This window comes from Oncorhynchus tshawytscha, linkage group LG27 (genome assembly GCF_018296145.1).
Source record: "Oncorhynchus tshawytscha isolate Ot180627B linkage group LG27, Otsh_v2.0, whole genome shotgun sequence".
Classification (NCBI taxonomy): domain Eukaryota; kingdom Metazoa; phylum Chordata; class Actinopteri; order Salmoniformes; family Salmonidae; genus Oncorhynchus; species Oncorhynchus tshawytscha.
Genome location: NC_056455.1, coordinates 4,709,817 through 4,777,283, shown reverse-complemented (window position 1 = coordinate 4,777,283; position 67,467 = coordinate 4,709,817). Strand labels below are relative to the sequence as shown.

General features: G+C 42.7%; 3 protein-coding genes across 5 annotated transcripts; all 3 read right to left on the bottom strand.

Moving 5' to 3' along the window:
• Positions 1 to 9,238: 9,238 nt before the first annotated feature.
• On the bottom strand, positions 9,239 to 15,809 carry LOC112225907 (26S proteasome non-ATPase regulatory subunit 3). The gene is made up of 12 exons (XM_024390037.2): positions 15,705 to 15,809; positions 15,433 to 15,597; positions 14,582 to 14,772; positions 14,239 to 14,376; positions 13,889 to 14,025; positions 13,533 to 13,723; positions 12,853 to 12,956; positions 12,174 to 12,288; positions 11,973 to 12,092; positions 11,727 to 11,830; positions 10,081 to 10,287; positions 9,239 to 9,495 (listed from the first exon to the last, which is right to left on the bottom strand). The coding sequence occupies exons 2-12, from the start codon at positions 15,590 to 15,592 to the stop codon at positions 9,418 to 9,420; spliced, it is 1,545 nt and encodes a 514-aa protein (XP_024245805.1). The 5' UTR covers positions 15,593 to 15,597; positions 15,705 to 15,809; the 3' UTR covers positions 9,239 to 9,417.
• A 14,370-nt stretch (positions 15,810 to 30,179) lies between these two features.
• Positions 30,180 to 36,004, bottom strand: LOC112225819 (leucine-rich repeat-containing protein 3B-like). The gene is made up of 2 exons (XM_024389913.2): positions 35,648 to 36,004; positions 30,180 to 32,047 (listed from the first exon to the last, which is right to left on the bottom strand). Exon 2 carries the CDS (start codon positions 31,998 to 32,000, stop codon positions 31,146 to 31,148), a length of 855 nt encoding a protein of 284 aa, XP_024245681.2. The 5' UTR covers positions 32,001 to 32,047; positions 35,648 to 36,004; the 3' UTR covers positions 30,180 to 31,145.
• Positions 36,005 to 47,641: 11,637 nt separating this feature from the next.
• Positions 47,642 to 66,772, bottom strand: LOC112225906. Of its 3 annotated transcripts, XM_024390035.2 has the most exons (11): positions 66,525 to 66,772; positions 60,722 to 60,751; positions 58,737 to 59,057; positions 58,282 to 58,596; positions 54,587 to 54,883; positions 54,091 to 54,411; positions 53,739 to 53,876; positions 53,317 to 53,535; positions 48,799 to 49,119; positions 48,491 to 48,625; positions 47,642 to 48,236 (listed from the first exon to the last, which is right to left on the bottom strand). In XM_024390035.2, the coding sequence occupies exons 1-10, from the start codon at positions 66,553 to 66,555 to the stop codon at positions 48,546 to 48,548; spliced, it is 2,073 nt and encodes a 690-aa protein (XP_024245803.1). In that variant the 5' UTR covers positions 66,556 to 66,772; the 3' UTR covers positions 47,642 to 48,236; positions 48,491 to 48,545. The 3 variants fall into 3 exon arrangements, with proteins under 3 accessions (XP_024245803.1, XP_042163308.1, XP_024245804.1); XM_042307374.1 differs by lacking the exon at positions 58,282 to 58,596; XM_024390036.2 differs by lacking the exons at positions 58,282 to 58,596; positions 58,737 to 59,057.
• Between the last annotated feature and the right edge of the window lie 695 nt (positions 66,773 to 67,467).

Genomic DNA, 67,467 nt, shown 5'->3' with positions numbered 1-67,467 from the left:
TACAATGTATGTCTATGGGTTGACTGCAGATCAAGCAGAGAGAAGTTGGGGTTAGTGCCCTTTTGGAATCTGTGTTGTTAGTGGTCATGACAGGTTGTAAAACCAAACCACACCAAGTTTAAATGCACAAAGAGATGCATTTGTTTTGCAATTTAACTAAACTACCGTATATTTTCCTTAATGTGCCTGCAGTTACACGGTATGATTGCATTTACTAAATTTACTAATATTGATCTTTGTTAGATACATGCTTGTGCATTGTTCAACGCAAATATGTCCTGTCGTGTGCTAGGGTTTGTTTTATGCAAAAACAACACAATGTTTACATGATCTAACGGTCAACGTGATTTCAACTCAAATCGAGCATTTAAAGACCATGCAAAGCTGCGTAATTTTACCCATAAAAGTTTGCGATTAAATTACATACAGTAAAGACCATACACACCACGTAAGAATAGGGCATCGTCGCCGTCCAACAGACTTACCGTGATTTTGACACTAGACTCGTGAACCATGGGGATGTTGCCTAATATTTTTTCGACCAAACTCCTTGCGTCCATTGACCTCTCTGGAAGGTGTGCGGACCGGACCAGAAAAGCTAAACAGCAGAGCAGACCTACAACTTGGAGAAAGAAAAAACAGCTGCAGAACGACTCTATGACGATACAGATTCTGAACAAGTTGAACTGAGATACAGCCAGTGCCTCCGCAGAACATTATGCAAGAAAGGGGCGCGTGTCAAATGTAGTGCGTTGAGGTACGCAGTAGCCATGCACAATAAAATGCCTGGAGACAACCACTCAAAATATGTCCAAGCTATTATGACTTTCCTCAGACAATTTTGTTTTTAACAAAATATTGTTTCCAAGTTTTTAAAAAAGAAAGTTGCATCGAGAAGAAAAAATACACAAATTAATAGTGTCCTAGTCAAATGTATCATATAAAATATCACTTACTTTTGAGAGTGTTCATTCCGTGTCAGTATGGTTAGTCTATTTTGCTAAATATGTAGGATTCTTTCTTATATCCCATTTGAGGGAGACTTGAAGTATTTATATGATTCAAGTATGTTTCGTGGGAATTTCCACTGAAGGGTGATTGTACTGGAGGGTCATTGTAAACGTGCAATAGTGAGTGACTAATAATTTGGGCTCTATTCAATCTGATTTGCGGAAGTCCAGCTTTACAGCGTGGTTGAAATGTAAAGGCAATGTTCCCGTTTTAGCAGAGACTGAATTCATGGTAAACGCTACACATGTAGTAGGCTCAAACGGAAATTAGGCTACCTTTACATTTCTATCGCGGAATCTGTAACGCTTCAGTTTTACATATTGAATAAAGCCCTTAAGAGATAGAAATGCTACATCCTGATGACCTTGTGATAGCTTGGCATGCATTCAAAAATCAGAACATGAGCAAATATATAATGCATGTGATTAAAACTGCGCTTATGATTTTTTTAAAAGACAACCAGCCTAATTAGGCTTTCAATACAGAAACTATATATAGGCTAAGCCTAATTGTTGTATTCTGCTGTTTTATATCTATTATAAAGCTATTATTTGTATTTTATTAGGCCAACATTGTATTTCTTAGAGCTTATTGTAAAGCACTTTGAGCTGCACATTATGAATCAAATAAACGAAACAAAGCTATTAATTGCATAATATTGATTGGATCCATTCTGCACTCTCCATCCACTCTGTCCTACCCTGTGATCCCTCACCTTTCCACCTGGCTGTCACTGTCTGGACTCTGTCACTCCTGCCATACTGGACTCCCTAATGTTTAACTGTATGTGTTCTAACCCCATGTATTAAACAACATTTTATCTGTAAAGTGTGTTGAGACTTATGAAATGCACTTTAAATAGGCCTAGCTGGTGACTTGACTTGATTAACAGGTCTATACGTCTTATTGTTTTACTCTTTAATTTACATTTGTGGATGGGAAATTAGTTCCAGCCTATAATTCAGAAAAATGTCATATTATTATTTATTTATTTTATTTTTTATTCAATAGCCTGAAGTGAACGGTCACGCTGCGGACAATAGGCTGTGATTGAAAATAGCTATATGCGCTCTACAAAACAGTCGCACATCCAAAAACAATGCAGGGGACGTTCGCACGTGCAGCTGTGTTGACATCATGGCAAGACCAAGACGGAAACAACCTTATGGTATTTTCAGTGACGTTCATGTAGGGCTACATTACCCAGAAAAAAAATTAATGTACATCATTTCACAACTCTAGTTGTAGCAATTCGACATGTTATGTATGCTACCCTCTGAGCAGGCATATACTAAAGAAATAAGGTTGGGTTACCTAATGCTTAGTTCCTATTTTATTTCCTCAGAACAATTGAAGACTAATATCCCCGTTTGTAAAATCCTTATTTGCGCAAGTAAATTAGTCTTACTTCAGGATTTGGCCATTGCGCAATGACATCAAGCCCACACACATCTTAATTGCAAGGTATGCTCACTTGTTCTCTTGACTACAAATCCCTTTCTTGGGTAATAACTGAGCTCATTCCCAGGGTCTTAATTAAGCAGTAAGGCCCGAGGAAGTGTGCTATATGACCAATATCCGTGTTAACAGCCCTTAGCGGTGGTATATTGGCCATATATCACAAACCCCGGAGGTGCCTTATTGCTAATATAAACTGGTTACCAACATAATTACAGCAATCAAAAATACATGTTTCGCCATACCCGTGGTATATGGTCTGATATACCACGACTGTCAGCCAATCAGAATTTAGGAATCGAACCACCCAATTTATAATGTACCATTTATCATGCCGTTTGTGAATAGCTCATATCGTTTCCAGAATTGGCATGACAGCACTATAAGCTAGTTTTGATTGCATAAATGTAGGATTTTTGTAGGATTCTAATTATAATGTAGGATTTTTCCCCCTCCATGTGTTGTGCCTACCAGTAATGCTAGACTCTTGAATATATAATGTATCATTATGGCTGACCCCCGTGTTCAAGAGCACATGGTGCGGCGCGGTGAAACACCGCTTCCCATTAACTTTCATGGGGAATGCCAACTAGGTTGCGGTACATTGCCGCGTGCCGCTTACGCCGCCCTTTGTGACTCGCTTGTGGGCGTGCTGGCAGCGTATACCAGCAGCTTTTCGATTGTGCGTCAAGAATTCTGCATAGCATGTTTGTATGAATATTCAAACATTTTAAAAAGTTTGTATGAACGTCTGGCTATTAAATGGGTAAATATTTCAATAGTAATATCCTCTAAAACACTCTGGTGACAAACAAACTTTTCTGCCCTGTTTCCAATTGTCCACAAGGCTGGGAGAACATATTCAAGTAAATACATTTCGAAAATGTAAAATAAACCTAACTAGCTACAGTGCAGGCTAACTCAAATGAGCTGCTAAATGAGCTAGCTAGTTGGCTAGCTAGCTATCTAGCCAACTTCACATAGTGAATAGATAGGTAGCTGGTGATATTTAATTTAAGTTAGCTAGCTATCTTTATGTATTTATCACTGTAAAAAAACAAACTCCAACTGCATTTGTAGGTAGCTAGCTAACAGCCATGGAGGAGGGTGAAAGGATAGTAGCCCCAACTGTCAAAGTGAGAGAGTAGGCTATTCCGGGTAGGGCAGGTACTTCTGTGTAGTTCCTGTCCCTAGAAGTATGGACGGAGATAATAGTAACATACTATTCAGTGCAGTGTAATTCGAGTATAATGAAGACTGTTGTGAGGTTTTCTCTTCGGATAAAGAGCTATGAAAGTCTGTCGACGTATGTAGAGGTCCCAATGAAGAGCAGCTGTTCTCAGTCCTGGTCCTGGGAACTCAAAGGGGTGACCGTTTTTGCCTTAGCACTGCACAGCTGATTCAAATGATCAACTCATCATCAAGCTTCAAGTGATATTTATGTATTAATTTTTGACACTATCCTTGATATGATCCTGTGTCACATGCTACACATACATGCAGTTGAAGTAGGACGTCTACAAACACTTAGGTGAGTCATTAAAACTCGTTTTTCAACCACTCCACAATTTTCTTGTTAACAAACTATAGTTTTAGCAAGTCGGTTAGGACATCTACTTTGTGCATGACACAAGTAATTTTTCCAAAAATTGTTTACAGACATATTATTTCACTTATAATTCACTGTGTCACAATTCCAGTGGGTCAGAAGTTTACATACACTTAGTTATGTAAACTGAAACGGAACTTTAAAAAAGTGTGTGCGAGCAAGCTCTTATTCCAGCTCTGTCAGGAGGAATGGGCCAAAATTCACCCACCTTATTGTGGAAGGCTACCCGAAACGTTTGACCCAAGTTAAACAATTTCAAGGCAATGCTACCAAATACTAATTGAGTGTATGTAAACTTCTGACCCACTGGGAATGTGATGAAAGAAATAAAAACTGAAATAAATCATTCTCTCTACTATTATTCTGACATTTCACATTTTTATAATAAAGTGGTGATCCTGACCTAAGACAGGGAATTTTTACTAGGATTAAATGTCAGGAATTGTGGAAAAACAGAGTTTTTAAATGTATTTGGCTAAGGTGTATGTAAACTTCCGACTTCAACTGTGTGTGCCCATGCATCTATCAATCCAATGTTATCATACTTTATTATAAGGGATATCATACTTTAGTAATCCACAATGACCTGGTGATGTAAAAGTCTAATAATGACATTATCTTCCATATTCCTAGTTACCTTGTAACTGGAGATTCCTTCAAAACAGTTAGTGTAGGACACTGCAAGGTTGGGTGACCAAGGCAATCTGGGACTGCCTCCAGGAGGAATTCAGGCGTGTCAAGGCTACCTGTGTTCTGCATAACTTCCTGAGGATGGACACAAGGACAAGGAGGGGATCTGCAGCTCGCCGCTGTGTGCCAGAGGAGAAGTCTGCTGCTCTGCATGATGTTTCAAGGATGGGGTCCAACAACACAGCAAGAGAAGCAATCCGTGTGCGGGAGATATTCACCTCCTACTTCTTCGAAGAGGGTGCTGTTCCATGGCAACACCATAGACTACATTATGCACAACCAAAGGCTTTTTTAAGTCATCCACATTGCAATAAGAGTATTATTCCATTTACTTAGCTATGTCAACTGCAGTTATTCAATTCCTAGTTTCTCCATTTGATTTCTACTTCTCAGGTGAGGGTGCTGTTTAGGTAAGGGTGTGATGTCTGTACAAAAACAAAACAGACTATTTAAAGTCACCCATATTGAAAGAATGTGGAACAATTAGACACCCTATATCCCACACCTAAACACTCATGTATCAATCTGATTGATAGATTGTGTTGTGCAGTAATCAGGCTCAGGATTATAACTGTGGCTCCTTCCACCGTCAAAGAATAGGCAAGAGGGCCAACCATTCACTTCATTATTTCTATAACTACGCTATATTGTTTGTCCTTGTGTGTCCATTCACGTTTTTCAGTATTAAGTACTCTGCAGCCACTTAGTGTGGACACCAGGTGAGGCCACACAGATTCCCGTTGAACACCTTTAACTACCCTATTTTCTCAATAACAGTCTCTCTCCTTCAATCTTTTCAGTCTCCTGGGGGAGAATAGGTTTTGTCGTGCCCCCTTGGTCTGCTTGGAACATGTTAGTTTGTTGATGTGGACGTCAAGGAATTTGAAGCTCTCAACCTGCTCCACTACAGCCCTGTCGATGAGAATGGGGGTGTGCTCGGTCCTCCTTTTCCTGTAGTCCACAATCATCTCCTTTGTCTTGAACATGTTGAGGGAGAGGTTGTTGTCCTTCCACCACATGGCCAGGTCTCTTACCTCCCCCCTATAGGCTGTCTCATCGTTGTCTGTGGTCAGGCCTACCACTTCTGTGATCAGCACACTTAATGATGGTGGTGGAGTCGTGCCTGGCTCTGCAGTGAACAGGGAGTACAGGAGGGGACTGAGCACGCACCCCTGAGGTGCCCCCTTGTTAAGGATCAGCGTGGTGGATGTGTTGTTACCTACCCTTACCACCTGGGGGCAGCCTGTCAGGAAGTCCAGGATCCAGTTGCAGAGGGAGATGTTTAGTCTCAGGGTCCTTAGCTTGGTGATGAGCTTTGAGGGCACTATGGTGTTGAACACTGAGCTGTAGTCAATGAATAGCATTCTCACATGGGGTTTCTTTTGTCCAGGTGGGAAAGGGCAGTGTGGAGTGCAATAGAGATTGCGTCATCTGTGGATCTGTTCGTGCGGTATGCAAATTGGAGTAGGTCTAGGGTTTCTGGGATAATGGTGTCGATGTGAGCCATGACCAGCCTTTCATGGCTACTGACGTGAGTGCTACGGTTCATTAGTCATATAGGCAGGTTACCTTAGTGTTCTTGGGCACAGGGACTATTGTGGTCTGCTTGAAGCATGTTGGCATTACATACTCAGACAGGGAGAGGTTGAAAATGTCAGTGAAGACACTTGCCAGTTGGTCAGCGCATGCTCGAAGTACATGTCCTGGTAATCCGTCTGGCCCAGCGGCCTTGTGAAAGTTAACATGTTTAAAAGTCTCTCACATCGGCTACGGAGAGCGTGATCACAGTCTTCCGGAATAGCTGATGCTGTTTAAGTGTTACTTGCCTGGAAGCGAGCATAGAAGTTATTTCGCTTGTCTGGTAGGCTCGTGTCACTGGGCAGCTCTCGGCTGCGATTCCCTTTGTAAGTCTGTAATAGTTTGCAAGAACTTCTTTCAATAAAGTGTTTCATAGCCTCTGCTGGTTGAAATTAAGTCTCATTTGATGAAATACACCTATCCTGTGTTTATCAGATCAATGCAGATGAAGGAAATTAGTTTTCATTCTATCTGTATATATTAATTAAATCAGCCTTTAATTAGTTAAATCCTGTTTGTCTATTAGTTACAATGTGTAACCATTGATGTCTCAGGACCAAGATTGGTAAACATTGAAGTGTATAATTGTAATACAAACTCTGCAAAAAAAATAAATGTCCCTTTTTCAGGACCCTGTCTTTCAGAGATAATTTGTAAAAATCCCCCCCCAAAATAACTTCACAGATCTTCATTGTAAAGGGTTTAAACACTGTTTCCCATGCTTGTTCAATGAACCATAAACAATTCATGAACATGCACCTGTGGAATGGTCGTTAAGACATGAACAGCTTACAGACGGTAGGCAATTAAGGTCAGCAGGCCCACAAGCGAAGGCAATTTACCGCTTGCTAGTGAACACGAGCCACGATCCCTAACAATGACTGGTTTATACAGTGCTGTCATAAAGTGACAGCACTTCCCCTTTCCCACATTTCATTACTCCTTACATTTAATTGAATCCATTAGAGTTTCTCATCAATCTACACAAAATACCCCATAATGACAAAGTGAACAGGTAAAACATTTTTTTGGACATTATTTATTTTTTACAAATAAAAGGAAATACCTTTTTACATAAGTATTCAGGCCCTTTTTTATGAGACTCAAAATTGAGCTCAGCTGCATTCTGTTTCCAATGATCATCCTTGACATTTCTACAACTCGATTGGAGTCCACATGTGGTAAATTCAATTGATTGGACACGATTTGGAAAGGTCCCACATGACAATGCACGTGAGAGCAAAAACCAAGTCATGAGGTGGAAGGAATTGTCCGTAGAGCTCTGAGACAGGATTGCATCAAGGCACAGGTCTGGGTACAACAACAACAAAAAGTCTGCAGCATTGAAGGTTCCCAAGAACACAGTGGTCTCCATTCTTTAATGGAAGAAGTTTGGAACCACCAAAACTCTTGCTGGCCGCCCGGCCAAACTGAGCAATTGGGGGAGAAGGGCCTTGGTCAGGGAGGTGACCAAGAACCCGATGGTCACTCTGACAGAGCTTCAGAATTCCTCTGTGGAGATGGGAGAACCTTCCAGAAGGATAATCTCTGCAGCACTCCACCAATCAGGCCTTCATTGTAGAGTGGCCAGACGGACGCCACTCCTCAGTAAAAGGCACATGACAGCCCGCTTAGTTTGCCAGAAGTCACCTAAAGGACTCTGACCATGAGAAACAAGATTCTCTGGTCGGATGAAACCAATATTAAACTCTGGCCTGAATGCCAAGCAATATTTCTGGAGGAAACCTGGGACAATCCCTAAAGTGAAGCATGTTGGTGGCAGCATCATGTTGTGGGGATGTTTTTCAGAGGCAGGGATGGAAGACTAGTCAGGATCGAGGGAAAGATGAACAGATCAAAGTACAGAGAGATCCTTGAAAACCTGCTCCAGAGCGCTCAGGACCTCAGACTGGGGCAATGGTTCACCTTCCAACAGGACAAAAACCCTAAGCACACGGGAGAAGTCTCAATGTCCTTGAGTGGCCCAACCAGAGCCCGGACTTGACCACGATCAAACATCTCTGGAGAGACCTGAAAATAGCTGTGCAGCTAACACTCCTCATCCAACCTGACAGATTGAGAGGATCTCCAGAGAATGTGAGAAACTCCCCAAATATAGCTGTGCCAAGAAGACTAGGTTGTAAGCACTGCCAAAGGCACTTCTACAAAGTACTGAGTAAAGGGTCTGAATACTTATGTAAATGTGGTATTTCAGTTATTTATACATTTGGCCAAATTTTCTAAACACCTGTTTTTGCTTGTCATTATATTAGGGAATTGTGTGTAGATTGAGGGGAAAAAATATGCTAAAGTATCAATATGTGAGAAAAGTCATGGGGTCTGAATACTTTCCGAATGCACTATTATACCAGTCACTTCTTTTAAAATACATGAAGCTAATGGAACAAAAGAGATAATTGGGATGCACCCTATGAGGCAGGAGGAAGAGGGAGCTAAATGAAGAAATCAGAGGAAGGAATAGGAGCCGTGAATAATGAGGCAGAGACAAATCTAACTAGTTGAGCTCAACGGCACACAGTTCTAAAGAGGGACAACAAATTCATTGATTTCCTCAAGGTATTTTGAAATATGAGTTTCCATATCTGCATTTTAGAAAGGGCTGCTGTCAAGATATTGAATTGCGCAGCAAAAATAACAACCAAGGAGCCAACAAATTCCTGACAGAAAAACTTACAAGCTGCTCTGTGCCAAAAGGCTCTTAGTTTGCTAGACATTCACTGTACAAATAAGTGTTCCCCAAATTAGATTAAATTGACAAAGACTGAGGCCAGCACGCAAAACCAACCTCAATACATAATACACAAAATGCCTCTCCCAGCAAGTTGACAGTGACACGCAAAGTCTAAAAGCAGGGACAACGAGGACCAGTGGTAGGGTTGAATAGAGGTGTTCTTATTGTATGTTACAATGCTAACATACATATGTTATAAATGGTCTTGTGTCTGTAGAGAAATAAACAAAACAACTATTACAAGAGGGAGGAGGAAGAAGAGGGGGGAGAGAAAGGGGAAAAACAATAAGGCATCCTTGTACTCGTTCCTCTCAGAGGATCATGGGAAACCGTCATCGTCATCTTCCGCCATCTCCTTGGCGAACTCCAGGTCCTGCTGCTCCCGCTCTCTGCGCTCCTGAAATGCAAACACACACACTAAAGCTGCAGTATGTAACTTTTTGGGAGACCTGACCAAATTCCCACAGAAATGTGTTATAGATCTGTCATTCTCATTGAAAGCAAGTCTAAGCAGTATATCTGTTCTATGTGCCCTATTTCTATGCCTCCCATTCTTAAGTTTTGTTTTTGCATCTTTTAAATTTGGTTTTGTACACCAGCTTCAAACAGCTGAAAATATATTTTTGGTTATGGAAAAGATATTTCAGTGGTTTGATGGTACAATGAATCTCGCAAACTTTTAGACTTAGCAACCAGAAAATGGTGGAGTGATTTATGCATAGTGCATCTTTAAAATGATTAAGTTTGCAAATAGCTAACATTTTAGAATGACAGTTAGAATTTCAGACTAAATGCTAGTCCCAAATATAACATTACAAAGCTAGTTAACACTGCCCCCTTGTGGTCATAACAGTAAAATATAGCATACCAGTAGTTCAGCAGCACAGATAAAGAACAATTTCATATTATCTCCTACAAAAGAACCCTCACGACAGTCAATTTTATGGGCTAAGTCAAGGAGTAGTAAAAAGTTGGTACACACCTCTGCTGATTCTAGGTCCTTGTTGTAAGCCTTGGGTGGAAACCTCATGGCCTTGACAGACATGTTGTGTATGTCCAGGCAGAAGGAGATCCTCTGGTGGAAGGCCAGCTGGGGCTCCCTGGTACCGTAGATGTCCATGGTCTCTTTAGACTGAACATAGCCCTTCTCATGGTTGATGCTGGCTTCGATCACTCCATCACGGATAGCCTGGAAGAGAGGGATGAGGTTGGGAGAAAGAAAATCAGTAAGAGACCGAGGTAGTTTTCCCTTGCCACTAGTGGCTTAGGACAGTTGACTGCATTCCATATTTATCACACACAAGTGATGTGCTTCTCTATTAATGCTCTTTAGGAAATCCTTGTATGAGCTGATGTAGAGCAGGCGGTGGGGATAAATCATGAGCTTAAGGTACAATATAAGTACAATATATACATACACATACTGAACAAAAATGAAAAGGTCCCATGTTTCATAAGCACAAAAATCTTATTTCACACAAATTTGTTTACATCCCTGTTATTGAGCATTTCTCCAGCCACACGGCAGGTGTGGCATAATCAAGAAGCTGATTAAACAGCATGATCATTGCACAGGTGCACAAAGCCACATGTGTCAAGTTAAGGGAGTGTACAATTGGCATGCTGACTACAGGAATTTCCACCAGAGCTGTAATGTTAATTTCTCTACCATAAGCCACCTCCGACATTTTAGACAATTTGGCAGTACGTCCAACCGGCCGCACAACTGCAGACCACATGCAACCATGCCAGCCCAAGGACCTCCACATTCGGCTTCTTCACCTACTCAATCGTCCGAGACCAGCCACCCGGGCAGCTGATGAAACTGTGGGTTTGCACAACCAAAGAATCTCTACAAACAGTCTCAGGGAAGCTCATCTGCATGCACGTCATCCTCACCAGGGTCTTGACCTGCCTGACTGCAGATAAGCATCCTAACAGACGTCAGTGGATAATTGCTCACCTTCCATGGCCACTGGCACGCTGGAGAAGTGTGGTCTTGATGGATGAATCCAGGTTTCAACTAACGGGTAGATGGCGTGTATGGAGTCATGTGGGCGAGCGCTTTGCTGATGTCAACGTTGTGAACAGAGTGCCCCATGGGGCGGAGGGGTGTGGGCAGGCATAAGATATGGACAACGAACACAATTGGATTTTATCGATGGCAATTTGAATGCAGAGAGATACCGTGACGAGATCCTGAGGCCCATTGTTATGCCATTCATGCGCCACCATCACCTCATGTTTCATCATGACAATGCCATGTCGCAAGAATCTGTACACAATTCCTGGAAGCTGAAAATGTCCCAGTTCTTCCTCGGGCTTCATACTCAGACATGTCACCCATTGAGCATGTTTGGGATGCTGTAGATTGACATGTATGACAGTGTGTTCCTGTTCCAGTCAAGATCCAGCCACTTCACACAGCCATTGAAGAGGAGTGGGAAAACATTCCACAATCAGCCTGATCAACCCTATGTGAAGGAGATCTGACACGCTGCACGAGGCAAATGGTCACACCAGATACCGACTGGTTTTCTGATCCACGCCCCCGTAGACCATATTGACCCCAATCTGGGCTCGGATCGCGGTCCACCAACTGAGTATGGCTGTATTATATCATGTTACCTTGGCCACTATGAACTCAGCATCCTCTGGACTGTCCAGCTGGAGCTTCTGAGCGATGTCTGCCAGGGATATACGCGAGTATGACAGGCTGATCATACGCACACCTACAGGGAGAGATGGTGTTAAATATCAACAAGTCATTCTCGTGTTAAAAATGAAGAGCCATGACCAAAAACTGTTCAAAAGAAGAGGAAGCCATCTGAGAATGTGGAAGAAGAGCCCGAAGTGAAAGCCCTGGTCACTGACCTGTCTTGATGACATTGTGTCGCAGGCGGATGATCAAGGTATAGGTGCCGTCTGCCTGGAACTTCTCTCCAAACTGATCCAGGGCCTGGTTGAACTTGGCCAGGTTACCCGTCCTGACAGCTGTGTGGGAACAGAGACCAGGGTTCACATCTTACTCGCGCTTAAGACTCATTCTCATGACCCAGCTTGCCGGCAATTTACCCTGGGTGAGCAGGAAGTAGGGCGCTAGTGATCTCTTCAGAGGAGCCTGGCGGAACTGCAGCCTGTCTGGTATCTCCCCAAGCAACAACTCCACCACAATCAGCAACTTGTGAACCTGATAGGGATAGAGAGAAGATGTGAACAACCTGAATTTTGTGGCATACAGTGGGCTGCATCCCCTGAATTATTGAAATAGCATTAGCATGTGGGTCTTGGCAGATGAGATGTAGTCATTGTGTGCGTCTCAGTTGTTGTTCGTGTATGATGAGGAGAAAAAAAAAAAAAAAACACATTTAAAACTAAATATTATTAAAAGAAATATGAAATGCATCATCCCTTGTAAGAAATGTGCTGTACAAATAAAGTTAGATTGATTGACAATATATTGTCAGGCAACACACTATGGGAAATTTGAGTGACAACTTTAAAACCTTAACAATAGTTTCTCCTTTTTAATAAGGTAGCCTAGTGGTTAAGAGCATTGGGCCAGTAACCAAAAGTTCTCTGGTTCAAATCCCTGTGACGACTAGGTGGAAAATCTCTCGATGTGCCCTTGAGCAAGGTTCTTAACCCTAATTGCTCCTGTAAGTCGCTCTGGATAAGAGTGCTAAAAGTCTAACGTAAAAGTGTGCGCAAAATGTAATAATTGCACACAAAACTGCATGCTGGGTGTACTAACTGTCTGTTTGAAGCCCACAGCTGTGTGTTGGGGGGCCTTCCTCAGGGCGTTGGTCAGGGTCCTCCTGGCCTCTGTGTACTCCAGCTGGATGGCCTTGATACGACCTGGAGGGTTGAAGGAGAGAATGATCAGAGTGGAAAAGCAGCAAACTAAGCCACAACTACAAATTCACTCATATTCTGAGGCAGTTTCTTATGGTCACTTGAAAACCTGTAGAGGCCCGATAAACATAATTCAATTGAATGTGATTAAACTAAACTTCTGATGTCTTACTAGTAAAATGTATACAGTTTTATCACGGGTGACGCCTTATGCCAACAGAAATTGGTATGCTTAGGGCTCCTTCCCAGTCCCTCTCCTTCCCAGTCCCTCTCCTTCCCAGTCCCTCTCCTTCCCAGTCCCTCTCCTTCCCAGTCCCTCTCCTTCCCAGTCCCTCTCCTTCCCAGTCCCTCTCCTTCCCAGTCCCTCTCCTTCCCAGTCCCTCTCCTTCCCAGTCCCTCTCCTTCCCAGTCCCTCTCCTTCCCAGTCCCTCTCCTTCCCAGTCCCTCTCCTTCCCAGTCCCTCTCCTTCCCAGTCCCTCTCCTTCCCAGTCCCTCTCCTTCCCAGTCCCTCTCCTTCCCAGTCCCTCTCCTTCCCAGTCCCTCTCCTTCCCAGTCCCTCTCCTTCCCAGTCCCTCTCACCTGTGTAGTAGAGGTAGCGGGCCCACTCGTTGTTGTTGGCCAGCTCAGGGAAGACTGACTTGGACACCAGCTTCTCAGCCTGGTCGTACAGGTTGTACTGCAGGTAGTTCCTCAGCAGCAGGTTGAGCAGCGTGGCCTGGCCGTCGGCGTCGTGCCGCAAGGTGGCCGTCCTCAGGCGCGTGTGCAGGAAACTGAGAGAGAAGGGTTTTTAGTTTAAAATCGATCGAAGGCATTACATTTTAACCTGCATGGGTTCAAACTGGCCAACTGCCTTCTGAGACAACCTCCATCTTTCCCCACTATGTGTTTAAGTCAGAAAAAACAAAAACAGTCAGTGAAAGTGTTGGTGGGCTTACCTACGCACAGTGTCCAGCTGGTTGAGGAACTCGTAGACGCGGGAGTGGTAGTAGTAACACTTAGCGGCCACCAGGTCCAGAGCACGCCGGTTCTGAGGTCCGATCTTCTGCAAGAGCTCATCTGACACTTTCTGGGCCTACAGAGAGAAAAGTGAGAAGCTAACCACCAAGACAGGCAGTCGGGAATTAATCCAGACATTTATTTCTAAGGACTACTGTGTGGTGAGCATTGTATATACCAAAGAGAATTTAGAGCTCAATCCAACATAAATATGTACTGTGCATGCATGAGAGCGAGAGACAGAGGCATGCGATAGACAGAGAGAGAGTGTGAACTCCCGTCAGCCCACCTCTGTGTAGCGTTTGTTGTTGGTGAGATAAACCAGCAGGAGCAGCTGCAGGTAGGCCTCCGCCTCAGGGATCAGGGGGGTGGCAGCTGCCTTCCCTGTACGGGGCCTGAACTGGACATCTCCCTCAGTGTCCATGGGCTGGATGGATGCAAGAGATGGAGGGGAGAGGGTGTGGGTAGAGGAGGGAAAAGGAAAGAAAGAAGCAGACAGAAAGGGACCAAAGGAGTCAAGTGGGTAAAAGGAGACAGAGATAAAGGCAATGAGTAATAGTTCATAGGCAAGGTTTCTCAGCAATAGAAGTAGTAATAGTAGTACCAGTCTTTTCTATCTGCACTCATCATACCTCCTCTAGGAAGCTGAGTAGGAACTCTTTGCCAGCGGCGTTGGAGGTGTAGAAGCCAGACACAGCCTTGTGCAGCACGTTGGGGTTGAGGCGGCGGCTGGTGGAGGGCAGGGCACGCAGGGCCCTCAGTACAAAGCGAGGCTCCTTGCCCGACACAGCCTTCTCTATCTGCTTCACATGCTCCTTGATGTCTGCAACGGGAGTTGGAGGAGTAAAGGTCATAAGGAGAGACTTATGGAAGAGTGATAAAAAACAAACAATCTGACAGCTAATGTCAGTTCTTTCCCTCAATTCAAAACTGAAAAGATTTGTAAATACAATGACCTGTCAAGCTAGGTAGCTACAATTGGATACACAAAACTATAAAAGTACTGCTTTGACAGGTTACGGCAGTAAAGTGATTTCCAACTGACACAAATTTAAGTTAACATTGCTAGCAAACTGATTAACTAGCTAGCTGGCTAGCTATGACTAGGGGATTTCGTTGTTAGGCACCCAGATAGCTAGCTAGCTAACGTTAGCTACCTAGCTTGTTACTAATATAGCGAGTGAATTAAAAGTCAGACCAACGTTAAACGCAGTTAGCCTGTTACAATATGTTTTGACTAACTAGGTCAGCTAACTACATTCTCTAACGATAGTTACACTTCAAAGTGTTGCCAATTAAAACAGGCAAATTAGCTAGCTAGCTACATAGACTAACAGCAGCTTGCTAACTAACATTCGGTACAGTGACGTTAGCTAGGTAGCAAAAACCCGAAGCAGTTGCAACATTCCGTATCTGACATTGAGTTTGAATGTATCCTTTCCAGTGTTTGTGTTAAACCGCAGCTAACCACCTAGCTAGCTACCTTCAAGTGTGAGGGTATCAAGTTCCTTGGGTTTCTTTTCTGCAGTGGTGGAGTCCTCCTCCGGCATCTCCACATCCTGCGGCTCGGGGCCCGCATCCTTCTGTTTCTCAGCCTTGGAGTCCTTGGGTTTCTCGCGTCTCTTGGCTGTTGTCTCTTTCATACTGTCTGAAATGAAATGTGCAAGTTAAAAATAAACTTAACTATCAATAAGCCAGGTCCAAATAAACCACCCAGAATTCGCAGTTAGTTATTTGACTCCATTCAACACTCACATTCGTCTCGTCGGCAGAATGACTGGCAACTATTGCGAGACGCAAAGGATTATGGAGACATACCATACTAGTTGACGCTGATAATATCGAGCAGTCAAAAGTAATAGATAGCTGAATAAAGTGATCATTTTCACTGTAACGCTACTTTTGGTACGAATTGTTGTTTGATGTAGATATAAAACAGGGTGATCTGGCAATAACAATACTTTTCTTAATCCAATTTAAAGAAATATTGAATTTGTTTCAGGCTCCACTCATCTACCTTAATAATCCAAACCATTTATGGCGAGTTTTGATCAAATAAAATATGTATTGTAGGCCTATTGTGCTTTGACAGAGTTGTAGCCTGTGTTGTCATTTATATGACGTCCATTTCTCGCATTGACACATATATACTGAACAAAAACATAAACGCAACATGCAACAATTTCAAATATTTTACAAAGTTACGGTTCATAGAAGGAAGTCAGTCAATTGAAATAAATTCATTAGGCTCTAATCTATGGATTTCAAGATTGGGCAAGGGCACAGCCATGGGTGGCCTGTGAAGGCATAGGCCGACCCACTTGGGAGCCAGGTCCAGCCAATCAGAATGATTATTTTTCCCCACAGAAGGGTTTTATTACAGACAGAAATACTCCTCAGCACCAGAGAGAAATAAGCATTTTGTGTGTATGGAATATTTCCGGTATCTTTTATTTCAGCTCATGAAAAATGGGACCAACACTTTACATGTTGCATTTATATTTTAGCTCAGTATACATCCTTAGTGGGATAATTTACTTTGTGAGCCAATCCACTTAGGCGCACGCTTAGGCGCACACATACAGTAATTAAACTGATTGCAATTTCAACATTATTTCTTTGATCATCTGAACACTATGATGATCCCACTGAAAATTCCATGCATGCCACACAAATTTACTGTAAAGATACCAAAACCAAAGGCAAGAGATGTGTCATGAAGTTATATATTATCACAACTCCCTTGAGAGTCTTGAAAGAGAAAAGGGAAAGGATAGATCAGGGAATGTTTGCACAAGAAGGTAAACATGAATGAGCCATTACCATGGACATGACGAAAGTGCTGGCATGTCAACAGAGTGATGAGAGACACATTAAAGGCTGGGAGGATGGTGGGGGAGGTAGTGGAGGGTGGATGCAGCGATCCCGTCCCATGCTGTGCCATCTCCGGCCACCATGGGTCTCTCTCTCTCTCTCTCCAATAAGAAGGGGACATGCGATCTCACACAGACGGTTAACAAACCAAAGCCTGTTCCACCCACACGAGCCCAGAGTGGCATTCGGGACAACATGAATGTTTTGGGTGGTGTATGTGAAGTATGTGTGTGTGTACCTAAACGGACTTGCAGAAGGAGAGACCCACTTCCTGTTCAATAATATGAGCATATGTCACTTATGGACTCTGCATTCTTCAATTGTTGGCATTGTTTTCCCTCGCATGTCTTTCGGACGGTCTTTCATAATTTGTCCATTTGATAATAATTGTGAACCCTTGTAACGAATAACCATATATGTGCATTTGGAAAAATCAGATAGTATTAAATATTTGTATTGGGAATGTGTATACAACATCAAGTGCCATTAATGAAAGATAATGTCATCACACATTTCAGTTTCAATTATACTTGCTAATTTGATTGAATACTTTTTTCCATATTGTAGTAATGATTCATGAAGTCTCCTTTTTTTCAAAACACACATTGTTTTTGTCTGTATAATTAATGAGCCATCTTCTCCTCCTCCTCTTCTCCTCTGTCTGAACATTTGTTTTTAAAGCAACATGTAAAGTGTTGGTCCCATGAGCTTAATATATATTATATATATAATATATTATATTATATTATATTATGTGGATATATTGAAGCAGTCAAGACTTCAGTCAGGAAGTTAAAGCTTGATCACAAATGGGTCTTCCAAATGGACAATGACCGCAAGCATACTTCCAAAGTTGTGGCAAAATGGCTTAAGGACAACAAAGTCAAGGTATTGGAGTGGCCATCACAAAGCCCTGACCTCAATCTCATAGAAAAATTGTGGGCAGAACTGAAAAAAGCGTGTTCGAGCAAGGAGACCTTACAAACCTGACTCAGTTACACCAGCTCTGTCAGGAGGAATGGGCCAAAATTCACCCCATTTATTGTGGGAAGCTTGTGGAAGGCTACCCGAAACATTTGACCCAAGTTTAACAATTTAAAGGCAATGCTACCAAATACTAATTGAATGTATGTAAACTTCTGACCCACTGGGAATGTGATGAAAGGGATAAAAGCTGAAATAAATCACTCTCTACTATTATTCTGACATTTCACATTCTTAAAATAAATTGGTGATCCTAACTGACCTAAGACAGGGACTTTTTACTAGGATTAAATGTCAGGAAATTGAAAAATTGAGTTTAAATGTTTTTGGCTAAGGTGTATGTAAACTTCCGACTTCAACTGTATGTTGCAGGGTGGCAGTAGATGGGCCATCGCAGGAGGAGGTGGCCAACAAAAAAAGAAGACTGAGGTGTGACATCTGCTATTCAAGTCAATGACAACAACAACTGAGGCAGGGTCAGAGAATTAGAGACAAGGACAGAGAAAGGAGGATACCTAGTCATTTGTACAACTGAAATGTGGCTTTTGCATTTAACCCAACCCCTCTGAATCAGAGAGGTGCGGGGGGCTGCCTTAATCAACATCCGCGGCACTCGGAGAACAGTGGGTTAACTGCCTTGCTCAGAACAACAGATTTGTACCTTGTCAGCTCGGGGATTCTATCCAGCAACCTTTCAGTTACTGGCCCAACGCTCTAACCATTAGGCTACCTGCCACCCCAGACAGGGATAGAGAAACAGAGACAGGGACAGACAAAGATAGGACTGTTGATGGAGTTTCAAGCTATAAATTGTCTGCTTTTGTACGCTTTGTGTCAATACAGCTTACTAAATGTTCCTACTTTGTCACATGCATTCATTTTATACATCCATCAATGCACTGTACACAATGTTATTTTACATCAGTTGGGCTAAAGATGGTAATGCTTATTGCTAATAGCACACCTGCCTGATAATATGTACCATGTATCGGCTATGGTAAAAGAGTAAGTGCTCTCTGTTTTAGATGGTGTCAACATCATTTTATTTTCACTCATTTTGGAGTAGAAGGTCCTTTGAAAAGTCACCAAAAATGACTCTCAATATCCTTCTACAAATGTTTTTTTCTCCATAATTCTTCAATATTCACCACCTAAACCCTAATCTTTGAGAACTAGCAATCACCTAAATAAAGGCTGGGCAGAGAGTGCAGCCCAATCTGAGCCATCCATCATCCGGACGTTCCAAAATAAGAATAGGTAGGTCAAATGTCTGCAGTACGTATCGACTACTCTTACTGCTTGACAGTAGTACAACATAAAGCACAGTAAAGACTGTAGGTTCCAATACATACTGTAAGGGGAAACAATGTAACAAAATGTTTCATGTGTGTATTTATGAAATAAGGAGCTATACTTCTTTGTACATGTTTATCGTGTATACTGTAGTGTTTACTGTACTGCATGCTATTTTGTTTTTGTAGAACTGAAAGACGACCCCCACGTGGTGGTAGAACGCATCTATTTACAGACATACAGGAGGCTGCCATTGTGCCAATGGTAGTTGAAAATAATGCCATGAGACTGAAATCCAACAACAGATTATTGAAAACTCTGCCGTCTTCCATAATATCAGAGTGAGCTTATCAACCATTGTCCGCATCCTTAAGGAACACCATCTTCGGACGAAACAGAGCCCCATTTGAAAGGAATAAACGGTACGAAGTGAAGGATAAACGGTACGAATATTGGCAAGTAATGTACTAGTATTACACTCTTGAAACATTAGACTCAGTGATGTTGCCAATGAACTTTACCATACAGCAAGTATTGTATTTTACTGTCATTTCAGAGAATAATGGAATTGTTCCCCCAGGAACTCATATTCATAGATGAGGCTGGATTGAATTTAGCGAAGGTGAGGAGAAGAGGAAGGAACATCATTGGTCAATGCGCCATTTAAAAATATATATATATATATTTCACCTTTATTTTAACTAGGTAGGCCAGCTGAGAACAAGTTCTCATTTAGAACTGCGACCTGGCCAAGATAAAGCAAAGCAGTGCGACACAAACAACAACACAGAGTTACACATGGAATAACCAAACATACAGTCAATAACACAATAGAAAAATTCTATATACAGTGTGTGCAAATGTTGTAGGACAAGGGAGATAAGGCAATAAATAGGCCATAGTGGTGAAATAAATTACAACATAATAATTAAACACTGGAGTGATAGATGTGCAGAAGATAAGTGTGCAAGTAAAGATACTGGGGTGCAAAGGAGCAAAATAAATAACAGTATGGCGATCAGGTAGTTGGATGGGATATTTACAGTTGTGCTATGTACAGGTGCAGTGATCTGTGAGCTGCTCTGACAGCTGGTGCTTAAAGTTAGTGAGGGAGATATGAGTCTCCAGCTTCAGTGATTTTTGCAGTTCGTTCCAGTCATTGGCAGTAGAGAACTGGAAGGAAAGGTGGCCAAAGGAGGAATTGGCTTTGTGGGTGACCAGTGAAATATACCTGCTGGAGCGCGTGCTATGGGTGGGTGCTGCTATGGTGACCAGTGAGCTGAGATAAGGCGGTGCTTTACCTAGCAATGACTTGTAGATGACCTAGAGCCAGTGGGTTTGGCGACGTACGTAGCGAGGCCCAGCCAATGAGAGCATGCAGGTCAAAGTGGTGGGTAGTATATGGGGCTTTGACAAAACGGATGGCACTGTGATAGACTGCATCCAATTTGCTGAGTAGAGAGTTGGAGGCTATTTTGAAATCGCCGAAGTCGAGGATCAGTAGGATAGAGGGTATGTTTGGCAGCATGAGTGAAGGATGCTTTGTTGCGAAATAGGAAGCCGATTCTAGATTACATTTTGGAGATACTTAATGTGAGTCTGGAAGGAGAGTTTACAGTCTAACCAGACATCTAGGTATTTGTAGTTGTCCACATATTCTAAGTCAGAACCGTCCAGAGTAGTGATGCTGGACGGGCGGGCAGGTGTGGGCAGCAATCAGTTGAAGAGCATGCATTTAGTTTTACTTGCATTTAAGAGCAGATGGAGGCCACGGAAGGAGAGTTGTATGGCATTGAAGCTCGTCTGGAGGTTAGTTAGCACAGTGTCCAAAGAAGGGCCAGAAGTATGGTGTCGTCTGCGTAGAGGTGGATCAGTGAATCACCAGCAGCAAGAGCGACATCATTGATGTATACAGAGAAAAGAGTCGGCCCGAGAATTGAACCCTGTGGCACCCCCATAGAGACTGCCAGAGGTCAGGACAACGGGACCTCCAATTGTACACACTGAATTCTTTCTGAGAGGTAGTTAGCGAACCAGGCAAGGCAGTCATTTGCGAAACCAAGGCTGTTGAGTCTGCCGATAATAATGTGGTGATTGACAGTAGAATAGATTCAAGGCATAATGTACAGACAAAGGTATGGTAGGATGTGAGTACAGTGGAGGTAAACCTATGCATTGAGTGACGATGAGAGAGATATTGTCTCTAGAAACATAATTTAATCTAGGCGAGGTCACCACATGTGTGGGAGGTGGAACGAAAGGGTTAGTGAAATAAGGCAATAAACGCTAAGCAAAATGGACGAGGCATATTGTCATTAAGGAGAGGCATGCGTAGCCGAGGGATCATAGGGGTCCAGTGAGTAGCTCGGCGGGCTGGAGACATGGCGATTCAGACAGCTAGCGGGCCGGGGCTAGCAAGCTAGCAGAAGGGCCTTAGAGGGACATCATGACGGAAGAAGTCTGTTGTAGCCCCCTCGTGCTGTTACGTCGGCAGACCAGTCGTGATGGACCAGCAGGGCCTGTGTTGTAAAAGGGCCGTCATTGAGGTACCTGGCCAGCGAAGGGGGAAATGCCACAATATGCGCAGCTATGAGCCACAACGGGGTCCTCCACCGCCATTACCACTTTTGGACCATACAACACTGCCCATCTCCTTAGTTTCCTGAACACCTTACATGACAACCTTTTTCAGCCAGAGCAGAGAGTGCCAGGTGATCCAGAGCAGCAAATGTATGTTCTAATTTCGAACAATGTGAGTTTCCATCGGGCTTCTCAGGTCCGCAACTGACTCCATAACCATCTCCCACAATATTAGGCCGTCATTGTGAATAAGGATTAACTGACTTGCCTAGTTAAAAAAATATTAAATAAAATAAAAAATATTGCCCATTTCTCAACCCCATTGAGGAGTTGTTTTCAGCATGGGAGTGCAAGGTGTATGATTACAAACCCCACAAACGTATGGCCCTTCTCCAGGCAATGGCCCGTGGTGACTTTCCAGCAGAGTCCAGTCTGGGGTGGATGCGTCATGCCAGAAGATATTTCCCCCGCTGTCTGGTCATGGAGAATATATCGCCTGTGATGTTAATGAAAAACTGGGGCTGGACTAAAACAACAGACATGACTGATTTTGTTTTCGCAGTGGTTTCTTGACTTCTGATTTTACTATATTTCTACAGTTGATCTATTCCGTACAATTGATCTAATAAGCAGTACAGAATAGGCATATTTTTATTCCTTTGCATATGCAAAATATATTTACTGTATTTTTGCATTTTTTTTCTTATTTGAGTACACACAAACAATATACAATATAACAACAACATCTTAGTCTTTTCACTGAAATAGGTTCTGATAGTAAGTGGTGTTTTGAATATGTCACATTAGTGTGATCTCGGTTGTCGCTAAGTTAGATTCATGTGTGTGTATGTCTCATTTGTATGCAGAGTTTCATTTTGAGCAGGGAGGACATGATTATGATTGCTGTGTTTCATTTTGCAAGATGTCTGCGGGGGTTGGAGAAATTGGCTAACTGTTTTGTGTTTAGAGTTTTGAGTACCTGAGATGAAGTTTCAGAAAACTGGTCTTAAAACAGTTGGGAAAAACTGTAATATAAGAAATATGATATTTTGATACTTAACCCTTGCGCTGTCTAAAGGGTAAAAAAATGACCCACCACTGTGTTTAACAGCAGAGAAAACTCCCTAAATGATATTTTTTCAACTTGAACTTTGATGGCTTTTCCTAGAGTGACCCCAACATTAGAAAAAGTGAAACATCACCTTAGGGTCATTTTTGACCCAGCAGTTATAAAATCATTTACACACCACAAAAACCACAAACACACACACACACACACACACACACAATGAGAAATTGAGATTATGTGTGCTACTGATTGAACTCAGCCAGCAGCCCCTGAAGAGGAAGATCACCATGGTTGGTACAGTTAGAAAGAACAAGCCTGAGCTCCCCCCTGGACTCCTCGCAACAAGGGGGAGAGAGGCCTTCTCATTAAAGTTTGCCTTCACCCCCACCAGCACTCTAGTTTCTTACCTCCCAAAGAGGAACAAGAATGTGGTCCTCCTGAGCACACTGCACAAAACGGCTGAGATCAGTGATCGTGAGGACAGGAAGCCAGCCATCATCCTGGACTACAACCACAACAAAGGAGGCGTGGACAACCTGGACAAGGTGATTGGAACATACAGCTGCAGGAGGATAACTCCCCGCTGGCCCATATCACAATGCCTTTGTGATATGGAACAAGATCAACCCTACCTGGATGCCTGATAAGCGGAACAAGAGGAGGCTGTTCCTGGAGCAGCTGGGAAAGGCACTTGTAAACCCACACATTGAAAGAAGGGAGCGCCTCCCACGCACAGCAGCCTCTGCAGCACTTGTGAAAGCTGTTCAGGGGGCTGAATCTTGTCCTGATCCACCTGAGACTGTAGCTGGGGCAGGCAAGAGGAGGAGATTCCAATTCTGCCCCCCATGAAGGACTGTAAAACAAATACTATGTGCTGCACATGTGAGAAATATATCTGCAAAGTCCATGCACACACACTTGCATACTGACCTACATGTGCTAGTTAGAGTTGGTTGATTTATGTTCTTCATGTTTTTGTTTTGTATCTATTATCTTATTCTTATTTATTGTTGTTGTTATTACACCTTGTGGGTGGTGGCAATGGTTAAAAAAATGGGGGAAGACGACTATTTTGTAGTTGAATTCCTCATTGTACAGTATATACGAATATATCACTATGTTGCAAGCCCCCGCAGCAATGTTCCAACATCTAGTGGAATGCCTTCCCAGAAGAGTGGAGGCTGTTATAGCAGCACAGGGGAGAACAACTCCATATTAATGCCCATGATTTTGGAATGAGATGTTTGACAAGCAGGTGTCCACATACTTTTGGTCATGTAGTGTATGTATCCTGTGTGTTCAGAACAGCAATGTCACCGGAATGTGTAACGAACATGAAATGTACAACTGAAATACTGTTGTCTCAACAATGAGCTACAATATTCTTAATCAAGAAAAAGTTTGCTCAAGGAATATTAATGACACTTGAAGGAAGAATATGTTATTTTTCTGAATTTATTCATACTATTTCATCCTTCCACAAGATATCGTCCCGACTCAGAACTAGGGTTGCTAACTATGCCGGCTGATCGTTCATTCTATCGGTTTGATTGCCAGAGACGCAACCCAGTCATTCAGTCTTTTTGTTCTGTATCCATGGATGCGACCCAGTCGTTCAATGTTCCATTGCCATACTGGCTGGCAACGTTCTTATCCCTTGCTTGCTAGCTAGCCAACTACAGCTAACTTACAGTCACGTCAAAAAAAATGCAGCCAGAATAACAACGGTAGCTGCATTTGCATTTGTTTAAACTGTTTTCTAGTGACATTTATTTGGATACATCCAAAGCAACGAGCTAATGAGGCGCGATTTCACCTGGCATTGTAAATGTGCTCTCGTCAGGACACAGTTGTTCAGAGGAGATAGCCAACAACACTGCTAACATAATCACTTCAAACTGAAGCTGGAAAGACTGCATTTAGTTTCTTTTGACCTTTTTTTCAATTGATATTTCCTTGTATATATCCATTAAAATTTTGCCAGCTGATTCATGACTTCTGCTAGCTGAGAAACGCTGCCAGCCTGTCTGCCTCGTCCCGACACCCGACACGTTCATTACTATGGGACAGCTGGAGAAAAAATCTGAATATTGAAACAATGTTGAAAATGTTGGAGAGACAAACAGCAAGGTTTATACAAATCTCAACTGTTGAAAATGTTAGTCTAAAAGAAATGTGAGATAATGTCTATTTGCTTTTTATAGTGGAGATTAAGTTTATAAATTGCCTGACTGGGCTGATGAGACAGTGGATTGTACAGTCAGATGGAACAGAGTAAATAGGCATGTCATAGATTTAGCCGGTGGTCACTTGTGGATTATTAACTTGATGGTTCAAGCCCTTAATGCTGATTGGCTGACAGCCATGGTTTATCAGACCGTATACCACGGGTATGACAAACATTTATTCTTACTTCTCTAATTATGTTGGTAACCAGTTTATAATACCAATAAGACACCTTGGGGGTTTGTGGTATATGGCCAATATACCATGGCTAAGGGCTGTATCCAGGCACGCTGCATTGCTTAGTTCTTAAAGAACAGCCCTGAGCCGTGGTATATTGGCCATATACCACACCCATTCGGGCCTTATTGCTTAAAAAAACATTGTCTGGACTGCGGTTTTAACCAATTAGCGTTCAGGATTAGACCCACCCGTTGTATAATAAAGCACAAACACGTGCACATACAATTATCATTCAAGTCGTCATTCTACAAAGGCAGGACCACCTTGCAGCATCCCATCCTGACACCTGATATACGCCTGATCCTGAGCAGTCCAGAGGAGCAGAGAGTTGGTGGAGACAGAGCACGCTCCATTAGATTGGATGGATGTGTGACACCCTATCCGGAGTGGCCTGTGTCTCATTACCTGATGGGGTAACCAAAAATGCAGTTTTAAGAAGACAAAAACAACTAAATTTGACAAAGGATTCAAGAGCAGCAGTAAAATAACAATAGCGAGGCTATATACAGGGGGTACCTGAACAGTGTCAATGTGCGGGGCACCGGTTAGTCGAGGTAATTGAGGTAATATGTACATGTAGGTAGTTATTAAAGTGACTATTAACGTGACGAAAGTGTAGCAGCAACGTAAAAGGGGGGGGGGGTAATAGTCTGGGTAGCCATTTGATTAGATGTTCAGGAGTCTTGTGGCTTGGGGGTAGAAGCTGTTTAGAAGCCTCTTGTACCTGGAGTCTTTTGAGTCTTTGACAATGTTTAGGGCCTTCTTCTGACACCGCCTGGTATAGAGGTCATGGATGGCGGGAAGCTTGGCCGCCGTGATGTACTGGAATGTACGCACTATTATCTGTAGTGCCTTGTGGTCGGAGGCCGAACAGTTTCTATACCAGGCAGTGATGCATCCAATCAGGATGCTCTCGATGGTGCAGCTGTAGAACCTTTTGAGGATCTGAGGACCCATGCCAAATCTGTTCAGTCTCCTGAGGGGGAATAGGTTTTGTTCACGAGTGTCTTGGTGTGCCTGGACCATGTTAGTTTGTTGGTGATGTGGACAACCTGCTCCACCACAGCCCCGTCGATGAGAATGGGGGCGTGCTCGGTCCTCCTTTTCCTGTAGTCCACAATCATCTCCTTTAAGTAGATTGGTTTTGCCCATTCAATTGTTGGGAGCATATAGAGTGTGCAACTTCCTTTCTATATATCTTATTGTTTTTTTACTGCTTACTCATGGTTAGTCAGCCCCTCCACAAACATTTTTGTGTGTGTGTGTCAGCTCATGCTTTTCACTAGGAAATTGCAGTGAGTGACATCCTTCGTTCAATTCAACCCTTCCATTGCTATTACTAATTCTGCCACTTTCTTTTTATTATGATTTACTTTAGCCCATTTTTCTCCCCTATTTCCCTATTCCTATTTCCCCTATTTTGGCACCAATGTGTCGGAGGAAACACCGTACACCTGGCGACCTGGTCAGTGTGCGCTGCGCCCGGCCCGCCACAGGAGTCACTAGTGCGCGATGAGACAAGGATATCCCTGCCAGCCAAACTCTCCCTGACCCGGAAGACGCTGAGCCAATCGTGCGTCGCCCCATGGACCTCTCGGTCACGGCCGGCTGTGACAGAGCCTGGGCTCGAACCCAGAATCTCTGGTGGCACAGCTAGCACTGCAATGAGACCACTGAGCCACCCGGGTGGCCCCATCCTGCCACTTTCACAGAAAGCAAAATGCTGCAAGTACACAAATTATTATTTTAAAAGTATATGGAACCAAAATTAAATCCCCTACCAATTTGAGGATATTCCGCTGCCTCAGGTGAAATAAGAATTGAACTGCTAAGTGGCTGGCTAGCCCTACACTACACTGACCATTCTGGTTAATTTAGCTATTTTACCTGTATCTATCAAAGAGGATGGAACGCCACATTCTAGAACAGCAGATACCACAGTGTGTGGGAAGTGTGGACCAAGCTCATTACTACACAGGCCTGTCATTATACCAGCACACACAAAACCTAGGAGCTGTAGCCTTGAATCTGCAGTTCTACCATGCAGTAACTACAACGTTTTGTCTAAATGAAAGGCTGAGAGAGAGAGTGAGAGAGAGGGAGAGAGAGAGAGGTCAGAGTGCTCTTCCATTCAGTAAGTGTAGGTGGACAGAATAGATTATGGGAGGCCTCAGCCAAGGCTGGGTGTTAACCTTGATTCCGTTTTTCACAGACTCGCTCCTTCTTGGTTGGCTAGGCAACAATGTAAGTATAGCATCCATCTGGGTTAAAGCATGGCATTGGTGATGTGGGGACAAAGTGGACTCGCTTACCAGCTGGAGTGGGTTTTGTTCTGCAGGCGGCTGTAGCAGGACATGATTTGGCTCCTGATGTCGGCCAAGCTCCCAGTGGTGACTCTGCCCCAGGCAAGGTTACCCATTTCGATGGTGGGTATGCACACAGACACACGCACACACACACGCAAGCACGCGCACGCACACACACACACACACACACACACACACACACACACACACACACACACACACACACACACACACACACACACACACACACACACACACACACACACACACACACACACACAGTGGTTAGCAGCCCCACTGACTGCACCACACTAGCTAGCCAGTGGGAGAATCAAACAAGGAGCTAGCCAATGAGATAACATCTGAATGCATCTGAAGAAATAGATATGTTGCATCAAGCATGGAGCCCCTTTACAACTCCCACAGAGACAGTTCCTTTCAGAGAATTTATATATATATATATATATATATTTTTTTTTTAAAAATCTTATCTTTGATGCACTATAATATCAGACACAGCTGGAGATTAAAATTGGAAGCAATTAGTGGACTTGATTGCAGAGGTGAAATCAAGCAAACACAAGACAATTTAGGAAATGAGGGAGACAGAACAACTGTTCTGAGATCTAATCAGGAGCCTGAAACCAAAGCTTCATTTTCTCTGCTGCGTATTCTCTACCTTTTGTAAACAATGGAGCGAGTGTTACATTGCAGAACTAATCAGTGAAACTCCAAAGCTCATTCAGGGACATGGACTGAGAGGACTTGTTCCCTCCACCTGCAATTAACCAGTTGACACATGGGGAGGAGAGAGGGTTGGATATGAGCTCAGAAGCAGTGTGTGTGTTCCTATACCCATCTTCTACTTTCAGCAGTATGAGCTATTCGCCTAACACAACGCAAATGAGTCCTCAATTCGATTTCCGAGAGGACACGGCATTTAAAAATGAAGGGGAGAGATTTGCATTTCCTTCTCCTGAGAGAAAGTCCTTGTACTTACTACAGAGTGTAACTGAGGAGCAGAGCAATGAGTCTGGTTTCAGAGTGACAGTGGTGTCTGAGAACAGGGATGTTCTCAGACACCTGGACACTGTTTGAATGACACCTATCAAGCCTGCCTTACATCCAGGACACTGTTTGAATGTCACCTATCAAGCCTGGCCTTACATCCAGGACACTGTTTGAATGACACCTATCAAGCCTGCCTTGCATCCAGGACACTGTTTGAATGTCACCTATCAAGCCTGCCTTACATCCAGGACACTGTTTGAATGTCACCTATCAAGCCTGCCTTACATCCAGGACACTGTTTGAATGTCACCTATCAAGCCTGCCTTACATCCAGGACACTGTTTGAATGTCACCTATCAAGCCTGCCTTACATCCAGGACACTGTTTGAATGTCACCTATCAAGCCTGCCTTACATCCAGGAGAGAGAGTGAGTGTGTTTAATGACGTTCAGCTAAGAGGAGACCTCAGACTAACAATATGATAGTTTTTAGCTGTAGGCTATACACTCTTTTATAAACTGGGTAGTCTGTTCCCTAAATGCTGATTGGCTGAAAGCGGTGGTATATTAGACCATATACGGGTGTGACAAAACATTTATTTTTACTGCTTTAATTACGTTGTAACCAGTTTATAACAGCAATAAGACACCTCGGGGTTCGTGATATATGGCCAGTATACCACGGCTAAGGACTGTGTCCGGGCACTCTGTGTTGCGTTGTGCGTAAGAACAGCCCTTACCCGTGGGATATTGGCCATATACCCCCCGTGGCTTATTGCTTACATAGCACTCAAGTACAGACATTCTCCTACTGCAATGTGTATGGTAATGTGACTGAGTCCATTTGTCCATGCACATAAACACATGCTAATGAGGGCGAAGTATCCGTTTCTGTAGGGCAATGTATCCGTGTCATGACCGAACAGGCTATACTGTATAATTATGTCAACTATATTTATTTGTGTGTGCATGTGCGTGTGCATGATTGACCCTCAGGGCTCAGTATCAGATTGGTGGTGTGTATGTCACCATGGCCATTAGAGCTCAGCTGCAATTTCCACAATGACAGGTAAATGCAAGGGAGAGAGAGAGGAGAGAGAGAGAGAGGCTACCCCCATTTTCCCATCCTCCACAAATGAGCACTTAAGATAGAGAGAAAGCGGACAGACTGTGGCTAGATACTGTACCAGGGTCAAGGGGCAGGGTTTTAATAGTTCCAGTAGGACAGGAGAAACACCATTCTGTATTGATTCCCATCCTACGTCATGATGTGGGAGGCCAGGGGAGATCCCATCGGCAGGCCCAGTTTCCAAACGGTGAGCAAGGATCAAATCTATATCATTTTTATTTCAGCCTGAGTGTGTGGAGTTTTACCGTGTGCATTGTGGCTGTCGTGTGTGTGTGTGTGTGTGTGTGTGTGTGTGTGTGTGTGTGTGTGTGTGTGTGTGTGTGTGTGTGTGTGACAGAAGTCATATTCAGTGCAGTCTGTCCCTAAAGCAGATTCATAGTTCTAAAAGACATACCCATTAATGAGATCAAAGGAATTCATGAGGCTTGGAGGAAATTGAAAGAAGACTTCAGACAGTGAACTCTTTTAAATGTTGTTTTTTTTCTTTCTTTTTTTACAATTACTTGTTGGACCCACTGATTGAAGTTGCGCAATTCATATTTCTAAACTAGTTTTGCCATCGTGCACTACGGTCTGTCAAATATCATAATTCAATATAATGAACACATTGTTCATTTAAAATAGATGAAAAGGTGACATGTTCAGGCGGACTTTGTGAGAAATGAAATATTACACGCAATACAACTGGGGGAAAAATATGGTATTGTGGCCAAAATAAAAAAGGAAGGAGCATTTCAGGATTTTATTCTTTCTGGTAAAATGTTTGATGATTACATGGGGCTTCTCATCCAGAAAATAAAGATCCAACATTCAATGAGTGCAGATGCTGGTCGAACAATGCAGTCTCTGTTACACTGCCAAGCACAGTATTATCACTAATATGGGGACATTTGATGACATCGTGCATTCCTGATTAATAACGAAACAGTGCCCTCGGCAGTCCATTGTGAAATAGTTATGCATTTGACAACCTTTCAATACCTCGTTGGAATTCAATCATTTTCAAATACAGAGTGTCTTACATAAAGACACAGACTGATTTGCAAATACATTTAGAATATTCACAAACGTGTCAAATAATTCCTTCATTCAACAAACAGCTATGTGGGGGAAAAATAAGAGTCTTCATTTCATGACGATTCATCAAAGAGTGTGAATTTGTTTGAATGAAATGTTACCGTGAGGTATTGCGTTTCCAATGGATTACTGGTGAAACCCTGTACAGTACAGTAGTATCCCGGTCTATTTCCAAGTTTGTGCATTTCCTTTTATGATCCCTTTGAGGTGTTTGGCTGTTATTTCCTGTGTCTCTACCTGACCTAGGTAAATATATGTCAAATACTTTCAAATACTACAGGTGCGCTTGATTTAGCTTACCTACTACCTAAGAATCGTCCCAAAAGTGCAAACTCTACCCCCTTGCACAGCAATCAAGCTAAATCAAGCACTGACAAAATGCATTTTGACCCAGGTCTGGTAATTTACTCACACCACTGTGCTGAGTTTAGAGGACTCCTCTGGCCTGTCCAGTTTGCTGGGAAGGGACTTGAGGTACTCCAGGTGTCTCCGTGCGTCCTCCTGGTTGTGCCTGACATAATACACCAGGTAGGAGATGACCATGGCGAACCAGCCGAACATGGTCACCAGCATGGCCACGTCCGTGGTCCTCTTGAGCCCTGCGCACAGGTCCAGGTCGGCCGCCACCATGATGAAGGGCACCCCTGTATCTATGCCAACGTCCTTGGGCTCCGAAGTGTGGCACACCACGCCAGCCAGTGAGGCCGGTTCCAGATCCAGCCGGGGCATAGCCACCTGGAGGCGGCAGTCACAGTGCCAGGGGTTGTGGGTGAGGTTGGCCTGGCCCCTAAGGCCACCCAGGACCTCGGGCTCCAGTGTGGTCAGTCTGTTAAAGGACAGGTCCAGGCTCCTGAGAGAGGGGACCAGACCCCGGAAGGCCCCCGGCTCCATCTGAGTTAGCTCATTGTGGGAGAGGTCCAGCTCGTTGAGTAAAGGAAGCCCTGCAAAGGCGTCGGCGGGGATGGTGGTAAGGAGGTTACCGTCCAGGTAAAGTCGGCGAGTGTCATTGGGCAGGTCATGCGGCACCTCCGCAAGGTGCATGTTGCTGCAGCGCACCACCCTCCCGCCGTCGGCCATCTCGGAGCAGTAGCAGCTCTCGGAGCAGCCGGTGTTTGCCCCGTGGAGGCCCGTGGTGGTGGCCCCGAGCGCCAGGCTGTGCAGCAACAGGCATGCCACCAAGGAGTGGCACAGCAGCCACTCTGCCGGCAGCGGCATGGTGGGATACAGGCATACCCTCCTGGAAGGACACAGCCCCTGGACCATCAGCCAAGACAACTCTGCATAGGTCACAGCTTCACCAACCAGCCGGCCTGAGAGACAATGAGGAAAAATGTCAGAGCGAAAATAATGAAGAAAAGGAACGAGGACAACAAGTGATTGCAAATGACACTAATATCAGTGTGGCAGAAGCAACACAGAACCATCTCGGTGTGAGTAATCCGAATTTCCATACAAGTGCCAGGTGTTATTTTGAAACCCACTTTGATCCTGACTGGGCTAATTGTAATGAATTGGCACTTGTGACATGACGAACAGAAAATGACAAAACACAGCTGTAGTGTAGAGGAGGAGTGGGATAGAGATCAGCGACGGCGTCATCCGTGCGTACAGATGACAGATAATGTGCTTCCTGCCAATGCAGTGATGGAACTCTCGTTGATTGGCATGTTTTTTCCTCTCTCGTCCCACTTCAACATTGCCGTGGAGTGACTTTGCATTACCATAATCCTGCTCTGATCCAGTGTAACTAGGGAGACAGACGCTCAAAATATATATATGGTCATGGTTATTTTAGAATGCAAAGTACTGTCAGCCTCTAATGGATTCAGAGTGAATATCTCTGAAACTCAGTCTTAGGGTCTCTAGGAACCTACAGTACCTAACCTAACCCGGTTTGTAGGATGTAGGATGTAGGCTATGGGCTAGATTAAATCAGATCTGTCTTAACCCGCGATAACCGACAACTGCATAGCAGCATTATTGTTTTCGGCGATGTCAGAGGTGGAACTACGTCTGGAGCTGTCGAGTCAGCAAGCGGCTCCTGGCATTATACTTATAGCGGACATTGCCATTGGCTGCACCAAGTTGCATTCGTAGAAATCCCATGCAGAATTGCTACAAGTTCCAACACTGTGTGTTGTAATCTACAACTCGATTTGGCTGATATCAACCCTCATTTCATTTAATGATTTTAAACTTGAGTGTCTGTTCTATAGAGCCTACATTTTCTCGTTCTGAACTTTCTAACACGGTTGGGATTTAAGGACAGGTGTGGTTTCGTGACAATGACGACAAGAGCAGCCGCTCACCGATTTGACTGCTTCCGAACACAGTTACACCTCCGACGTCGCCTAAACAAAAGCAATAAAACTGCTATGCAGTCGGCGGTTGTTGCGGGTTAAGGGTTCTATTCAATCTGTATCGTTGAAGCGTTCCAGATTGTTGTGATAGAAAAGTGATGGGCATTTCCGTTTGAGCCGACATATGCACACCTACCGGGAATGCAGTCTCTGCTAACATTTCAATTTCAATCACACTGTAATAGAGCCCTAATGCTGGAACTAATGGAATCTAGGGCTGAGTCTGTTTGGATGTAGCCTATGTCTGCAGCGGTAAGTAGGTCATCTTTGGGTCATTTAGTGTAAGTACATTTTGGGTCAATCAATGGAATGTTTCCGGGCCCATCGGTTCTGGAAACCCACTTTTCACTGAGACCCGACTCAGGTAACAGACTCTTGGGCAGCGCTGTCTGAGGCAGGCTGAGGCGCAGTAAATGCCACAGTCCAGTATCGTTTTACCTATCCTCTCTAAACCGCATAGAATATGTCTCCCCACTGACACAAAACCCCAGAGAAAGTGTTATGAGTTGGACGGGACGCTCACCGTTTCACCGCAACACAACTGTAGTCTAGAGCAGGGTTTCACAAACTCGGACACCCTGGGTGCACGTTTTGGTTTTTGCCCTAGCACTTTCTACACAGCCAATTCAAATAATCACAGCCTGTTGAGTACAGTTACAGTACATGATGCCTGTATGCAACAGGCAGATGTGATGGGATGGGAGCCATGTTGGATATTAAGATACCAGGTAGGAAAACCCTGGCCTAAAAGGTCTAAGAACCTTAGGAGAGCTTTTTTGGTCGTAGGCTAGGTTGGTTTTATGGATTCATGCTCTTCATAATTGTAAATCTTGCACATAAAAAATGTAAACATATTCTTCCTAAAGTATTCACCAGTGTACAAAAATGTAAAAAAAATTATATATAATGATAACTTCAAATAAATAAAACAGTAACTGGTATCTTTACTTCCAACATGGCTCCCATCCCATCAGATATGCCTGTTGCATACAGGCATAATGTACTGAAACTGTACTCTATCTGGCCGTTCGTTCAGCTTCTGGGAAATTAGCTCTATCCGACCAGATGGGCTCCACTTAGGCTGGTTTACAAATGACATAATCTAAGAGTGGCTCTTAAAGTCACATTACGAAAGGCAGCACGGCTCAATAAGAAGGACTGCGTCTCGCACACAGTCTCCTCAGAGCCAGGGTGAGGGATGGCCGAGTGTCTGGGAGGCCTGAGTGGACCATATAACAACCGTATTAGTGGTACCTGTCACAGCATGTCAAAGTCTGGTTTATTGGGGTTCTGCTGAATGCGTGAGGAGGAGAGGGGTACAACCTAATAAAGAAAATGACGAGAGGCAAAACATAGCATCATTTAACTTGACAACCACTAATTCCAAACAATACAGAACCCCATGATCTAAGTGGAATGGATTGATATACTGTGTGACTGTACTATAGTGTGTGTACTACAGTGTGTGACAGTGTGTGAGCGAGAGTAGGCTCAGTATTTAATTTGCTCAGTTACATCAGTTTTTTTCCTAATGACTTAGTACTATATAGGCCAAGATAGTATTGAATATAAACTCTCTCAGTTGCTTATTGAGTCCTGCAATAAGAAAAGCTGATGTAGCACTGTATAAACTGTTAATGTATGTTAAAAATACCTCAGGGCTTGGTGTACAGTGTGCACTCGCTGTCTGACTACAAGAAGAACATTTGAATGCATTAGATTAGACTATCCTCCCAGTAAGTGATATGGGGGAACTTGCAATTATCACGCGAAGGAAGGCCTCATGCTGTTATCCTATCCTGATTCCTCCCTCCTCCTCCTCCTCCTCCTCCGTGCAGCGATGGATATTCTCTAGTCATTGGTTTGACGTTCACACGGTTAACTTTTGTGCGACGGAGCGTTCATGCAATAGAAGAAACTGTCTCGAGGCTTGCCACTGCGAGCAGAGTTTACACAGACAGAAAACCCTTTTCCACAGTGGACACAGCATAGAAGTGTTATTGCAGGAATACTGGGGAAAAACCTGTATTCAGCTTGTTCCTAGTACATGATGTTTAGCAACTTTGGCTAAAGTAACTCTAAACATTTGTTTTGCATGTGAATTAGTTTCTCTGAATCGTTTCTTATATACCGTTCCTTTCAGCCGGACTACCAGGCATCACACAAAAAAACCTCTTGCAGACACAGTTCTAATACATTCAAACATTCAAAATGTGGGAACTTAATACATTCTGCAAAGTGCAGGACGTCAACAATCCTCTGCAAGGAATGAACCTTTGGCACATACAGTAGGCTATTATGAATTCATTGGGCCACTGACCGAAATCGGAGGTGTTTTAGGGATACCCTACATAACTTATTAATGATGGAATATTGAGGTGTAGTTTCCAAAAGCATATCATATCCCCCTGAGATATGCTTTATAAAATACACCTCAATATTCCAACATGACAATGAAAATTAAAAGGTCCCCAACAATATAAAGGACATATGTATTAATTCTATAATCTGATGCAAATGCAAGGCTGGCAAACATAAGGGCTTTCTTACCACTTCAGCTTTTGTTGTCTGGGAGAAGAACATTTGTCAGCATGCTTCACAGAACAGCGTCCATATCTCAAATGCGTTTACAGTACCCGCTTGCAATTCAGCGCAGCCGGAGAAATCCGCGTCAAAACCCCATGGACTGGAGCCTGCCTACCAGCATTCAATACCGATGGTTGTTGCCTCTCCGCCCCCCCCCCGCGATCTAGTTGAAATAAACACGACTGTAAATATAAAGAGGGACAAGAGGATCCTTTACCAAAACGTAACCTATTGTCTTAAAATTGTAATATCAAGCCGTCATACGCAGGCACAGGAGCGTTGAAGCATAACATCTCCTCACCACACATACACCACCTACTACAGTAGATGGTTACTGCTGCGCTGTGCGCTCTGCTGTGCGCGTCAACCCACATCGTGACTTCTGAGAGGCTGGAAACCTTTCCATGATTAATGTCATGCGCAGCCTTCAAGGGACGTGTGTAAAGGCTGTGAATGCTAAAATGACCTGCGCAGAATTACGTTTTCTGAACAATTATCCGAGCAATACAATAGCCTATGGTCACATGGGAAGTAGGCTACTAATGACTAATTCGTAATTTCTAATGGGGGATTGTTAGAGATACAATCTCAGAGATAACAATAATCTACAAAATGCTGACTATCCAAATTATAGACCCTCTCTGAGTGCTTCCAAGTAGAAAACGGGGATATCTAGAACCTAAAAGGGTTATTTGGTTGTCCCATAGTTCTAGGTAGAACCCATTCCACAGAGGGTTCTACATGAAACACAAAATAGTTCTACCTAGAATCAAAAATGGTTCTCCCATATCGACAGCCGAAAAACCGTTTCTGAACCCATTTTTCTATGAGTGTAGGCCTACGTCTATATGCAATGAGTGCTTCTGACTCTTGACACTAACTCTAGTTCACTTGAACTACAGGATTAACTGAATGACAACAGAGACTAAATGCAATTGTAATGAATAGTTTGGGGTAGGCCTCATCGCCAAGGAATGCTTCTTGTAACCAAATGTGTTAAGCGGAGCGACACAAGGGAACCCAAGAGCAAACCAAGATGAGGAAACAGGGATGAATGAACCAAAATATTTATTGTTACACAGAGAAATATGGAGTGCAGATCCAGGGAAGCTTGGATGAGTTGCAGAAAAACCAGACTGAGGTTGGAGTTGGCTGAGTAGAACAGGGCAAACAGGTCCTGAGGGGAATCCAAGGTAGTGGTGGTGAGTAAAATCCAGAGCAAGGTACTTGGGTGGTGTAATGTGGAACAGGAGCCAGAGACTGCAATGAGAAAATAAACAGTGTCAGGCAGGGAAGCAGGCACAGCAGAGTAACAAGATCTTGCGTAATCGTAAATGGCTAGAATCATGAACTGACTGAGCAGAGATTACAATTTGGCAGAGTGGAGTTGTCAGGACTGAGTATTTGTAGAGGTCTTGATTATGGAACGAGTTGCAGCTGGTAGGGATCTGCTCTGACTTCAGCACATCTGTCTCCAACCACACAGAGAGGGGAGAGAGAGTGTACAGGGGGAGGAACTGCAGGTCAAGAAGGCACCGGATGAACACCAGAGGGCGTAGCAGGAGCAAATGTGACAAGATGCTGATGACAGGTTGCCTTATGCTGGGCTGCTGGCATCGAAACCCCGCTGGGAGAACGGAGTTCAGTTGACGGGGCCTTCCGTTGGTGGGGGTGGAAGGTCGTTGGAAGACTGCTGCTGCAAAACAGCAAATGAGAGACACAAGGGTTGAGTTGACATAAATACTCCCCTAGATCACCGCCTGGTATGGCAACTGCACCGCCCTCAACCGTAAGGCTCTCCAGAGGGTAGTGAGGTCTGCACAACGCATCACCGGGGCAAACTACCTGCCCTCCAGGACACCTACACCACCCGATGCTACAGGAAGGCCATAAAGATCATCAAGGACATCAACCACCCGAGCCACTGCCTGTTCACCCCGCTGCCATCCAGAAGGCGAGGTCAGTACAGGTGCATCAAAGCTGGGACCGAGAGACTGAAAAACAGCTTCTATCTCAAGGCCATCAGACTGTTAAACAGCCACCACTAACATTGAGTGGCTACTGCCAACACACTGTCAATGACACTGACTCTACTCCAGCCACTTTAATCACGGGAATTGATGGGAAATGATGTAAATATATCACTAGCCACTTTAAACAATGCTACCTTATATAATGTTACTTACCCTACATTGTTCATCTCATATGCATACGTTGATACTGTACTCTATATCATCGACTGCATCCTTATGTAATACATGTATCACTAGCCACTTTAACTATGCCACTTGGTTTACATACTTATCTCATATGTACATACTGTACTCGATATCATCTACTGTATCTTGCCTATGCTGCTCTGTACCATCACTCATTCATATATCCTTATGTACATATTCTTTATCCCCTTACACTGTGTATGACAGTAGTTTTTTTGGAATTGTTAGTTAGATTACTTGCTCGTTATTACTGCATTGTCGGAACTAGAAGCACAAGCATTTCGCTACACTCGCATTAACATCTGCTAACCATGTGTATGTGACAAATAAAATTTGATTTGATTTGATTTGATTTGAGATGTTTGCCCATTGGTTGGAAGAATGGAAAGTGATTATTGCACGAGTGAGCCAAGAGGTTGTCCAACAATTGTGGTGGAATTGCTTTAGTGTGCCATGCTCATAGGCTGAAGTTAATAGGTGAATGACATTTCACAGGCTTGCTAATAGTAATGGAGGGGAGAGTCGTGATGCTATGCTGACGAGGTGACATTATCCCCTCATTCTATATAATTTAAATAACTCTAAGATTATATTTGGAGAACAGCAAAAACAAGCAAAAATCACCCCAGCCATTATCACAATGGTTCCTGTAGCTTCATTCACCTCAGTCGATCAACAAACACATCGTCTATTAGCTAAATAATTAGCCGCTATACATTAATGGGGATAGGCGGGGCAATTGTAAATCATGCAGCGCTGTGTGTCACGATCACAGATTTTAGAGAAACAACAAATGTCGGTACTTACAGTGCCTTGCGAAAGTATTCGGCCCCCTTGAACTTTGCGACCTTTTGCCACATTTCAGGCTTCAAACATAAAGATATAAAACTGTATTTTTGTGTGAAGAATCAACAACAAGTGGGACACAATCATTAAGTGGAACGACATTTATTGGATATTTCAAACTTTTTTAACAAATCAAAAACTGAAAAATTGGGTGTGCAAAATTATTCAGCCCCTTAAGTTAATACTTTGTAGCGCCACATTTTGCTGCGATTACAGCTGTAAGTCGCTTGGGGTATGTCTCTATCAGTTTTGCACATCGAGAGACTGAAATTTTTACCCATTCCTCCTTGCAAAACAGCTCGAGCTCAGTGAGGTTGGATGGAGAGCATTTGTGAACAGCAGTTTTCAGTTCTTTCCACAGATTCTCAATTGGATTCAGGTCTGGACTTTGACTTGGCCATTCTAACACCTGGATATGTTTATTTTTGAACCATTCCATTGTAGATTTTGCTTTATGTTTTGGATCATTGTCTTGTTGGAAGACAAATCTCCGTCCCAGTCTCAGGTCATTTGCAGACTCCATCAGGTTTTCTTCCAGAATGGTCCTGTATTTGGCTCCATCCATCTTCCCATCAATTTTAACTGTCTTCCCTGTCCCTGCTGAAGAAAAGCAGGCCCAAACCATGATGCTGCCACCACCATGTTTGACAGTGGGGATGGGGTGTTCAGGGTGATGAGCTGTGTTGCTTTTACACCAAACATAACGTTTTGCATTGTTGCCAAAAAGTTACATTTTGGTTTCATCTGACCAGAGCACCTTCTTCCACATGTTTGGTGTGTCTCCCAGGTGGCTTGTGGCAAACTTTAAACAACACTTTTATGGATATCTTTAAGAAATGGCTTTCTTCTTGCCACTCTTCCATAAAGGCCAGATTTGTGCAATATACGACTGATTGTTGTCCTATGGACAGAGTCTCCCACCTCAGCTGTAGATCTCTGCAGTTCATCCAGAGTGATCATGGGCCTCTTCGCTGCATCTCTGATCAGTCTTCTCCTTGTATGAGCTGAAAGTTTAGAGGGACGGCCAGGTCTTGGTAGATTTGCAGTGGTCTGATACTCCTTCCATTTCAATATTATCGCTTGCACAGTGCTCCTTGGGATGTTTAAAGCTTGGGAAATCTTTTTGTATCCAAATCCGGCTTTAAACTTCTTCACAACAGTATCTCGGACCTGCCTGGTGTGTTCCTTGTTCTTCATGATGCTCTCTGCGCTTTTAACGGACCTCTGAGACTATCACAGTGCAGGTGCATTTATACGGAGACTTGATTACACACAGGTGGATTGTATTTATCATCATTAGTCATTTAGGTCAACATTGGATCATTCAGAGATCCTCACTGAACTTCTGGAGAGAGTTTGCTGCACTGAAAGTAAAGGGGCTGAATAATTTTGCACGCCCAATTTTTCAGTTTTTGATTTGTTAAAAAGTTTGAAATATCCAATAAATGTCGTTCCACTTCATGATTGTGTCCCACTTGTTGTTGATTCTTCACAAAAAAAAACAGTTTTATATCTTTATGTTTGAAGCCTGAAATGTGGCAAAAGGTCGCAAAGTTCAAGGGGGCCGAATACTTTCGCAAGGCACTGTAGATAGCCAAAGAGCTGGGAAATCTGTTTGCTGCCAACATTTTCCTTTTGGACAAAAATTATAAGAATATGGAGAGTTATGAAGTTATGAAAACGGGGTGTTTTGCAAATGTTGAACTCATAATATGACTACTAATACTGGAAAAGCTAAATCAAAGTCCAAGTATACAGATTTGACAATATACTTGCAGAAAAATATAATGTGAATGCAAATGTCTCGTTCATGATTTGCCCAAATGTACCTGGATGACTTCACACTAAATGTAATGTAGTTTGCTCATACTTTAAGTTATCCGTCTGAACCTTTGCACATTCACTGGTGCCATCTTCTGGACACCATCGGAATTACAACCAGAGTGATGGCTAGATGTGGGACCTTTCTGTTGCATTTCAAAGATGGTGGTAGAAGAAAAAAAACTTTTTTCTTTGTATTTTCTTCTACCAGATCTATTGTGTTATTTTCTCCTACATTCAATTCACATTTCCACAAACTTTCAAATGGTACCAAGAATATGCATATCCTTGCTTCAGGGCCTGAGCTACAGGCAGTTAGATTTGGGTATGTCCTTTTAGGCGAAAATTGAAAAAAAAGGGCTATCCCTAAGAAGAGGGAGGCCCTTTATCTACTTCTCCAGAGTCAGATGAACTTGTGGATACCATTTTTACGTCTTTGTCCAGTATGAAATAAGTTAAAGGGAGTTTTGCAGCCAATGCTAACTGGCAGCAAGCATAATGACCCGAAGTCTACAGATATCTGCTAAAACCGGGGATTACAAATTATATTATAATGTAATACAGAGGGATCTGTTAGCGGGAAAAGTATTTTATTAGCACAAAGTAAACAAATACATTTTTTTATTTTACAGCTCATTTCCTGCAATTCTACATATTTTGGCGCAACTTATGCAATGTTAATATGAAATCTGAGTGAGAGTGACTAGCAAAATCATTGGGGGCTCCCTGGAGACCAGGGCCCCTGGGCTCGTGCCCTGCGTGCCTGGTCGGTAATTCGGCCATGATTACTACAAGTTGAGATAGATGGCTAGACTAACTAGACTAATTTACCAATCTTATACATGTTAACTGGCATGGGCTAATTGAGTGACTGTCAGTGAGTGACACACAGTATAATTAGAGGATAACCGATGATGTTCAACTAAGTTTTGAAATTGCACATTGTGTGTTCTACTATTCTTACTTAACAGTAATTTGAGGCCCAGACTGACAAAAATAATATGGAGTTACAGCCATGAGAATAAGTCGACCTTCAGCTACACTGTCTGTCAGCCATTGTAAAATAGGCCTAAAGAGTCAAATTGTAAGCTATGAGACTCTGTTCTCAAAGGCTATCATCTCTAGGAAAGAGCACCCTGCTTGATATCTGATATGGCTGAAATAGAAGGAGGAATCTCCAAAATGTAGAAGAATTGAAAAAGTGTTTATGGAGGATATCCATTAAGTGTAGTGGAGAAGAGAGAGAGAGAAGACTCACTTTCACCTGTCTCATTAAACAGAAAAAAAGAAGGATGAGGATAAAAAACAATTGAATGCAGCTCTGCATCCTTACTGATAAAAGAGATAGAAGTGTGACTAAAGGGAGGTTAGGGAGAATATAATTACATAAGAAGGAGTGCACATGTACAGAGTAGCAAGACAATAATGTATTTAAAGGGGTTGAAAATAACCTCAGAAGAGAGGGTGTGAAAGGCAGGGAAGGAGAGAGAGAGAGAGCGAGAGAGCGAGAGGGGGGAGGAAGGGAAAGAGGGCGAGAGAGAGGAGTGTGTTGAGGAAAATGGAGCGCGGGAGAGGGGAATGGAGAGAGCTGTCAAATTCTCACTTTCTTCCTCAAGCCTTGTTTCCTCAATCCCTTACAAAGCTCGTTGGAGGAGGAGGCCTGGGGGAGGGACCTTAAATCCTCTTCTCTAATGCAAGGATGTGCTGGCGAGTAACGTTTTGAGACACAGCCAGGGTTTGCAGCTGCAATGGAGAGCCGTAAGGGAGCTAAAGACAAACGAGTGTCACAGAGGTGGTCAGGATGGAAGTTTGCTTTGAGAGGACACCGATGCTCTCTCTCTCACCCCTCAAGAACACACTGTCACAACGCTCTGATTGTCCTCACAACGCTCTGATTGTCCTCACAACGCTCTGATTGTCCTCGCAACGCTCTGATTGTCCTCGCAACGCTCTGATTGTCCTCACAACGCTCGGACTGTCCTCACAACGCTCTGATTGTCCTCACAATGCTCTGATTGTCCTCGCAACGCTCTGATTGTCCTCGCAACGCTCTGATTGTCCTCACAACGCTCTGATTGTCCTCACAACGCTCTGACTGTCCTCACAACGCTCTGATTGTCCTCACAACGCTCTGATTGTCCTTTGCAATGCTCTGATTGTCCTCGCAATGCTCTGATTGTCCTCACAACGCTCTGATTGTCCTCACAACGCTCTGATTGTCCTCGCAACACTCTGATTGTCCTCACAACGCTCTGATTGTCCTCACAATGCTCTATTTGTCCTCACAACGCTCTGATTGTCCTCGCAACGCTCTGATTGTCCTCACAACGCTCTGATTGTCCTCACAACACTCTGATTGTCCTCACGACACTCCTCAAAAGCAATCCATTTCTTTCTGCCGTTGCGCTAGATCGCCCGCAAGTAATCTCTCTTGTAATCTACAGTTCATTGTGCTAGAGTGCCAGCATGGAATGCAGTACTCAATAATGTTACGTTTTTTTTATGCTTGGGAAAGGAAAGTTCAAGGCAATAAGAGAAAATGTTCTGAAGTGAAGTTCGTTATGTTTTGGCTGAGGCTTTGTGTGTACATGTCTGTCTATATACAGTAGACACCAGACCAGGCTGCAGTTTACATTTTCCATCTCTGCCCAACTTTCCCTGACTAGTGTGCGTCTAGCCAGTGTTCAGTATGCCTCGTCAGGCCTCTGACTGCAGGAGGAGTGTGATGGTTTTATAAAGGAAGCTCATTAAAGCTGCACGGTGTCTCCACACCTGGTGTGTGTGTCTTCAGCCCTGATACCTTGCCCCCTGTCCCCTGTCAGCCCTGGTTAGCTTCTAAGCCAGGCACAGCTAGTTTTACTGGGTGCTGCTGGCTGACAGGTGCCCTCACACATAAAGGTTCCACACACCTGTTGCCAGGCTCACACATACACCCACTCAGGTATAATCAATGACACTCAGGAGAAGACACACACACACACACACATTTGTTTGACTATCCTTGTGGGGACCAAACAATTGATTTCCAATCGAAATCGACACACACAGAAATATGTTTTATATATAAAAATGTAATAATGAAAAGGATGACATGACCGGCAGCCCACGGGCCTTAGAAAATGTCTTTTTAAAAGACATTTATGCAATTTCTCTGTTATACTAATCTATAATGACCTTTTGGATGATCAGTGGACCAAGGTGGGCCGGGCCGGGTTTTCTCATTGGCTGAGGTCACGCAAATTTACATTCAAAGTCAAATTCTACATCAGCAAAGAGACCTGCTCCGACTCTGTCATCAGTTAGACAGATCATGGGCTGAAAACCTCCAGAAACAGTGCCTGTAAACGTCGGAAGAGCATATTCTACATTGTCACCTCACTCAAAACGTTCTATGTTTTGTGTGTCTAAAACCGGGATTTAGTCAAACAGTAAAGTGCATTATCGTCACGGTTCCTGTAAGTGTCCGCTCTCCCCATGTGCCTGTGCCCTCACTGGGGCCTGTTTCTGCAATGAGCGAGCCACTCTCCTCTCACCCCATGCGCTCGAGAGAGAGAAAAAAAATATTCTAAACATACAACAAGATTCGTCCCCTTGTCGAAGAGAGGAGGGCCTCAGTTTTCGGTAGGTATAATTATGTATTTCTCAACTCTCAATATTCATCTCAGTAGCATCTATTTTACAACCAAGATATTTGAGATATGGAGGTCATGGGTAGTAGCCTACAACTGCAACGTCTATTTTAAGACATTTAATTTTCTTTTGGATGAATACATGGCTACTAGCAGTGGGTACTATACTTAGAGACAGCAATTAAGCAACGTGTCTTCAGATGTTGAAACCCAAATGAATTAGCCTATGTTATTAGTTAGTGCACATAATCTTATTTTATATTAAACCTTATATTAACAGGTAAGTTGACTGAGAACACTTTACTTTTTCCACATGTTGTTACTTTACAGCCTTATTCTAAAATGGACTAAATGCTTTTTTCCCTCATCAATCTACACACAATACCCCATAACGACAAAACAAAAACAGGTTTAAAAACCTGAAATATCACATTTAACTAAGATTTCAGACCCTTTACTCAGTACTTTCTTGAAGCATCTTTGGCAGCGATTACAGCCTCAAGTCTTTTTGAGTGTGACGCTACAAGTTTGGCACACCTGTATTTGGTGAGTTTCTCCCATTCTACTCTGCAGATCCTCTTAAGCTCTGTCAGATTGGATGGGGAGCGTCACTGCACAGCTATTTTCAGGCCTCTCCAGAGATGTTCGATAAGGCTCTGGCTGGGCCACTCAAGGATATTCAGAGACTTGAACCGACGCCACTCCTGCATTGTCTTGGCTGTGTGCTTAGGTTCTTTGTCCTGTTGGAAGTTGAACATCCGCCCCAGTCTGAGGTCCTGAGCACTCTGGAGCAGGTTTTTATCAAGGATCTGTCTGTACTTTGCTCCGTTCATCTTACCCTCGATCCTGACTAGTCTCCCTGCTGCTGAAAAACATTGCTGCAGCATGATGCTGCCACCATGTTTCACCCACCATGCTTCACCGTATGGATGGCGCCAGATTTCCTCTAGATGTGACTCTTGGCTTTCAGGCCAAAGAGTTCCATCTTGGTTTTATCAGACCAGAGAATCTTGTTTCTCATGGTCTGAGAGTCATTTAGGTGCCTTTTGGCAAACTCCAAGCGGGCAGTCGTGCCTTTTACTGAAGAGTGGTTTCTGTCTGGCCACTCTACCATAAAGGCCTGATTGGTGGAGGGCAGCAAAGATTGTTGTCCTTCTGGAAAGTTCTCCCATCTCCACAGAGGAACTCTGGAACTCTGTCAGAGTGACCATTGGGTTCTTGGTCACCTCCCTGACCTCACTTCTTCCATTTAAAAATTATTTTGAATAAATTTGCCAAAAATTCTAAAAGACTGTTTTCACTTTGTCATTATGGGGTACTGTGTGTAGATTGATGAGAAAAAATGATAATTTCATTCATTTTAGAATAAGGCTGTTACCTAACAAAATGTGGAAAAAGTGAAGGGGTCGGAATACTTTCCGAATGCACTGTGCATATGTAATTGAACTCTATTGAACAAAAATAAAGCAGGAAATTCTGGAGACCTATTTTGACAGTAAAATATAGCAACTATAGTCTAATTGTGAACTCACAAATCATGGCAGTCACTGGGTTATGTTGCACATCAAAATATCTTGAAACTTGCATTCCTACTTGGACATGTTAGACGAAACCACTTATTTCAAGAATACCTCAGTAGTCTATGAGTTACTATATAAGAGAAATAATAATAATGTATCAGCTTAATCGAGGTGTAGATTTACACATCTCAGATTCCAGTGTTTGAAATTGTACACATGGAATTTCTCTTAATGTGACTCTGTGCAGCCAATGGCAATGTCCGCTTTAGGTTTAATACCAGGAGCCGCTTGTGGATTTGACAGCTCTAAAACAGTACCACCCCAACACCGCCAAAACAACCGCTATGGGGAGGTTGGCTAAAGCAGATCTGATTGAATAGAGCTCTAAATCATTAGCTTGACTTTTATAACGTACGGTATAAGGTTTAAGCAGAAAGGCAGACAGAGAACAAGAAAAAGCACAGAGGGACAGCAGACAAGATGCTGAGACAGACAGACGGCATAACAAGGAGGCAAACACAATGGCCAGTGCAGAGGCACAGTTATTGTGGTGAGTTGTATCTCCAGTGGGGCTTTTACATATTGTATTTGTTTTAAATATGAGCTTGTTAAAAAAGAGGAGGATCATGTCTCGCCAGTCACTGGTACAGAAATGGTTGAGAAACACTGTACTGTGCTGCCAATGTTATGTCTCAGAGTGGATGCTGAATATCAGACAGAAGGCTCAAGCCTGGTGAAGATGTAGGTTTGTGATTTTGTCAGGGCAGTGGCTGATAGGGTTTGGGCACTAAACCAGTAGTCGGGGCTGGTGTGGATAAAATGCCAAGGACGAATTCTTGTCCCTGGCAAACAGTATGGAAGAGCAATATGGTTGTCTCTCTGTAGTGGCTCCAGTTGGGATCCTTGTCTTTAGGCAGCCATCTTTTCTTCTTGTCTGCTGTTCTCTCTCAACCTAGTAAAGCCGCTTGTGCTCCAGACCGTGTGTGTCAGCCAGGCTGGAGGAGAAAAGCCTCAATAAATTCATAAATGTTAACACCAGTCAAGAATGGGTTTCGCTCGGAGGCTGGCTCGCTGCTGCATGTCGGCCACTGCACCGATGACTTGGTTGCTAATTTGGAGGACCCCTGTGTGAGTGTGTGTGTGTGTGTGTGTGTGTGTGTGTGTGTGTGTGTGTGTGTGTGTGTGTGTGTGTGTGTGTGTGTGTGTGTGTGTGTGAGAAAGAGAGGGAGGGAGAGAGAGATTGCACAGTGTGTACAGTATGTAGTGTGTTTGACATAATGAATGATGTGACAACATTTCTCCCTAGTGGATATAATAAGACCTGCATTAATCACGTCCTCTGCTTTATAGGTTTCTTCAAAATGAAAGTTGTCGGTCAGGGTCGGTTTTGGCCTCCTGCGTCCAGAGATCTATTTCTAAATGTTGACTATATAGTTGTACAGTATTTAAATCTCCACATATATTCAAAACTATTTCCGTTCATCTTGTGAAGTCTCACATCAACAACAACAATAATTTGCGCTTGGATTTCATGTTCTTTAAAGCCACACACACAGTAATCTAAAATGTACACGGAAATCAAATTATTGATAGATTTTATACATACAGTACAAATGTGTTTGCATTTTGCCAGAAACAAAACCCATAGGAGAACCCTTTGAAGAACCCTTTTTGGTTCCAGATAGAACCCTTTACACAGATGATTCTACAAGGAACCCAAAAGCGTTCTACCTGGATTATTATTTGACAGCACACAGAATATGATAGAAGAATTAGTCTAAAGCATTAATATTTTTATAATATTTTTATGTGGAACATTTTAAAAACGAACATTATGTTCAATGAGTTCAGCCAATGCATCAAGAAAATCATAACATGTATTAAAATATATATATAACAAAAAAAGATAAATAGACGTGTTAGTCAAGTCAGAAAACTATTTTAATTACCTGGCAAGAATACAACTAGAAATCGGACACACAAAAACATTGTTTTTTAAAGTCCTGATAATTCAACTCACAAAGCGAACCTTTCAAGCCTCTCCTGTTACCGATATCTCTGCATCAACATGCCTATTACATCTTCTTCATAGTCATATTCCCACATGAAGAGAGCTGCTCCAGGTCAAAAGGGTCATTGTCTTCATCGTACATGTCTTCGGCATCATCCATCCCGTGTGAAGGTATCTGGATTTTCATAGACGTCCCCATCTTCCTCACCTGGTCCTTCACCTTGGTTGTTTTCGTGGCTCCTGGAGCATTCCCGAGGATGAATACAAAACATTTGAGTTTACGTGCCTGGACTTCGAGTCAGGATCTTGGCACAGGTTATCCTTTCATAACTGCAGACATTATTCTGAATCGTTATTTTCACACCCATTCCTGCATGGCATCCTTTTTTTTCAAGTCTTCGTCTTTGCTCTTGTTGACAAAGGCTTCTGCGTTGGCATCGTCCTCTTCATCGTTTTCCTCACTCGCTGCACCCACGGTGTTCCCATGTGTGTTCATGTTAATGGCAGCTGAGGGATTTATCAGTTTAATTCATACAAATGACATCAGTGTATATATAAGTGTGAATAGATATCCTAAACAGTACAAAATCATAACAAAATGAGGGTTGAAAAATTATGCTAATCAAAATGTCCAGGTTTTCAAGAAATCCTAGTTGGAGGATTTCAAATTTCTTGATGAATCCTTCCAGATTTTCCAGGTTCTTAAAAACCTGGGTATTTTGCAAACCTTGCAAATTCTGATAAGAGGAGCTAGAACTTACTTTCTCTTGGGTTTATCGTAATAGTCTGCTCTCTGTTGCTTATCTTCCTCCAAGACTAAACATTAATGGGAATGAGCAGCAGCAGGAGCAATAGCCCACCTATTGCGCCAGAGGCAATAATGGGGACTATGGATGCTATGGAGAGAAACAATACCGTACTCAACATCTACATTTCAGAATTCGTAAAGCTATCAAATTCTTCTGCAATGTAAAACATTGGTCTTTAAAAAATATTGCATGACTGAAAAGGACTGATAATATCTATGTTATTTTTCTCTTGAGAACCATGAAACTAAAACGTATTTTACCTTGAATGCTGACTGTCAGCAACTCTGTCGGTAGAATGGAATGACAGGGTGGAGACAATAACCTCATAAACACAACTGTAGTTGCCCTCGTCTGTATACTCTGCAACAGGGAAGTAAAAGGAGGTAGAGTCGTTGACGGATGGCTCCATTCAGTCCTGTTGGACCCAGAGAAGTCCAGATAGAAGAGGCCTCCAGGATACTGTGGCTGAATGGAGCAGATGATGGAGAAGCTGTGGCCCCTGGTCACCTCTGGCCCCTGAAGTCCCCAGAACATCCCTCCATTTGGAGCACTGAGAGAGATGTTGGGCTGTAGCAAGACAACTAGGAAAAGACAAGAGCAGGTTGTTAATGTGTGTTAACGTATGACCTGTGACTGCAGCATAACAATAATATTCCCTCTGTGGCAGAGGTTCCCCCGCCCTATCAAAAAAGAGTAGAAGGTTGGCGAAAACAGCAGCACGGGTTGCGATGAATGTACAGACATGGTCAGATGTATTGGCACCCTTGCCCAATTCACTACTTCTTCTAAAATAAGTTTAAATTGAAAAAATTCAGTGCTTACAGTTAACACATGCCAGAAGTTGCACAGAGTTTTCACAACGTCCAAGTTTGAGCTCTGCAGACTTAAAATTTGTGTGGTGCCCCCCAAAAAATGAAAGGGACCATTGGCCATGAGGCTTTTTGTTTGTTTTTTAGTCTTTAGTTTGGCCATGCCTTTTGTATTTTTCATTTTTGTGCTTATTTCGATTTCGTCACCATCTGAACCAACAATAATCTGCTTGGACTGGCCGAATAAGAGGTCAAGAGAGACAGCTGGCCCTGGACCAAGGGAAGGTTGCTGTCTCCCTGGGCACATTCAACACCTAGGCCAGAGGAAGGCCACCCTGTTCCTGGAGAACCGCAGGGTATACAGGATTTTGCTTTAACTGACGTGGAAGACCAGGTTTGTTGAATTTCTATATTTTTTTCACCTTCATTTAAACAGGTAGGCCAGTTGAGAACAAGTTCTCATTTACAACTGCGACCTGGCCAAGATAAAGCAAAGCAGTGCGACACAAACAACAACACAGAGTTACACATGGAATAAACAAGCGTACAGTCAATAACACAATATTCTAAGTCACATATTCAGAACCGTCCAGAGTAGTGATGCTAGTCGGGCAGGCGGGAGTGGGCAGCGATCGATGGAAAAGCATGCATTCAGTTTAACTAGCGTTTAAGAGCAGTTGGAGGCCACGGAAGGAGTGTTGTAATGGCATTGAAGCTCATTTGGAGGTTTGTTAACACAGTGTCCAAAGAAGGGCCAGATGTATACGGAATGGTGTCGTCTGCGTAGAGGTGGATCAAAGAATCACCCGCAGCAAGAGCAACATTGTTGATATATACAGAGAAAAGAGTCGGCGAAGAAGTGAACCCTGTGGTACCCCCATAGAGACTGCCAGAGGTCCAGACAACAGGCCCTCAGATTTGACACACTGAACTCTATCTGAGAAGTAGTTGGTGAACCAGGCGAGGCAGTCATTTGAGAAGTCAAGGCTATTGAGTCTTCCGATAAGAGTGAGGTGATTGACAGAGTCGAAAGCCTTGGCCCGGTCAATGAAGACGGCTGCACAGTACTGTCCTTTATCGATGGCGGTTATGATATTGTTTAGTACCTTGAGCGTGGCTGAGGTGCACCCGTGACCAGCTCGGAAACCAGATTGCACAGCGGAGAAGTTACGGTGAGATTCGAAATGGTCCGTGATCTGTTTGTTAACTTGGCTTTCGAAAACTTTAGAAAGGCAGGGCAGGATGGATATAGGTCTGTAACAGTTTGGGTCTAGAGTGTCACCCCCTTTGAAGAGGGGGATGACTGTGGCAGCTTTCCAATCTTTGGGAATCTCGGACGATATGAAAGAGAGGTTGAACAGATTAGTAATAGGGGTTGCAACAATGGTGTCAGATAATTTTGGATAGAGAGGGTCCAGATTGTCTAGCCCTAATTTGTGTGAGATTGGGGGCATCTAGTTTAGATTTTAGGACTGCCGGGGTGTTAAGCATATCCCAGTTTAGGTCACCTAACAGAACGAACTCTGAAGATAGATGGAAAAAAAGCAATGAGTAAAACAAACTTAGGGAGGAGGCTTCTGAATTTAACCTGCATGAAACCAAGGCTTTTACGGTTACAGAAGTCAACAAATGAAAGCACCTGGTGACACACAGTGTCTGGATTAACCTCTACATCACCCGAGGAACAGAGGAGGAGTAGGATGAGGGCACGGCTAAAGGCTATCAAAACTGGTCGTTTAGTGCGTCGGGGACAGAGAATAAAAGGAGCAGATTTCTGGGCGTGGTAGGATAGATTCAGGGTATAATGTACAGACGGGTATGGTAGGGTGCGGGTACAGTGGAGGTAAACCTAGGCATTGAGTGACGATAAGAGAGGTTGCATCTCTGGACGCACTAGTTATGCTGGGTGAGGTCACCGCATGTGTAGGAGGTGGGACAAAAGAGTTCTCTGAGGCATGTTGAGTGGGACTAGGGGCTCCACAGTAAACTAAAACAATGATAATTATCCTAAACAACAGTATACAAGACATATTGCTTCTACACCTGCATTGCTTGCTGTTTGGGGTTTTAGGCTGGGTTTCTGTACAGCACTTTGAGATATCAGCTGATGTACGAAGGGCTATATAAATAAATTTGATTTGATTTGATATTGACATTAGAGAGAGACATAAAGCGAGGCATAAATCAATCACAGGTGTTGATTTGGAGAGCTAGCTAAGACAACAACGGGTAAGACAACAACCGCTAATCAGCTAAGACAACCACAAGTTAAGTTTAGAGACTTACCATTGTACCATTTGGTGTTATTTGGGTTTATGGTGCATCATGAGAATATGTTTTTCAAAGGTTTTCCAAAATGTTCAAGGTTGATGAAAATCTATGGGTCCTTCAGAGAAAATGTGTTCAGCATGAGGAAAGACAACTACATACAACGTTTCAAGTCTCTAGGTCAAATGGGGTGATGGATGTTAAGGTTTAAGTGAGACTGCTTATAAACGCGGCCCCATATGGCAATCGTTGCCAATCGGTGCCATTCTTTTTGACCAAGTTACTTAGTTACTTAGTTATTGACCAAGTTATTCATAGCCTCTAGTTTCTGTGTGCAAAATATATTTTTTTTTTAAAGTGACCAATCTGTGCTTCAGTTTTTTTACCGTATGGATTGGATGGATATTGTATTCTGAATTGAAATGTATTAAACACATATTCTAAAATGTGTTTGCATAAACAATCAATATTAAATGAATTGCCTTTATCAATTATCTGGCAGGAGTCAGTCTTTCCTTTTTGCTCAATGATATGATTGAGAAAATCCACCCCTTTACTGAACCATTGATAGGTCATTTGACTATTGACTAAGTTTTGAAACAGTGACATGAACATTTGATACACATTTCTCAACTGAATGTAGGATTCATCCCTGGGTACTTTCATCCAATAAGCAGCCGTTAAAAACATTCATTTCAAGCAAAGCAGTGTTCCCCCCTTTGTTGACAGATATGAAATTGAATTGCACGTTTTGCAAGTTAAACTCACCCATTGTCAGATAAAAGAGACTTCGAACTATATTGGTCTTCAAGTCAGAAATAATGGAAGGTATTTTCTCTGGTAGAACCGAACAAGCTTTCTGGTAAAACATGTGATGACCAGTCTCTGTCGCAGACGGTCTGGCGAATGTAAGATTTTACTCTATTACGAGGACGCATTTCCTGTGCACAGCTCCTCTGGCACTCTAGGGTAGACGGTTGTGTTCTCCGTAAAGCCCATGTGCCCTGTATGATTGATAGATAAACCAGGGAGAATCAAAAGTGAGAGCTTGACCTACGGAAGTGGATTAGGAAGGCAAGGGCCCAAAACAGTGAGTCGAGAGTCACATCTTTCACTTCCCAATGCTCATATAATTTTTTATGGTTGGACCTTTTCTCACTTGGTTGAACACCTTCTACTCCTCTTCAAAGAAGAAGTGGAGACATAAAAGTTCAACTCAAAAGCATGCAATGAGAATCCTGTTTATTTTAGTGCAATCAACCAACAGTTTATACATAATGCTAGTTCCTCAACAACACCGGAACTGATCAAAGACACAGAAAGTGACACCCCACCGACGCATACAAAAAACGACAGTTCGGATTTGACCCAATGGATCAAATATGCTGAACATTTCGATTGGTTACAAAAAGCTAACTAAAATAGAGCAATACCATTATGTCATATGTCTCGTTTAAGTGTCAACTATAGCAACCGTAGTTGCTATACTATTGCATCTGACTTATTATCACTTAACTTTATTTACACATCAATGTGTTGATGCCAATGAGTTACTTTAGTGACACGCAGTCCACTGTTACTCCTCCTAATAGTTTTGATAAATGTCTTGGTTCACGTCATGCGCTACAACATTGTCATAGACAGAGACATTGCCATAATCTTCAGCGTCGTCTGCACTATTCACTTTCTCACAAGACCCACCACAAACACGCTTTCTGTGAACGTTTCCTTCCCTTTCACCCCCCTCCTCGTTGAAACAGACATCCTCCGTGTTCCCAGAGCGGCGCCCTTTTTTCTTCCAATTCTTCTTTTCACCCTTCCCGCTCTCCAGACTTCTCTCGTCACAGACGTTTTCAACATTCACGTAGTCCTCCTCTTCTACTTTGTCGTCCTCGCCTTTGTTGTGTCTGTTGTCAATACCTGTTGCGTAACAATTTGCTCGTTAATATTCGCAACAGGAAACGCTGGGGATTAAAAACGTTTAAAAAAACATCCGGACGAAATTATGTCGACAAAAGTCTTTGAAGTCAATTTTGAGATACTGCTTAACTCAACTTTTCAAGCTCAAGGCGTAAATTAAGTTCAGATTCAGCCTTTGTTTGCAGTACAGTCATAGCACTTACATTCTCTCTGGTCAGTCTCTGTAGATGGCTTGCTGCTCCTCCTGGTCCTCCTGTTGACTAGACAGATGACAAGCAGAAGCAGAAACAGGAATACTAGCCCACCAGTCCCTCCAGAGGCAATGATGGGGACCATAGAGGCTGAGGAAAAGGTAGATATTTCAAGGCTGAGACCTACAGTACAGATCAAGACTTGTCGATGGCCAATTCATATGACATAAAAACAAAAAGAAAGTGATGAAAAAAAAGGATGATAAGTTACGTTACGACGTTGTGATTCTTCTCTCTTAGGGGTGAATATCATGTAAAAGCCATTTTTGAAAAACTTTTTATTTTAAAACACGTGTTATTTTACCTCTAATGGTGACAGCTAGTTCACTATTAGCCGACCTGAATGACCGCGTGGAGATGTTGACTCCATAGCTGCAGCTGTATTTCCCCTGGTCTTTATACTCTGCAACAGGGAAGTGGAAGCAGGCAGAGTGGTTGACTGCTGGAGTAGTCTCTGTTCTGTTGGAACCAGAGAAGTCCAGATAGAAGAGGCCTCCGGGATACTGTGGCTGAATGGAGCAGATGATGGAGAAGCTGTGGCCCCTGGTCACCTCTGGCCCCTGAAGTCCCCAGAACGTCCCTCCATTTGGAGGACTGAGAGAGATGTTGGGCTGAAGCAGGACCACTTGGAAGAAAGTAAACAGCAATATGACAGTAATGTGATTCCATATTCACACCTTGTAACTGAGAAATATGTGTGTGATGGACAAGGTAATCAGTCTGTCATCTCTATCAAGGTTATGAATCTTAAATATATAGATATAGATTCGGCAGCACTTGTTTCCCAACTACCACCTCACCTTTAGTAATGTTGCTGTAAGGGGAGCTGATGGCTTTGCCGTTGGAGTGGGTTCTGTAGAGACACCTGTAACTGCCCTGTTGTGAAGCGTCCGTCTTAAACTTTGTTAAAGTAGCCCTGGGCTGTGAGGATCCAACGGTCACGGTCATGACGGAGTCTCCATTCAGATAGAAGATGAACTCCACAGCATTACAGAGGATACGGGATGGAAGAGTGCAGGTGAGTTGGACCTCCTCTCCATGCAAGAAGGCAGAGTAGGACGGGTCTGTGGAGAGTGAAGGCTTCTGCAAGACAACCCCTGTTGGTCGAAGAGATGTAGTTTAGAATAGATTCAAATTGACATTTTGTGTCACTGGACTACAAACAATACCGTGTAATTATGTTTTCTGAGTTTAAAAAAACAAATGACCATATAATGAAAAGCTGAAGTGTCTTGAGTCAATAAGTATCCAACCCCTTTGTTTTGGGAAGCCTAAATAAGTTCAGTAGTAAAAATGTGCTTAACAAGTCACATAAGTTGCATTCTGTGTGGAATAATTGTGTTCAACATGATCTTTGAATGACTACTTCATCTCTGTACCCTGCACATAAAACTATCTGTAAGGTCCCTTAGTCGAGCAATGAACTTCATACACAGATTCAACCACAAATTCCAGGGAGGTTTTCCAACGCCTCGCAAAGAAGGGCACCTATTGTTAGATGGGTAAAAAAACAAAGAAAGCAGGCACTGAATATCCATTTGAGCACGATGCAGTTATTAATTACACTTTGGATGGTGTATCAATACACCCAGTCACTAAAAAGATACAAGCGTCCTTCCTAACTCAGTTGCTGGAGAGGAAGGAAACCGCTCAACGATTTCACCACGAGACATTGAAACAGTTACAGTGCCTTGCGAAAGTATTCGGCCCCCTTGAACTTTGCAACCTTTTGCCACATTTCAGGCTTCAAACATAAAGATATAAAACTGTATTTTTTTTGTGAAGAATCAACAACAAGTGGGACACAATCATTAAGTGGAACGACATTTATTGGATATTTCTTTTTAACTTTAAAAAAAACTTTTTTAACAAATCAAAAACTGGACAATTGGGTGTGCAAAATTATTCAGCCCCCTTAAGTTAATACTTTGTAGCGCCACCTTTTGCTGCGATTACAGCTATAAGTCGCTTGGGGTATGTCTCTATCAGTTTTGCACATCGAGAGACTGACATTTTTTCCCATTCCTCCTTGCAAAACAGCTCGAGCTCAGTGAGGTTGGATGGAAAGCATTTGTGAACAGCAGTTTTCAGTTCTTTCCACAGATTCTCGATTGGATTCAGGTCTGGACTTTGACTTGGCCATTCTAACACCTGGATATGTTTATTTTTGAACCATTCCATTGTAGATTTTGCTTTATGTTTTGGATCATTGTCTTGTTGGAAGACAAATCTCAGTCCCAGTCTCAGGTCTTTTGCAGACTCCATCAGGTTTTCTTCCAGAATGGTCCTGTATTTGGCTCCATCCATCTTCCCATCAATTTTAACCATCTTCCCTGTCCCTGCTGAAGAAAAGCAGGCCCAAACCATGATGCTGCCACCACCATGTTTGACAGTGGGGATGAGGTGTTCAGGGTGATGAGCTGTGTTGCTTTTACGCCAAACATAAGGTTTTGTATTGTTGCCAAAAAGTTCAATTTTGGTTTCATCTGACCAGAGCACCTTCTTCCACATGTTTGGTGTGTCTCCCAGGTGGCTTGTGGCAAACTTTAAACAACACTTTTTATGGATATCTTTAAGAAATGGCTTTCTTCTTGCCACTCTTCCATAAAGGCCAGATTTGTGCAATATACGACTGATTGTTGTCCTATGGACAGAGTCTCCCACCTCAGCTGTAGATCTCTGCAGTTCATCCAGAGTGATCATGGGCCTCTTGGCTGCATCTCTGATCAGTCTTCTCCTTGTATGAGCTGAACGTTTAGAGGGACGGCCAGGTCTTGGTAGATTTGCAGTGGTCTGATACTCCTTCAATATTATCGCTTGCACAGTGCTCCTTGGGATGTTTAAAGCTTGGGAAATCTTTTTGTATCCAAATCCAGCTTTAAACTTCTTCACAACAGTATCTCGGACCTGCTTGGTGTGTTCCTTGTTCTTCATGATGCTCTCTGCGCTTTTAACGGACCTCTGAGACTATCACAGTGCAGGTGCATTTATACGGAGACTTGATTACACACAGTTGGATTGTATTTATCATCATTAGTCATTTAGGTCAACATTGGATCATTCAGAGATCCTCACTGAACTTCTGGAGAGAGTTTGCTGCACTGAAAGTAAATGGGGCTGAATAATTTTGCACGCCCAATTTTTCAGTTTTTGATTTGTTAAAAAAGTTTGAAATATCCAATAAATGTCGTTCCACTTCATGATTGTGTCCCACTTGTTGTTGATTGTTCACAAAAAAATACAGTTTTATATCTTTATGTTTGAAGCCTGAAATGTGGCAAAAGGTCGCAAAGTTCAAGGGGGCCGAATACTTTCGCAAGGCACTGTACATTGTTTAATGGCTGTAATAGGAGAAAACTGAGGATGGAACAACAACATTGTAGTTACTCCACAATACTAACCTAAATGACAGAGTGAAAAGAATGAAGCCTGTATAGAATACAAATATTCTAAAACATTCATCTTGTTTGCAATAAGGCACTAAAGTAAATCTGCAAAAAATGTGGCAAATAAATTAACTTTATTTCTTGAATGCGAAGTGTTATGTTTGGGGCAAATCCAACACAACACATCACTGAGTACCACTGGGTGCCTCATGTTATGGCAGTGGAGGCTAATGAGGGGGGGACGGTTCATTACAATGGTTGGAACCGAGCGAATGGAATGGCATCAAATGCATTGAAACCATGTGTTTGTTGTATTTGATACCATTCCACTTAATTCCGCTCCAGCCATTACCATGAACCCGTCCTCCCCAATTAAGGTGCCACCAACCTCCAGTGTGTTATGGGTATGCTTGTCATCGGTAAGGACTAGGGAGTTTTTTATGGAAGAATAATAAACGAAATAGTGCTAAGCACAGGGAAAATCTTAGAGGAAAACCTGGTTCAGTTTGCTTTCCAGCAGACACTGGGAGACAAATTCATCTTTCAACAGAACAATAACCTAAAACACAAAGCCAAATATACACAGGAGTTATTTACCAAGACGACATTGAATGTAATATGCAAAAATTGTACAATCCAGGTGTGCAAAGCTCTTCGAGATTTACCCAGAAAGACTTACAGCTGTAATCACTGCCAGGGGTGTAAATACTTAAGTAAATGAGATATTTCTGTATTTAATTTTCAATATATTTGAAACATTTCTAAAAACATATTTTCCCCTTTGTCATTATGGGCTATTGTGTGTAGATGGGGGAGAGAAATAATCTATTTAAATAGATTAATAAATGTTTCTGCTCATCTTCATACTGTCTTAAACACATGCTCTGTTCTAGGCTGCCCTCATCTGGTCATATAGCACCAAATCAGGCCTGGGTTAAGATTCTTTGTGCAACGGTCAACTCTCAACTAGGTGGCAGAGCAGTCTACAATACTGCAGTAATATGCTTTTTAGGATTTTCTCTATAACGAGACCTTTCTGCACAATTCAAACCATTCAAACCAAATGCTGATAAAACTCAAGTCTAGACAAGGCAAAGAGACTCCCTTACCTGAACAAATAACACCTGCGTCGTTACCATGATTACAGTTATGTGTTCCTTCTCCTGTGTGTGGGCACTGTGTGATGGAGCACTCTGTGCCAGAGCAGCCAATATCCTCCTGCCAGATGGGCCCACTTCCCTGACCAAAGTAGGCCCTCTCTGGGGCACTATCAGCTCTCCCACAGCCAAGCTGTCTGCAAACCACAGCAGCATCATTCAAGTCCCACACGTCGTCACACACGGTCCACCAGTGACCAGTTTGATAGACCTCCACCCTCCCAGAGCAGAGGTCACTCCCATTGACCAGTCTGATATTAGGTTTAACTAGGCATGAAAGAACATTTGACAATAAAATGCATTTCAGTATCATTTTTATCAACTAAATCGATGCCATGTTGACACAATGAAAATCAAGGTATTTTGACTTTTATCAACCACAATAGCAACAGAGGGACTTTTCTTACCTGAGCAGACAACTCTGGCATCTTGAGCCTGTAAACAGTCATGGTGTTTCAATCCTCCATGTGAGCATTCTGTGAGGGAGCTCTCAGTGCCTTTACACCCAACATCATCCAGCCAAGTAGGCCTGCCACCACTACCCTCACCTATGTGGGCACTACCTTGGGCACTCACAGCTCTCCCACAGCCCAGCTGGCCACACACCACATTGGCATCGTTTACGTCCCACTTCTGGCCACACACTAGTCCCCACTGGCCCTTGTAAAGAATCTCTACTGTCCCCGAGCAGCGACTAGTGCCATCGACCAGCCTTATCTCTTCACCAGCTCACAAAGAGGAAAAGAGATGATTGGGAAAATTAATTAATGATCAATAAGCAAATTAACACTGTCATTATGGTGAAAGATGTTCTATTCAAAGTTTTGTTACAAACGTGCTACTCAATCTTTTTGGACTTATTTCATGTGTACTTTTAAATGTATTTAAATGATATTCAAACGTGCTACTTAAACCTTTTGGGGACTTGTGTTCACATGTACGCTGAACAAAAATGTCATGTTTTGGTCCCATGTTTCCTCCCAGAAATGTTCCATGTGCACAAAAAGCCTTTTCTTTCAAATTTTTGTACTCAAATTTGTTTACATCCTTCTGAGCATTTCTCCTTCACCAAGATAATCCATCCACATGACAGGTGTGTCATATTAAGAAGCTGATTAAACAGCATGATCATTACACAAGTGCCCCTTGTGCTGGAGATAGTACAAGGCCATTCTAAAATATGTAGTTTTGTCACAAAACACAATGCCACAGATGCCTCAAGTTTTGAGGGAGCGTGCAATTGTCATGCTGACTGCATGAATGTCCACCAGAGCTGTTGCCAGAGATTTAAATGTTAATTTCTCTGCCATAAACCGTCTCCAACTTCGTTTTAGAGAATTTGGCAGTACGGCCAACCGGCCTCACAACCGCAGACCACATGGAACCGCACTGTCCAGGACCTCCACATCTGGCTTCTTCACCAGTGGGATCATCTGAGACCAGCCACCCAGACAGCTGATGAAAATAGGTTTGTCAGAAACCGTCACAGGGAAGTTTATCTGAGTGTCCGTCGTCCTCCCCATGGTCTTGACCTGACTGCAGTTCGGTGTCGTAAACGTCTTCAGGGAGCAAATGCTCACCTTCCATGGCCGCTGGCACACGGGAGATGTGTGCTCTTCACGGATGAATCCCGGTTTCAACTGTACCAGGAAGATGGCAGACAGTGTATATGGCGTTGTGTGGGCGAGCGGTTTGCTGATGTCAACGTTTTGAACAGAGTGCCCCATGGTGGCGGTGGGGTTATGGTACGGGCAGGCATAAGCTACGGACAACGAACACAATATCATTTTATCGATGGCAATTTGAATGCACAGAGATACCGTGACGAGATCCTCATTGTTGTTCCATTCATCCGCCGCCTTCAGCTCGTATTTCAGCATGATGATGCCCCATGTCGCAAGGCTCTGTACACAATTCCTGGAAGCTGAAAATTTCACAGTTCTTCCATGGTCTGCATACTCACCAGACATGTCACCCATTGAGCATGTTTGGGATGCTCTGGATATATGTGTACGGCAGCGTGTTCCAGTGCCTGCCAATATCCAGCAACTTTGCACATTCACTGAAGAGGAGTCGGACAATATTCCATAGGCCACAATCAACAGCCTGAACAACTCTATGCGAAAGAAATGTGTCGTGCTGCAATGAGGCAAGTGGTGTTCACACCAGATACTGACTGGTTTTCTGATCCACACCCCTACATTTTATTTTTAAGGTGTCTGTGACTAACAGATGCATATTTGTATTCCCAGTCATGTGAAACCCATATATTAGGGGCTAATGAATGCATTTCAATTGACTGATTTCCTTGTATGAACTGCAACTCAATAAAATCGTTGAAATTGTTGCATGTTGCGTTTTATATTTTCGTTCAGTGTAAATTAACACTTACCTGCCAATGAACACAACACCATTTGATGAGCTGTTGGGGAGAAACACAGACAACCAAAACATTACAATTGAATACACATTTACTGAAGTTGCCATTTCTAAATGGATAACACCTGTCAGGTAAAAAAATGACAAGGTTTTTATGTTTTAACTCATGAACTGTTATTGTTACATTTGTAAATGTTAGAACGCTTTATGTAGATAGTTATTGACACATTCATAAACAGCTTTAAATGTAAACCAAGCAAACAGACAATGTTTCCATGTTGTGGTATTTACACCATTTGTGAAGCCGGATGGTTATACAGTGCATTCGGAAAGTATTCACAACCCTTCACTTATTCTAAAATGGATTAAATCATTTGTCTTCCTAATCAATCTACACACAATACCCCATAATGACAAAATCGAAAACAGGTTTTCAGACATTTTTGTTAATTTTTTCAAAATAAAAACAGACATACCTTATTTACAGAAGTTTTCAGACCCTTTCCTACGAGACTCGAAATTGAGCTCAGGTGAATCATGTTTCAATTGATCATCCTTGAGATGTTTCTACAACTTGATTGGAGTCCAGCTGTGGTAAGCTAAATTCATTGGACATGATTTGGAAAGACACACAACTGTCTATATAAGGTCCCACAGTTGACAGTGCATGTCAGAGCAAAAACCAAGACATGAGGTTAAAGGAATTGTCCGTAGAGCTCAGAGACAGGATTCTGTCGATCTGGGAAAGGCTACCAAAAAATGTCTGCAGCATTGAAGGTCCCCAAGAACACAGTGGCCTCCATTATTCTTAAATTAAAGAAGTTTGAAACCACCAAGACTCTTCCTATAGCTGGCCACCTGGCCTAACTGAGCAAACAGGGGTGAAGGGCCTTGGTCAGGGAGGTGACCAAGAACCCAATGGTCACTCTGACAGAGTGTTCCTCTTCGGAGATGGGAGAACCTTCCAGAAGGACAACAATCGCTGCAGCAGTTCACCAATCAGGCCTTTATGGTATAGTGGCCAGACGGAAGCTGCTCCTCAGTAAAGGCACATTTACAGCCCGCTTGGAGTCTGCCAAAAGGCACCTAAAGGACTCTGAGACCATGAGAAACTAGATTCTCTGGTCTGATGAAACCAAGATTGAATTCTTTGGCCTGAATGCCAAGTGTCACGTGTGGAGGAAACCAGGCACTGATCATCACCTGGCCAATACAATCTCTACGGTGAAGCATGGTGGTGGCAGCATCACGCTGTGCGGATGTTTTTCAGCGGCAGGGACTGGGAGACCAATCAGGATCGAGGGAAAGATGAATGAAGCAAAGTACAGAGAGATCCTTGATGAAAACTGCTCCAGAGAGCTCAGGACCACAACCAAGACAATGCAGAAGCTGCTTCGGGACATTTCTCTGAATGTCCTTGAGTGGCCCAGCCAGAGCTCGGACTTGAGCATCTCTGGAGAGTCCATTTACCCTGACACAGCTTGAAACGATCTGGAGAGAAGAACGGGAGAAACTCCCCAAATACAGGTGTGCCAAGCTCGGAAAATGTGGAAAAGGTGAAGTGGTCTGAATACTTTCCGAATGCACTGTATGTCAAGCTCAATCATTTCCTTTGTGAAACTGCCCTGTTAGAGATGTACTTCTCATGTAGAGGAGTTAACTTGTTGTGGTTTAACATTTGCCATACTCTCACAGACCAACAGTTTGGTATACAAGTGAAAGTTACATTTTTAGAATCAGTTTCACACAATATGTGTCACGTCTTGATCTTAGTTCCTTTTTTATGTCTCTGTTTTAGTTTGGTCAGTGCGTGAGTTGGGGTGGGCATACTATGTTTTCTATTTCTATTTGTTTGGCCTGGTTTGGTTCCCAATCAGAGGCAGCTGGCAATCATTGTCTCTGATTGAGAACCATTCTTAGGCAGCCTGTTTTCCCACTATGATTTGTGGGTAGTTGTTTTCTGTGTCTGTGTTTACCATACAGGACTGTTTCGGTTTTTATTTATTTCTCTTGTTCTTTTGTATTAAGTGTTCGGTTATATTTCATTAAAATATGGACACTTACCACGCTGCGCATTGGTCCGATATTTCCTCCTCCTCAGGAGAGGAGGAAAATCTTTACAATATGGCACTCTTTGTTTAAAATTGGCTTAATCCTGCTTTCTGCAAAATGCTATTAAATGACACTCAACTCTTTACTTTGCTAATAAGTTTCTCCACTTGATGTTGACTACTGTTATTTCCTAATTAATATGTCAGCAGTGTTGGGGAACTACTCTGAAAATATAGTTTACAAAGCTACCAATGTCACACTGGAGGATGAAGTTGAGCTACTGTGAAGCTGCCCGTTGAGAGAAATATAGTTTGCGTAACTAAAGTTACTTTGAAAAAGTAATTCACTACAGAACAACTCCCTCCTGAAAAATTATCATATGTGAATCTGAAATGTCATATAATACAAAATGTTTAAAAAAACATGAATGGAAGAATACTTAACTCTAGAGTCAAATGTTAAGAGTGTACGGAGATCTATGTGAGCCAGATAGGAGAGTGCATCGGCTTAGCCCAGTGGTTCAGGACAGAAAAAAATACAGTGGGTAGTTTCAGTAGTTAGCTACACCGCTACATGTCAAAAGAGTAAATAACTACTGAAAATACGATTTTTGCACCTTACTGTTAGTTCCCATTGTCTTGGGGTATTGTACTGTACCGTTTTTTTTGGACTTGCCCTACACTGACATCTCTGCTCTCCTGCGTTTGACTCCTTTTATTTTACCTTTATTTAACCAGGCAAGTCAGTTAAGAACAAATTCAATGACGGCATAGGAACAGTGTTAACTGCCTGTTCAGGGGCAGAACGACAGATTTATACCTTGTCAGCTCGGGGGTTTGAACTTTCAACCTTCCGGTTACTAGTCCAACGCTCTAACCACTAGGCTACCCTGCCGCCCCACCTACCTTCACTTCCTGTTTGGATTTCTTCTCAGGATTTTGCCTGCCATATGAGTTCTGTTATTACTCACAGACATCATTCAAACAGTTTTCTATCCAATACTAATATTAATATGCATATATTAGCAACTGGGACTGAGGCCGTTTACTCTGGGCATCTTTCATCCAAGCTACTCGATACTGCCCCTGCAGCCATAAGAAGTTAAAGATTGCTGTACACCAGCAGGAACCGATCCAACTTGAAGGAGCTGGAGCAGTTTTGCCTTGAAGAATGGGTAAAAATCCCAGTGGCTAGATGTGCCAAGCTTATAGAGACAAATCCCAAGAGACTTGCAGCTGTAATTGCTGCAAAAGGTGGCTACAAAGTATTGACTTTGGGGGGGTGAATAGTTATGCACGCTCAAGTTCAGCTTTTTTGTCTTATTTCTTGTTTGTTTCACAGTCAAATGTTTGGACACACCTACTCATTCCAGAGTTTCTTTGTTTTTACTATTTTCTATATTGTAGAATAATAGTGAAGACATCAAAACTATGAAAAAACATATGGAATCATGTAGTAACCAAAAAAGTGTAAACCAATCCAAATATATTTTAAATTTGAGATTCTTCAAAGTAGCCATCATTTGCCTTGATTACAGCTTTGCACACTCTTGGCATTTTCTTAACCACCTTCAACTGGAATGCTTTTCCAACAGTCTTGAAGGAATTCCCACATATGCTTGGCACTTGATGACTGCTTTTCCTTCACTCTGCAGTCCAACTCCATCCCAAACCATCACAATTGGGTTGAGGTTGGGTGACTGTGGAGGCCAGGTCATCTGATGCAGCACTCCATCACTCTCCTTCTTGGTCAAATAGCATTATTTGTAGCATTACTTCTGTGGCGGAATTGTACATAATAGTTTAAGTTGAAAAGTACGGATTAATGCGTCAATTGTTGTTTTGTATTACAGTTCATGAACCCGATGCCATTGCATTGGGACAAAAAATCTGTTCCCAACTTCTTGAAATATATGCGATTGAGAGATGTCAAACCTTTCGATCTTAAGTCATTTTAAGACATTTGTGGTTTTTAATTGGAGGACAAAAATCTACTTCATTCATTTATTTTTTTCCCATGTTGTTTACACTTGCGTACTATTGTTTGTACAGATGAACGTAGTACCTTTAGGCGTTTGGAAATTGCTTCCAAGGATGAACCAGACTAATGGAGGTGTACAATTATTTTGCTGAGGTCTTGGATGATTTCTTTTGATTTTCCCATGATGTCAAGCAAAGAGGCACTGAGTTTGAAGGTTGGCCTTGAAATACATCCACAGGTACACCTACAATTGACTCAAATGTATGTCAATTAGCCTATCAGAAGCTTCTAAAGCCATGCCATCATTTTCTGGAATTTTCCAAGCTGTTTAAAGGCACAGTCAACATAGTGTATGTAGATTTCTGACCCACTGGATTTGTGATACAGTGAATTATAAGTGAAATTATTTGTCTGTGAACAATTGTTGGAAAAATGACTTGTGTCATGCACAAAGTACATGTCCTAACCGACTTGCCAAAACTATAGTTTGTTAACAAGAAATGTGTGGAGTGGTTGAAAAACAAGTTTTAATGACTCCAACCTAAGTGTATGTAAACTTCCGACTTCAACTGTATATCCACAGTAAAACTAGTCCTATATCGACATAACCTGAAAGGCCGCTCAGCAAGGAAGAAGCCACTGCTCCAAAACCGCCATAAAAAAGCCAGACTACGGTTTGAAACTGCACATGGGGACAAAGATCGTACTTTTTGGAGAAATGTCCTCTGGTCTGATGAAACAAAAATAGAACTGTTTGGCCGTAATGACCATCATTATGTTTGGAGGAAAAAGGGGGTGGCTTGCAAGCCTTTCTGTGTCAGTTCTGTGCGTTGTTCATGTTTCTTATTTTTGTATTATGTTGTGTTCATTTATTTAAACACTCACTCACCAAACTTTGCTTCCCGACTCTCAGCACACAACGCTACATATACTTTCGTATTGATACTTCTCAATATGCAAATGTTAATTGCTTGTGTGAGAATTTTACCATCCTCATTCACAATCTGATTCGTAAACATGATACCTTTCTTGTACATTTTTTCCAATAAATAGTTTTCAGTACATTGGAGTTTAGCCATATTATTTGCTGTAATATTTGTTCTGCCTCTTCGTTTAAAAGGAGGATCATTTAAACAGGGTTCCATTGTCAATCCACCAAAAATGATTCGTTTTAATCTGTATAACAGCAAAAAGCCCCCTTTTGAACACTGAATGTGCCTCTTTTAGTAGCCTGCTGGAAAAACAGACTCCTCCATTCGGGAGAGCCATGAATAAATACGTAAACTGTGATATCACTAGAGAATTATTCTGTGTAATTTTCCCGCAGACGGACAGGTGTCTCCCTCTCCACGGTTTCAAGATCCTGTCTCTTTTGATAGATTTTCTGTCAAAGTTAATAATTGCAAGATTGCACAACCTTTCTGGGATATGTATACCGAGCACATCAACTTCTAACTTGTAAGTCACGGCTGTGTGAGACTAGAAATCGGAATGAGTCCTTTGTTGGTTTTATTTTGTGACTCTCGTTAACAAGTCATTCGTTAGCAATGTTCATGGATACCAGAACAAATTTGCCTGTTAAAATTGCGTTGCAGATATTAATATCCAATATATACATCCCAGGCTATTGAAACAAGGCTACGCTAGACAGAGACAATATTATACTGTACTTGGATAAAGCAGAAGTCACAGATACCAATCTATATACAGTATAGTATATTGTTGTTCATGTAAGGCACTTGAAAGACCGTCCTTTATGAAAACTGAGTTACTGTAATACTCACCTAATGCCACAAAGAGTAGAGTTGTCACCATCTTGATCCTTGAAATGTCCTCCAATATCAGGTATGACTATCGCCAACACTTTGCAGTAAATTATTGCAATATTTACCCCAGATTCAACTGTTTGAAGTTAAAAATACAAATGATGAGCAAAACCAAAATTCTGATGAACCAAAATTGAGAGTTAAATTATCAGGCTCTGGCAAAGCTCTCTCCGTGTACAAGAGATCAATGTGTGATCTTCTACAAGTTTCCTGTGTTAGAGTTACAATGACAATGAAGGGCATATACTGTCACAGCACAGGAAATCCTGGCCCACTAATGTGGTTATTCTCTGGTTTGGTCACCGATTCCACCCATCTTCCGCCTGCACACAACAAATCAAATCAAATCAAATGTATTTATATAGCCCTTCGTACATCAGCTGATATCTCAAAGTGCTGTACAGAAACCCAGCCTAAAACCCCAAACAGCAAGCAATGCAGCTGAGCTCAACCGCAATAACCCCATTTGTTGGACTTTTTAAACCAAGAATATGAGATGTATAAAGCACGATGATTGATCTATATATATGCTTTGAACTAGACTGGGGGGCCAAAGAAATGTACGGAAACCCTGCCCCCTAAAAAAATATTTTAATAAAACCCTTAAAATGTTGTCACCACGGATAAATCTAAGATAATTGATAATTTCAATAAGCATTTTTCTACGGCTGGCCAAGCTTTCCACCTGGCTACCCCGACCCCGGCCTACATCTCAGCACCCACGGTCTCATTACCCCCTGTAGCAACTTGTTTTCACGTTTCTTGTTTTGTAGTTTATTCATGTATAGTTTCATTATTAAAGAACCATGAATTATAACCACGCTGCATTTTGGTCCGCCTCTCCTTCCCAGGAGGAATCCCGTTACAGAACCACCCACCAAAACAGGACCAAGCGGCGTGG

Bases quoted from the DNA above. Each gene is read 5' to 3' on its own strand.
- LOC112225907 (XM_024390037.2), bottom strand. From the start codon at position 15,592: ATGAAAGAGACAACAGCCAAGAGACGCGAGAAACCCAAGGACTCCAAG. The intron at 14,026-14,238 runs GTGGGCTGACGG...TTCTCTCTGTAG, and splicing joins ACAACAAACGCTACACAGAG to GCCCAGAAAGTGTCAGATGA. The intron at 13,724-13,888 runs GTAAGCCCACCA...CTTCTCTCTCAG, and splicing joins CAGCTGGACACTGTGCGTAG to TTTCCTGCACACGCGCCTGA.
- LOC112225819 (XM_024389913.2), bottom strand. From the start codon at position 32,000: ATGGTCCAGGGGCTGTGTCCTTCCAGGAGGGTATGCCTGTATCCCACC.
- LOC112225906 (XM_024390035.2), bottom strand. From the start codon at position 66,555: ATGGTGACAACTCTACTCTTTGTGGCATTAG. The intron at 54,884-58,281 runs GTAAGGGAGTCT...TTCGACCAACAG, and splicing joins CGCAGGTGTTATTTGTTCAG to GGGTTGTCTTGCAGAAGCCT. The intron at 49,120-53,316 runs GTGGGTCTTGTG...GTCTTTTCCTAG, and splicing joins TCACAGAAAGCGTGTTTGTG to TTGTCTTGCTACAGCCCAAC.